Source organism: Tiliqua scincoides, chromosome 14 (assembly GCF_035046505.1).
Source record: "Tiliqua scincoides isolate rTilSci1 chromosome 14, rTilSci1.hap2, whole genome shotgun sequence".
Taxonomy (NCBI): Eukaryota; Metazoa; Chordata; class Lepidosauria; order Squamata; family Scincidae; genus Tiliqua; species Tiliqua scincoides.
Window position 1 is genome coordinate 10,227,564 of NC_089834.1, and position 70,311 is coordinate 10,297,874.

General features: G+C 47.8%; 3 protein-coding genes and 2 pseudogenes across 4 annotated transcripts; 2 read left to right on the plus strand and 3 right to left on the minus strand.

Moving 5' to 3' along the window:
- The first annotated feature begins 4,708 nt into the window (after window positions 1–4,708).
- On the plus strand, window positions 4,709–4,828 carry LOC136634558 (5S ribosomal RNA; annotated as a pseudogene).
- A 3,873-nt stretch (window positions 4,829–8,701) lies between these two features.
- On the minus strand, window positions 8,702–14,157 carry CHCHD10 (coiled-coil-helix-coiled-coil-helix domain containing 10). The gene is made up of 4 exons (XM_066609841.1): window positions 14,007–14,157; window positions 11,952–12,165; window positions 10,895–11,045; window positions 8,702–8,988 (listed from the first exon to the last, which is right to left on the minus strand). The coding sequence occupies exons 1-4, from the start codon at window positions 14,051–14,053 to the stop codon at window positions 8,969–8,971; spliced, it is 432 nt and encodes a 143-aa protein (XP_066465938.1). The 5' UTR covers window positions 14,054–14,157; the 3' UTR covers window positions 8,702–8,968.
- Window positions 14,158–16,170: 2,013 nt separating this feature from the next.
- Window positions 16,171–23,229, minus strand: PEBP1 (phosphatidylethanolamine binding protein 1). The gene is made up of 4 exons (XM_066609729.1): window positions 22,960–23,229; window positions 19,904–20,013; window positions 19,062–19,162; window positions 16,171–17,562 (listed from the first exon to the last, which is right to left on the minus strand). The coding sequence occupies exons 1-4, from the start codon at window positions 23,215–23,217 to the stop codon at window positions 17,345–17,347; spliced, it is 687 nt and encodes a 228-aa protein (XP_066465826.1). The 5' UTR covers window positions 23,218–23,229; the 3' UTR covers window positions 16,171–17,344.
- LOC136634857 (5S ribosomal RNA) lies at window positions 18,598–18,714 on the minus strand (annotated as a pseudogene).
- A 6,365-nt stretch (window positions 23,230–29,594) lies between the features above and the next one.
- VSIG10 (V-set and immunoglobulin domain containing 10) lies at window positions 29,595–53,502 on the plus strand. 2 transcript variants are annotated; one of them, XM_066609728.1, is made up of 9 exons: window positions 29,595–29,738; window positions 36,046–36,333; window positions 38,696–39,001; window positions 41,037–41,312; window positions 43,008–43,301; window positions 47,023–47,133; window positions 48,297–48,309; window positions 49,234–49,367; window positions 49,815–49,894. In XM_066609728.1, the coding sequence occupies exons 1-9, from the start codon at window positions 29,657–29,659 to the stop codon at window positions 49,865–49,867; spliced, it is 1,557 nt and encodes a 518-aa protein (XP_066465825.1). In that variant the 5' UTR covers window positions 29,595–29,656; the 3' UTR covers window positions 49,868–49,894. The 2 variants fall into 2 exon arrangements, with proteins under 2 accessions (XP_066465825.1, XP_066465824.1); XM_066609727.1 differs by lacking the exon at window positions 49,815–49,894 and adding an exon at window positions 50,983–53,502 and having other exon boundaries at window positions 29,596–29,738.
- The last annotated feature ends 16,809 nt before the right edge of the window (window positions 53,503–70,311 follow it).

Here is a 70,311-nt window from a genome sequence, read left to right on the forward strand (position 1 = left end):
AAAGTTTTTGGCAGGAGGGCCACGTCATCTCTCTGACACTGTGTCAGGGGCCGGGGGGGAAAAAAAAGAATTAATTTACATTTAAAATATACATAAGTTTACATCAATAAATATATTAAAGATGAACTTATATGAATGCATGAAGGTCTTGCAATACCTCAAGGCCTATGAAAGGCCTTGCACAAAGCAAGGCTGGCCTTTCCTTTGCTGCCACTACTGCATCACAGACATGAAACAGCAAGCAGTGGAGGGAGCCCTCATCCCATAGCTCACGCAAGAGGTCAAGCAGTCACCCTCACGCTGAAAGCAGTTGCATCGGGCCAGTGCGGGCTCCAGAAAGTCTCTGGAGGGCCAAAGCCTCATTGGAGACTGGGGGCTCCCTGAGGGCTGCATTGGGAGTCCTCAAGGGCCACAAGTGGCCCCAGGGCCGGGGTTTGGACACCCCTGCTCTAGAGGAACAGTGGAGACTATTTCTTCTGCTTGCTTATGTTCCTCTTTCTCTGACTCAGAGAATTTGTGTTTCATTTCCACATCTGAGCATATCATTGTGGAACTGATTATTATACGAGGCAGCACAGAAATAGTCCCCTTCATCATCAGCCTGCAGCCCTATAATGCTGAGTGATGCAGTATTGGCATACGCGTATCCAGTGAAACGTGAAGAAACCCCGGAGGCTCTATCCTGAAACTGGTAGATGAGTAACTGAGGAGTCTTCCCTGCTCTCTGTTGATACCAGGACGGATGGGTGCTGCTGATGCGATCCACACCAGGCAGGGTACAAGATATGGCTACCATCGTCCCTGGGGCCATCACAAGTGGACCTCTGGTCTGAATCAGCTCAGCCTGAGAACTAAAACCTGGAATGAAGAGGAAGGAAAGCAAACAGTCACATCGCTCAATCTGAAGTTTGCCCACTGCAAGACACAACAGAACTCCTGGACCTTTGACTGTGGCATAGAAGAGTGAATTTTAGTAGTGACTTCTCCAGACATGGGATCATACGTAGCTTCCTGAGCTTTAGAGAAGATCCATCTTCCCTGGAGATGTTGAGCTAGAGAGATCCATGGTATCTCACTGATTGAAAGCAAGGTTTCAGGCAGGGATCCTTCCCAGGCTGCCTAGCAATCCCACCAGGGTTTGAACCTGGAATCGCCTGCTCGAAGAGCAGGTGCGCTGTCACTGTGCCCGTCCTCAAGGCAAACATTGCATGGTGGAAAGAGACTATATCCATGCCCACATTGTCTTTCCTAAGTTAAATGTCTGAGCCCCAGGACTCATTCCTCCTGAGATCTAACAGATCCCCTTTCTCCAGAAGACTTCTACAATTGACAAGACTTGCAATCATGAGATGGACATTCAAAATGATTCCATCTCTAGCCATTCCAGCAGGGAACATTTCTGATCCAACTTGTCCTCAGTTCTTACCGGGGCAGTAAGTCAAGAGGACAGCCAGGAGAAGATTCCAGGCCATGGCTGAGAATGTTAAGAGCATCTCCACTGGTCAACCTTCTTCCTCCCATTTATCATCTCTCAGGGCCTGAGAATGGTCCAACCTATGCAAATCTCAATTTCCTCTCTCTGATCTCTTTACAAAGGGGGAGTTTAGGGTTGCCAGCATTGGATCTGTGAGCAGAGACTCTGTTTTTGGGGGGCAGGCAGGAAGCACTGCAGGGAACTGGAGAGTTGTCAGAGATCCCAACTTCCCTTTTCAAGTTTACAAATAACCTGAAAGATAGCACAGCCATTGAGTCCCTGTCCAGTCCTGCTCTGGTTATGCATGCACCACAAAGAGCTGCCTGTTTTCAAACCAGAGAATCCAACTTTGCTCTCAACACATCATGGCGACAACGTTCCATCGGGAACATGTTATGGAGAAGATCAGAGCATAACCTTGGCTCATAACGTTAAACATAACCTTGGTCACAGGGGCTAATTCATTTTGGGGGGAGGGGGAACTTGGGGTCATGTTCCTAGTATGTGTTTATGGTACCTGAAGGAAGGAGGTCAAAGGAGCAAAAGCACATTTTCAAGTGGAAGTAAATGCAAAATGGCTAAGGGAATGGACTTAACAATGATTTGCTTTGTTGACACTGGGGAAAACAAGGCTTCCCCACTACTCTCCTCCACACCCTGCAGTGCACTCTGTCGGTTAGTGATTTATCTTTTCCTGCTTGTCCATAGGAGCATCAAGGCCTGGAAGGGCCACTGATCCAGACAATTGTGCATTGCTAATCTGTAGAAGTCCGACTGTGAGGTATGCATTGGCATAGCCAATGAAAGTGTAGCCCGGTACCGAGTGCACAATGATGCCCCGGAAGTGACATCGCTTCCAAGAGTGACGTCACACTCAGACTCTTTAAAAAGTGAAAAAGGGGCAGTGGCATAGCTAAAGCATCTGCTACCTGGTGGCAAAGAACATTTTCTAGCCCCCTGCCCAACAAAATCAAATTTAATTTATTAATAAATAAATAAAACGTTTTCTGGTTAATTGGCCATAACGTTTGATAGAATACAGATATTCCAGTGTGGTTTGTTTCATTGCATTCAGCATTAATTTACCTTTCCAATGGTATATAACACAGTGGTATTATTCATACATACCAAGGTTTTCACAATTTTGGCCACTAGTGCCAAGCTAAGGTTGTTGCCCTCCCCTAAAGCTTGTTGCCCAGTTAAATTGCTACCCCCTGCACCCCCTTAGCTATGCCACTGGAGATATGTAGGAGTTTTGTCTCTCTCTTTCCCATTTTCCTTCTGGGGTTGTTGTGCCTTCCTCTTTCCAGCCCAGCAAGCTTTTTGCTTCGGTTCCGCATCTGACCAGGCTAGTGTGGAACATGTCATTATGCCACACTGCACAGTAGAATGCTGAGTCGTCCTCCACCTGCACCGCGGCAATAGTGAGCGATGCCGTGTTGCCCTGTGTCTCCCCGGAGAAGCGTTCAGGCACCCCAGAAGGTCTTTCCCTAGACTTGAAGATGAGCAGTTCAGGACGCAGCCCTGCTCTCTGTCGATACCAGGATGGATTAGTAGTGCTAATATATTCCACGCTGTCCAGGGTACAGGATATGACAGCCGCATCTCCCAGGGCCACAGACAGTGTGCCAGGCCTCTGAGTCAGCCCAGCTTCAGAACCAAAGCCTGGAACGTGGGGACAAAGAGTAAACAGTCATATCAATGGCTCACTGGCTGTGGCATGAAAGGGGACCACCTTCCTGTGCAAGGATTTCCAAAGTTCCCTCTTTCTTATCATGCCCTGGCAGGGAGATATGACCCCCCCATTTAAATGCTCTTTTTAAAGTGAATCTCAAGGATCCTGCCCTCCATTGGGTCTAGCATGTCCCTTTCTTTGGGAAACTGAGTCACCCGCCTCAGCAATGGAGAAATGATACACACAGAAGTTCAAGATAAATTAAGTCTTCAAGCCATGAACCAAGGAGGAACCATTCACTCCCTCCAACCCAGCCCCCAATAAAACCATCCCAAATTCTCACTGGTGCAATAAGCTATGAGGATGACGAGGAAAATGGTTGAAGTCATGGCTGAGAATTTAGAGCAACTTCATGGGGCAACTGCTTCTCTTCCTTTTAACCATCCAAAGACCTGGCAGACCTATGCAAATCTGCCCTTCCTCTTTTCTCTTCCTCCAACCACTGCAGAGAATGTCTCATATTTCAGTTTGCTAGCCTGGCATTGATGGACAAAAGCCCTGGGCCTTCCACAGGGGAGGGCACCAGGATGCAGGTCTCTTGTTGTCTTGTGTGCTCCCTGAGGCATTTGGTGGGCCACTGTGAGATACAGGAAGCTGGACTAGATGGGCCCTTGGCCTGATCCAGCGGGGCTCTTCTTATGTTTTTATGTTCACAGCTGCATCACGAGCAGGAATTGATGGAGCAGATGTGTCCAACTTCTGCAAAGGGAATAGCTTCAGGGTTGGATCGCTGGCCATTATTGAGAGCCCCCGAGGATCTGCTCACCGAATGCGACTCTTCTGATTTTGCACTTGGGAGGCCTTTACAATGAAGTCTGTCCCACGTTCTCACTTTTGCAGGAAGTCAGGAGGAGCAGGAGAAAGTTCCAGGTCAGGGTTCAAGTTTTAGACCAGTTTCAGCTGACCATAAATATTCCCATTCATCTCATTTATAGTCTCCTAAGACTATAAATAAGGTCTAATTTATGCAGTATGACCTTGTGAGCATGCTGTCCTTTCTCTCTTGCTATCATTTACATTTACAACTGCCTCCCAGAATACTTGCAAGATGCTTATTCTTTCCCTTCCTTCAAATCCCTTCTCCCACATTTTCTGTTAAACCACTAGCACAGTGATTTTCAGCCTTTTTCATCTCAGAGCACACTGAGAAGGCACTAAAATGGTCAAGGCACACCACCAGGTTTTTGACAATGGACAAGGCACACCAAGCTGCCAGTGGGGACTCACATCTCCCATTGGCCATATTAATAAATGACCTTCCCCCAAATTCCTGTGGCACACCTGTGGACCACTCGTGGCACACCAGTGTGCCACGGCACAGTGGTTAAAAATGGCTGCTCTAGCACAACACCTTGGTCTCCTCCTCTTTCTGTAACTGTGCTGAACCCATTTCTGCCCAGCCCACAGGTGTGCACTTTTGATCCCTGTTGCATATATACAACATTGGGCAGAAATGGCTTGAGCAGAAGTAACTGATTTCCCCTCCCATTTCCCCTATCCTCTGCAGCAACTGTTACCCTGCACATGCCTAATCTTGTCTGATCTTGGAAGCTAAGCAGGGTCAGGCCTGGTTAGTACTTGGATGGGAGACCACCTGGGAATACCTGGTGCTGTAGGCTTATACCATAGTCTTTCGAGACTGAAGGTTGCCAACCATTCTTCTTCCTCTATCCTCCATCTCCCTTCTGCCATCTGTAGTCTCCCTTGAGTCAATGTCTAAATTGTAACCCCCTTGAGGCAGGGAGCTGTCCTTTCACTCAATTGAAAGATCCATGTGCTTAGATGGCATGATAAAAAAATTCTCCCACATCAACACCTCTGCAGAGAGGGAGAATGTTTTGGTTGTCTGTGCCTTTCATGGCTGCGTTCCAGGTAGGAAACGAGAGATGAGACTTCACCCAGAAAAGAACTCAGGGCTGGATTTCTGCTTATTCCTTAGAAGTGCTGATTGCAGGCGGACAATCATAATTTTCAACCCCTTCCCTCTTCCACTCCCCCTTTCAATCTCCAAACTTTCCTGCTTTCCTCCCCCTTAAAGTTGTTTCCATGCAGTTGGCAAAGGGGGGAGGGGAGAAACAAGCACACACTTTACTTGGCCAGGAGCAGAAAAAGGGTACTGTTTTTAAAGTGATTTATTAATCTTGTTGTTTGACTGAAGAGCAGAGGCTGTATTTTTAAAATGATGAATCTTGCTATTTGAAGGGAGTACTTATCAGCCATTGATGAAATGATTACCAGCCCAATCCTATCAACACTTTCCTGGGAGTAAGCCCCATTGACTCTAATGGGACTTACTTCCTAGTAGACATGCATAGGCTTGAGCTGTGCATCTCCTAGTATAGGAGACAAATCAGCTTCCTAACCAAATCCTTATCAGCTCTGATATATTTTCATGGTCTATTTTTGTTTTCTCCACCAGCTGATGGAAAAATTTAATTTAATTAAATTAATAAAGCGTTCAATCCCATCCAAGGAGAATGGGAGAAATGACTAGTTGAACTGGGGTCCACAGGGGTGTGTGTGTGTGTGCGTAATGTTGGTCAGACTGGTTGTTCACAAAGTTCATTTGATAAAACAATTCTATTGGTATGCTTACAAAGTTAAAAAAATGAGTCTTCCTGGACCAGACAAAATCTACCTACTCCAGCATCCTGTCTCCAACAGTGATCAGCAGCTGATCATTTATAAAGCATGCATATTGCTGTGTATTAATAATATATTTTTAAGATCTGCATTTAATCAATGATATGATTAATATAGTTAATATAGTTTATATTTCTGGCCACTTCCTGTATAATGATGTCACTTCCAGCCCTCAGGAACATGATGGGGAGTCAAGGCCAACAGACACGTGTGTCAAGGGAACCACTGGCTGGAAAAGTTTGAGTACCACTGGGTTATAGGTTCTGTCTGTGAAGCCAAAGGGGGAAATGTGAGTAGACAACAGCGACACCTAGTGGCCATATGTAGCACATCACACATTTCTCTGTTGGCTATGTTAAGCATACCTTCTTCCTCCTCCTTTCAGTCATATAAACAGGGCCAGTTCCATACCTCTCAGCCCTGGGGCTGATATGCTAAATGGTGCCTCCTCTTATTAAGTGATGTGCCAGCCTGTACTCCTCTGTGGATTGGAAAAGAGGTGGTTGGAGGAGAAGAGGAAGTGTACGGCAAAAGTGGTAGGCTAGACTACAGCGTCTCCTCCATACTTCAGCTTCATCCTCCTCTTCCTTTTCCAAACCAGGGAACGGGAAGAGGAAGAGAAACAAACAGAAATGGGAAGTCCCATACCAACCTACTGCCTGAGGCTGCCACCTCAATAGGCCTCCTGAATGGGCCAACCCCGCACATAAGTGAGGGGCAGTAAAGGAAAAGGGGAAAAAAATCATGTGATTAATGGACAGTGGGGTAAAGAGCATGTGGGTCTATAGCTTTGTAGTTCTGCATGCAGAAAATTCTTGGTTAAATTCCTGGCATCTTTAGGGAGGGATAAGGAAAGAGCCCTCCCTGAAATCCAGGAGAGTCACAACCAGGCAGTGTTGATGAGAGGGGGGGCTGCCAGATCCCCTCTGCAAGGTTGGGGTCACCTGGGAATAAAGACTCAAGGAAGGACTGAATCCTAAGACAGGAGCAAGCCTAGAATATCTCCATCTTGAAGTGAGAGGTAGGGATGGTCTCTTTAGAACACTGTTGATCGGGGTGAGCATTTTTAAGCTTGAATGACTTCAGTGTCCTTTCAGACCAACACAGTTTCCCTCTTGGGAAATCATCACACAAAAAGGATGTGTCTAATCGCTATTGAAGCAACAGAAATAACTGGTCTTGATTTCCTGGTATCTGGCCAAGCATAATGCTTCGTAACAAAGACAAGGCATCATGAGATATGAGATCCTATACGGTAAACATGATATCCAGTGCTGAAGTCCACCACTCTCCATAGCTTTTCTTCTTCTTCTCTCTTTGTTTTCAAGCTCCACTCTCCATAGCTTCTTTTCTGCTCCATCTCGCTCTTTGTTTTCAAGCTCCAGGGAGGAGGAAGAATGATGGAAGTGGGCAAGCAGGCATTCCCAGCTGTCAGCCCAATCCTAAGGCTGTCTACTCAGAAGTAAGTCCCATTAGAGTCAATGGGGCTTACTCCTAGGTACGTAGGGATAGGATTGGGCTGTGAGATAAGTAGTCCAGATGGGCCGGCCCTGGCATTTGCATCAGCGCACAACACCCTTGATTGTTAACAACCGATTAGCCGCATCCACCTTTAGCACTCCAGCTCCTAATTTAATCATCAGACGCTACATGAAACCCTGTGAACTCAACTCAATGCCAATGACCTTCAGCATGTTACATAACCGGCTAAGATCTAAAATAAGACCGGCAGGCCACCTGAGTCACAGTTTCGCCGATTGCATTTCTGGCTTCTGTCTCACTGTCTCCTTCCGCATCTGACTAGGAACTTGAAATATTTACCAGCGAGCCTTATTACACAACCATGTGCTCTTTTCAGTCCTGCCAACATTGACCACCACGGTAGGAAAGCTCTATAGATGTGTCCAAGGAGAGAAATCAGACCTGACCTTGCTTACTTGGGTTTTGTTTTACAGAGCCATGCAGGCAAGAACTGCTGCATTCAGAGGCGTAGAGGCATGGCTGAGCCAAGACCTCCTGGCACCTCAGGCAGCATGCCAATGCTGCCCTCTCTTCCCCAAGAATGTGCCAGCCTCCATTTCTCTCCATCCAGTGGCGTCACTAAGCGGCGTGGGCTGCACAGCGTGACATGCACGGGGGGTGTGCGTGACACCGCTACTCACCCAAACTTTTCAATCTTGGTATTTTTCAATAATACCATCATGTTATATAGCAATCAATGTGTAATTTCATGCAGAATGCAATGAAACGAACCACACTGAAGCATCTCTATTCTATCAAAAGCTATAAGCAAAAATCAAGCAGGGGTGGGGCAATGGTGCATCACCACACCCACTGCCCTTCGGAGTTGCCCTGCCCACTGCATGGGAAGAGGTCCATCATAGGGTTGATGCACTAGCCTCCTGTACCAGGTGACACAAACCCTAGCAACACCACTGTCGCCATCTCTAATGTCCTGGCTCGTCATTCCCGGAGTGGAAGGAGAAAGAGGAGCAGTGAAGGCAAGTAGGTAGGCAGAGACGGGGCACCGCCAACCAATCTGCTGTCTGAAGCAACAGCTTCAGTTGGCCTCATGGATGGGCCAGCCCTAAGTGAAGGCATAGTCAAGCTTGAGTGGGGAATCTTGCCAGAAACACATTTGCGGGTGGGGGGGAGGGGGAGTTGGCCTGCCGCCTCTCAACATCTCTTGCTGCAAGTAGCCTGCTGCAAAACCAGCAAGTGACCAGATCCCTTTCTTACATCATGTGTATGTAAGTATGTATGTATGATGTAAGAAAGGGAAAGATCATCCCGTTCTTACATCATACGCAAAAAAAGAGCACACGAGTGATTCACAGCGTACACACAAGTACGAATGTTAAAATAAACCATCTCCTTTTATTTCACAGTTTTCTATAACAAGCCCAGACCCAAAAAGCTCCAGTGTAAGAATATCAAACAGAGTTCTCCTTGCTTGCTAATCTACAATGCATAAGAGCGCTAAAGAGGTTTACTGATCTGGCTAGATCCTTGGCTCATCTCGTCCACTGGTCGCTCACTAGGCCTTCCAGCCCTCTCTGATCCATAGTTCCATTTCACCCTCTTCTAAGTTGGTGGCATTTCATGCTCAAAAGTCTTCACACAAGGGAGGCGATGCCTGAAACATAAAGGATCCGTTTCAGCACCCAGAAGATAATCAATGCAGGACAATCACCACTAGCTGATGCCCCACAAACCAACCATCTTCTGCCATGTGGGCCTGCAAGTACCCCAAGCTCATATGCAGAAATCCCAGCCCCACCAGTCCCCGGAGTAGGGACTGGAATCATTACACATTTGGAGTCAGTTCTGGTTTGGGTTCATCAGTACAGGTTGAGTATCCCTTACCCAGAATGCTTGGGACCAAAAATGTTCTGGATTTTTCTGAATTTGGGATATTTGCATAAACACAATGAGATATCATGGGGATGAGATCCAAATCTAAACACAAAATTCATTTATGTTTCATATACACCTTATACACATAGCCTGAATGTAATTTTATACATTTGTGCATGAAACACAGTCTGTGTACATTGAACCGTGTCTTGTTCTGTTACACACCCGAGGTTGTGTCGGCTCTCAAAAAAATTCTGGATTTCAGAGCATTCTGGTTTTCGGAATTCCAGATAAGGGGCTAATCATCTTGCATTAACTCTCTGGTTCAGGTATTTACTTAGGGGCCAATCCTATCCAACTTTCCAGCACTAGTACAGCAGCAATACAGCCCCTAGATGAAAGAACAAATGTTCCTTTACCTTGTGGAGGCCTCCATAACAACAACCCCCCACCATAGGATTCAGTGCACACCCCATTGGCATAGCTACACCAGGGCTTGAAAGTTGGGTAGGACTGGCCCCTTACACAGCATAATCTCAAACTCTTCTATTGGCAATGTCTCTCTAGGAAATGAGGCTACAACACTATACCCTCCCATTCTCCTCTGCGCAAGGAAGTGCACTATTTATGATGTGCCACACAAGGGAGGAGGGCCACGTTTCACGTGCTGCCTTGGGGGCTAGATAGTCTGGGCCAACTCTGTCCCGTTCAGAAGTTTGTGGCCAATTTAATCTTGGCTATGTGGTCTGCAGATCTTCAACCACACAACCCCTTCCTGGAAGGCACCAGAGCACCAGATGGGATTCAGGGCAGGAGTGGCACGAGATATTACTGGAGAATTTGCCCAAGGTGCTTTCAAAGAGATGATTACATAACATAAGAACAGCCCCGCTGGATCAGGCCATAGGCCTATCTAGTCCAGCTTCCTGTATCTCACAGCGGCCCACCAAATGCCCCAGGGAGCACAACAGATAGCAAGAGACCTGCAAGGCATTCTGGGAATTGTAGTTAAGAACATAAGAACAGCCCCACTGGATCAGGCCATAGGCCCACCTAGTCCCTGTATCTTACAGCGGCCCACCAAACGCCCCAGGGAGCACACCAGATAACAAGAAGACCTGCAAGGCATTCTGGGAATTGTAGTTAAGAACATAAGAACAGCCCCACTGGATCAGGCCATAGGCCCATCTAGTCCAGCTTCCTGTATCTCACAGCGGCCCACCAAATGCCCCAGGGAGCACACCAGATAACAAGAGACCTGCAAGGCATTCTGGGAATTGTAGTTAAGAACATAAGAACAGCCCCACTGGATCAGGCCATAGGCCCATCTAGTCCAGCTTCCTGTATCTCACAGCGGCCCACCAAATGCCCCAGGGAGCACACCAGATAACAAGAAGACCTGCAAGGCCTCCTGGGAATTGTAGTTTAAGAACATAAGAACAGCCCCACTGGATCAGGCCATAGGCCCATCTAGTCCAGCTTCCTGTATCTCACAGCAGCCCACCAAATGCCCACATGATTGTGGATGTGTTCTTGGCATAGCTCCTGTCAATTTCAATGGGGCTTGCCCAGAATGTGTCCCCAGAGAACTGGGTGCAAGGTGTCCCTTGCAAACCTTTTCTGAGTGCCGAAATGCACAGCCACCACAACCCAGGAGGGAGTTCCTGCCCTGCTGGAAGACTCACCATTGTTGTACTTGCATTGCTTCAGGGCCTCGTTGAAGCCCTCACACAAAGTCAGGTCACTCTGGTTGGTGGCGCAGTCAAGGAACTGCTTCATCTCGTAGTGGCAGGGTCCATACTGGGGCTGCTGGTAGGACGGCTGCTGCCTGGGCTCCTGCAGACACACGAGAGGAGAGGATGGCATCTCAGGACCGAATAACACATCAAATGTCTTACAGTCTAGGGCAGTGATTTTCAACCAGTGTACTGTGGCACATATGGCTGGTTGGCAACCTTCAGTCTCGAAAGACAATGGTAGAAGCCGACAGCACCCGGTATTCCCAGGCGGTCTCCCATCCAAGTACTAACCAGGCCTGACCCTGCTTAGCTTCAGAGATCAGACATGTGCAGGGTAACAGTTGCCGTGAATGGTTCACAGGTGTGCTGTGGGAATTTGGGGGAGGGTCATTTATTAGGGACATGTGAAACCCCACCACCACCTGCAGCATGGTGTGCCTTGTCAATTGTCCAAAAACCCATGGTGCGCCTTGACAATTTTAGCACCTTGTCAATGTGCTGTGAGATGGAAAAAGGTTGAAAAATCAGTGTTCTAGGATCTATTGCATGTCACATACCCACCAGGGACACACCTCAGCAAACACACTCCTCAGGGCCTGCTCAGTCCCATTTCTATACAGCTTTAATCCCCTGCTTTAAACACACATGTTGACCTCTTTCTCCTCTGCACTGTTTTCTTAAAAAACATGGGGGGGGGGGGGAGTTGCCTGTGAAACAGAGCAAAAACACAGTAGGAGGGCGAGGCTTTAAGGCTTTCTCCTTGCTGCTATTTCACCAACCCCCATACATTAAAAAAGAGAAAGTTGAAAGCACAAGTTGTTGCTAGAATACAAATGTGTCTTGTATGTACATGCGTGTGTGTTGCTTTGACCTCCACATGCAGGAAGGGGAGGTGGATATAAAATAACTCTCCCCAGTAAAAACCGGCATCACATACACTCTCAAGGCTAGTGGTTGTCCCACCACCCCACATACATCCTGCTTGGCCATGATATAGACCCACCTGGATGGCTGGTTTTGCAGGCTCGGAGCTGCCACCTCCGCTAAATGCCCCGGTGAGAGCCCCGCCAACCACATGGCCCACGGCTGAGCCAACAGCCACCCCTGCTGCAGTGGTAGCCATCTGGGCCATCAGGCCTGGCTGCTGGGGCTGAGCTGGAGACGCCACCGCTGACGGAGGCGGGTGGGCTGGAGGGTGGGCATGGGATGGTGCTGGACTGCAGAGAGAGAAAGAGAGGACAAATAGGATCAGGATCTAAAAACCAGAGTGGAACTCTTTCACTTGCTTTAAAGTTCTGCATCGTGAGGTTGCTAAACCAGTTTTAAAAGAAGGTGCCAGTTTCCTCCTCTTAGGAGGTTAAGAGGCTCCCATCAGGCTGCTTCATTATCTGTGTTGGCATCCTTCAGTCTTGGAAGACTATGGTGTCACGCTCTGAATGGCAGTTCTGGAACAGAGTGTTCTCTCCAGTGCGCAAAGCCTGGGTAAAGTAGGTATGGAGGATAGGCTGCTACCCATGCAGCAAATCCCCCCTCTCCACGTCGCTGAAATGGTCCAATGGAAAGGCAGAGGCCAATACGGTTGGTTCCAGCGTCGTCGCAGGAATTGCCAGAACGTGACTGTGTTCAGCCATGAACTGCCTCAGGGACTCCGGCTCCGGATTTTGCCTCGAGGATGACTCCTGAAGCCTTTTCCATAGCTGGATGTAGCCACAAGGCAGTGGAGGTTTGGGATCAGAGTTTTCCTTCTCTCAGATGAGCTGCCTTCCCAGGCTAACGAATCCCATCTACCCGGTGGCTGTTTAGTCGCCTCTTACGACAAGTACAGCCAAACTGAGGGCCTATTCTTATCCCCAGCCCCCAGTCTGCTTCATTAGAGACCCTGGATTTCCACTCTACTTTGCAGAATTCCCAGGAGTCACTCAACTCCATTGTAATTCCACTCAGAGCTAACAGAGGGCAGATTTCCAGTTTCAAAAACCGGAAACTCTCAATTTTGAAGCATGCTCTGACCTCACTTTTTTTTTTTTTTTTTAAGAGCACGCTAATGTCTGTCTTCATTTTCCTGAAAACACAGTCATGCCAGCTTCCCATCCTAGCAGTTCTAGATTGACAGCAAACCCCAGAAGGCGATGCCACAGACTCTCAGGAACACAAAGGCAGGGTGACCAGATGTCATCATAACCACAAAAGAGGACCAGACACCCCAAAACGTAGGACATCCAAAAAAAATGTAGGACATGACAAAATAAAAGCTAAAAACACTTGTATACTGCTTTCATATGGTTAATTTAAACACTATATTGTTCATTATAAAATTTTAAACTATATTTCTTATAATTTATTACATATAATTTATTAATTACAAGAAGGCTCTGTGCTGCCTGCAGGGGTCTGCTCACAGGGAAAAGGAGGGCATTTAAGTTCTTTTCCAGGACAAGAGGCTAAAAAAAAGAGGATGCCTGGTCACCCTGGGGGGGTACATTTTATCAGGGGGTAAACAAAGGGGATAAACAAAGGAGGTAAAGGGAGTTAACATTTTATCAGAGGGTACGAAGTTTTTTGGGGGGCCCTCCCCTTCTCCCTTCAAATGTGAATTTGGCTCCCAGTCCCCCCTTTTTGGCTCCTGGACCCCCTTGATGTTCCTGGGTCCCAGGTATGATGTATCCCCTGCGCATTCCTTCTCCAAGGCCCTGGCAGAGGGTCTCCAACTGCCCTCATACCCAGAAGTAGCCTTTAAGCTACTTCCTCCTTCCATCCACACCAGCGCACTCCCCAAGGCAGGGCAGAGGATTTAACCTTGAGTCTAGAGCCAGCCACCCAGGATGAGCCACCTTAGTGTCAGAACTCTGTCCTTTTTGGACATGCTGTCGTACTAAAGGTGACAGTGCTCCTGAGCGCATATAGAGTTGTTGTTTTTTTTTAATCCCTCCACATCAGAGATGTGGGGGCTTCCAAGGGCAAAGTGGGGGTGGGGGTAGAAGAACATTTATATCTTTGCAAATGGAAGAGCACTTGACTTTCCAGGTGCAAGCTTGCCAGCCCCTCTGCTCTGCCCTACCTGGCTGCAGTGGACCTGGATCCCACGCTCCTACTGCCCCTGGGCATCCTGGTGCTGGATCTCCTGCTCTGCTCCCTGCCTCCTGCCTGCTTTGCAAGCCTGTCCGACTCTCCTTGAACTCCAAGCCTGGCGCAGCAGCTGCTGTCAGGAATGGAACCCACGTGGTCACAAAGGCTGAGCCCAGGACTCAGAACAGATGGAACGTTGGGGGTGCGCAGGCGCAGTCGGAGCCTCTGAAGCCTTTTGCCCTCTTCTGGGGAGTCAGGGCAGGCTGGGCTTCCTTCGCTCTGCGCACGCGCAACCCCCTTCATGCCTTTGGTCCCTGCCCTGGCAAGTTTGCAAGCTCAGGGTGCCCTAAGAGGAGCAGTCCTTTTGCATGCACACAGGATTTCCTGGATATTTTTCGAGCCTTCTGCTTAAGAGTGGAAACAGTGGAAAAAACCCAGGAAACTGATTTTTTTTAGCTATGGACTTGTTGCATTTATTTACCAGGGGAGAAATCCTGCAATTTAGTTGCAGTTATAAGCACATGGAGTCCAATCCTATGCATGTCTACTCAGAAGTAAGTCCCCTTACAGTCAATGGGGCTTACTCCCAGGTGTGCATAGGATTTTCAGCCTTAGAGCCAAATGCTATGCATGTCTACTCAGAAGTTCCCTTATAGTCAATGGGGCTTACTCCCAGGTAAATGTGGATAGGATTTCAAGCCTAAGAGCCAAATCCTATGCATGTCTACTCAGAAGTAAGTTTCCTTATAGTCAATGGGGCTTACTCCCAGGTGTGCATAGGATTTTCAGCCTTAAAGCAAAATCCTATGCATGTCTATTCAGAAGTAAGTCCCATTAGTCAATGGGCCTTATTCCCAATTAAGTGTGGATAGTATTTTCAGCCTTAGAACAAAATCCTATGCATATCTACTCAGAGGTAAGTCCCATTATAATCAATGGGCCTTACTCCCAGTTAAGTGTGGATAGAATTTTCAGCTTTAGGGCCCAAACCCATGCATGTCTACTTAGAAGGAAGTTCCACTATACTCAATGGGGCTTACCTTCCAGGTAAGTGTAGATAGGATTGCAGCCTTAATCCACTGAGCCCAATCCCATAGTTGCCTTTGTACTCAGAAGGTCCATAGAGTTCAATGAGACTTCCCAGGTAAGCAAGTACTGTATAGGTATACAGCCTATCTCAGCCACCGCACCTGTCACAGGTGAGGCTGAGAAACAGCAGTCTTAACTGACATCCGAACAAAGTAGTCCAAAATACTCCCTGACACAGCCTTCTTGACCCAAGTTGGGACTGTCAGAATTTAATTTTAACCAAGAATTAGCTTGAGTTCTTTTGGGCAGGCAAGGAAATACACTTGGCATTAAAACCAATCAGAAACACACACAGAAATATTTGCAGAATATTTGCTAAGAGAATATCCTGCATTCTATGCATACATGTTCTACTGGACCAGGCCAAAGGCCCATCTTGTCCAACTTCCTGTATCTCAGTGGCCCACCTGATGCATCAGGGAGCAGACACCTGTATCCTCTTGCCACTCCCTTGCAGTCATTTAATTTGAAAACCTGAGGCACAAACCTGGAGCCCTACTTCTAAAACCAGGAGGTTGTAGATAGCTTGTAATCTGTGGGCTTTTCCTCCACTAATCTGTCTAATCCCCTCTGAAAGGCATCAAGGCCATCTGCCATCACCACATCTTGTGGCAAGAAGTTTCACAGAGTAATTACATGCTGGGTCAAGAAAGATTGTCTTTTGTCTGTTCTAACTCTCCCAACGCTCAATTTTTGGTGGATCTGCCCTGATTCTGCTGTTGTGAGAGGGAAAAGAACACCCCCCTACCCACTTTATCCATCCCCTGCATAATTTGGTATGACTCTGATCATGTCTCCCCCCAGGTGCCTTTCTTTTAGACTGAAGAGCCCCAAACATTGTAGTCTTTCCTAATAAGAGAGGTGACCCAGCCCAGTAATAACTTAGGTTGCTCTTTTACACCTTTTCCAGTTCCACTATACCTTTTGAGATGTAGTAACCAGAACCCCAGAGCAAAATTCCAGATTCAGAAAAAATGAACACCCTGTAGCCCCAGTTGCTGCATGTTATTCATCAGCTTTCATTCTTACCGAGAAAGGAGGAACAGCCATTAAAACAAAAAGCCAACTTGTTTTTAAACTTTTAATTGCAATACCAAACAGAACAAAATCATACACTGCACCCCCCGGTCTTGGAAAGGGCTACAATCTGCAACTGGTGTACTCCAGTATGAAAATTCATGAGCAACATGAAAAAGCTTATTGTGACTTGTTTTAAGTGCAATATTTAAAGGAAAGGAAAGAACGGTTCCCGTGTATTGTTAACTTTGGCAAAAGAGAAGTAAAACACACACAAGCCATCCCTCTAAGAGCAATGGGCTTTCAAGGGGATCTCTCCCAAATCAGGAGGGCTTTGAAATTTTGTTGAGTTACCTAGAGAAGATCACTGCAAGCTAAACCAAAGACTAAAGGTTAGGAATTTGTGTTGTCCAGTGGTACCCCATTCCTGTGCAGTACGATGTCCTCCTGAAGGCAGTGTCTGGAGGTGACTCAGGGATAGCTTAAGGGATCCGACCCACCTTGTTTTCTAGTGGAAGTCTCAAACCAACAAGGGGAGACACAAAGAACTGAGGGAGAAGCAGATGTGGGAGACCCAAACTTCTGCAGTCACCCACACTGATTGACAGCTGATTTCATGGGCTGTATTTTGAGGGCAAACAGCTGCCATCAAACCACATCCTTGTGGCTGGCTCCCACTCTGCATGGCTAATATAAAGCTATGCAGGGTCACCAGCAGCACTGACGCACTGAGGACACTCACAGCATCCATGCACAGGAGCCAACCACAGAGGAAAGCAGCTGAGACAGGCCAAGAAGAAGCAATCTACAAAACCAGCTTGAAATCTCATCTCCAAATAAGTCCTACAAGTCCTGGTTTAGTGAAGCGTTAAGAGGGAAAAGCAAGGGGTTCTTTTTTTGTTGGAAGCAAATGGGGCACTCGCCAATTGTTTTAATTAAATGTCACCCCCTTCAACGAGCCCTTTCAATGACTGAGATAATCAGGGCAACAAGGAGCTGGAAAGTCTCAAGTACATCCCCTACTTAAGCCCAACTGGCATCAGCGGCTCTGCTGTCACCCATTCCCACCTAGCTAGTACCATCAAACACACTGTCAACAGGATCTGTGTGCATGAGAGTATCAAGAGTGACCCAGAGCCTCCACTAGCGTCTGTGCAACTCACTTAAACACTACAGGGAAAGGGGGAGGGAGAGAGAACCCACAGCTAGGGTCCTGTACTAACTCTATTTCCCAGACAACTGCTCGTAGAGCTTGGGCACATAGTCATCCCACTCCGCCTGGTAGCACGTGCCCGCCACGGGGGCCGCCAGCTTGTACTTCCTGCGGAACGCGGCCACGTGGAAATTGCCACGTTTGTCCCCGGAGCGATTGCTGAGGACGGGCTCGTCGCAGTTCAGCTGTTGGGGCTGCTCGTAGACCAGCCACACGTAGCGATGGAGCCCTGGAGCAGAAAAAGAGACAGAGATGAGTGTTGAAATGCAAGGAAATGAGACACAGCCCCAGTGTGGGAAAATTAAAGGGCCAAACTGCAGAATCGGCTCATCCATAAGGTCAGCTGAGAAAGTTGCCTCAGGCAAGAAGATCTGGGGGGGGGGAGGCGTCTATGCAGCTGCTTCACCTCAGCTTTGAAAAGAGGGGAAGAGAATGAAAGAAGTCTGGAGGAGGAGAGTAGTGGGCTAGAGGGCTTTTCAACTTTATTTTTTTTGTACATAAGTACCACTGCTGCCACCAGAGATAGCAGTTATGCACCGATGAAGGCAGGTTGCCCCACAGTTGGGGCATAACTTTGCACCCCACTGGTTGAAAAGCACTGGGCTCTAACCTTGCTCCACCACACTTCCTTTTAAGGTACCAACAATCAAGGAAATGCAAAACAGAGCCACTCCAACCATCCTTTGGTTTCACTGAAAGCCTTACCTCATGGCATCCCATTAACAAACCACTGCTAGGACTTGTAAAATAAGTCACTGACCTCTCTTGCAATTTCACATCAGAGCACAGAGTGAAGGTGTCCATTAAGCTCCAGAGCACCCTAACTGTGGCTCACAGGCCCCAAGTAGCCCAGCAACACATTCCTGACCAGCCTACTGAGTCCATTATAACTGCATGCATGCTGCACTCCATTCTCCCTTCATGGTTGGCAACCTTCAGTCTAGAAAGACTATGGTAGAAGCCTACAGCACCCGGTATTCCCAGGCGGTCTCCCATCCAAGTACTAACCAGGCCTGAGCCTGCTTAGCTTCCGAGATCAGACAAGATCGGGAGATAGTATTCAGTTATAGGGAGATGGTTGGCAACCTTCAGTCTGGAAAGACTATGGTAGAAGCCTACAGCACCTGGTATTCCCAGGCGGTCTCTCATCCAAGTACTAACCAGGCCTGACCCTGCTTAGCTTCCGAGATCAGACAAGATCGGGAGATAGTGTTCAGTATAGGGAGATGGTTGGCAACCTTCAGTCTGGAAAGACTATGGTAGAAGCCTACAGCACCCAGTATTCCCAGGCGGTCTCCCATCCAAGTACTAACCAGGCCTGACCCTGCTTAGCTTCCAAGATCAGACAAGATTGGGCATGTGCAGGGTAACAGTTGCTGTCACTTCTTCTGCCCTCAATAGCACACCTTCTTCCTGCAGCCGGGCTGCTCCAATTGCCGCTGAACTTATGAAAAGTTCTTTCAGGTTACGTACAAAATGAATATAATTTTCTAGCTGGGACCTGCTCCAGTCCACCAAAAGACTGGAGCAGAGCAGTCCTGGCATGTGTAATGGCTCCAACTTGCAGCTTCTCTTGGTCCACCAGGCAGGGGGATTACCCTGATTGACAGGTTTGGTTTTGGCCTGGGAGGGGCTGCTCAAATGAGTCAGAAAGTCAAACACCCACACCCTGCAGTGTGTGCCAGTACAAACACACACAATGGGGAAAAGCAACTGTTTGTAACCTACCTGTTCCTTTGGGCGGCCCAGATCCCACGTAGTCCGAGAGGACGGACCCACTGTCGACATCGTTGCCCTTCATGTTGGTGACCAGGAAGTGGTGCCACTCTCTAGAGAAGGGGAAGAAGAGATGCTTGAGCATTCCCTGGTTAAATCTCACCATAATCCTAAGAACTAGAGAGGTGTCACCTCATGATAAGCCAAGCCAGGCTCAACCCTGACAGGCAATGACTCTCAAACTCGGCTCTACAGAATCTCCAGCAAAGGTCTCAGAGCACTGCAGAACCATTTTAGAAATGGGCTATGTCAGAATGCCGGATGCAAGGGAGGGCACCAGGATGAGGTCTCCTGTTATCTGGTGTGCTCCCTGGGGCATTTGGTGGGCCGCTGTGAGATACAGGAAACTGGACTAGATGGGCCTATGGCCTGATCCAGTGGGGCTGTTCTTATGTCCTTAAACTACAATTCCCAGGAGGCCTTGCAGGTCTCTTGTTATCTGGTGTGCTCCCTGGGGCATTTGGTGGGCCGCTGTGAGATACAGGAAGCTGGACCAGATGGGCCTATGGCCTGATCCAGTGGGGCTGTGCTTATGTTCATTAACTGAAGATGCTAGAACCTGAAAATGCATTCAGACATGCCCGCAAGTGGGAGCAAATATAGGGATTTCCTACTGTGGGCGGGGAGCTCTGCCTACCTCCCACCTTAACTTCTCAAACACCATCTGTCAACTCTCCAGACTAAAGGGTGCCCCCCCCCCCACTTTTCAGCATCAACACATAGCTTGACTCCAGGTTCAAATACAGGATAAAAATCCTGAATTGCACCCAAACAGCTCAGCCTGCCCCTCTTACCTGAACTTTGGATTTTTCCTGCTAGGTGCATCAGGGTCAGTAAGAACCAAGGTGTAGAGCTTATCCGGGTTACAGCCTTCCCACTCAATGGCTGTGGGGCGATTCTTCACCTGCCGTGACAAGATCACAAGAAATTCAGGATCCATGAAAAAGAAAGAGCACCTTAAACTACCAACTTTTTCTCTGGCATGATTTTTTTGAAATTATAAAAGTTGGTAACCCTACTGATGGTCAACAAAGCTTAGATTAGAATGATGTAGGGCCAGCAAGGGGACCTGGCCACAGGCTTTGTCAAAAACCTATTCAGCTGCCAGAGAAGAGGCGAGGAAGTGGAAAGGCCTTTCTGCAAGCTACAAGGGCAGCTTCACCCCCATGAAGTGATGCAAGGTCCAAGGCTAGAAAAATATTGACAATCCCATCGATCAAAAGATCAAGAACCTGCCCACATATTAGCTGGGGCATCTCTAACCTTGGCAATGTCTTTTCATCCCCCCCTCCCGCCACGCCACCCTGGCACAGACTTTTGCAACCCTGGCACAGACTTTTGCAACCCCACACCAACTAGAAGGCAAGACTGGAGACCTTGGCACTTGGCAGAGATCATGTTGGCCTTTGTAGCTATCATAGATTAGAAGTAAGGAATGCCAAGTGGCCAATGAGTTTGTCAAGCTACCAATTCAGGAGGTTAGTTAATGGTTCTCCTAAATCATCCAGGAGTAGAGGTATTTGTTTCCGTGAGTACAATAAGTTTACACCCAAAGTCTTATGGAACACAACGGGCTTACTTCTGAGTAAGATAAATAACACCATTTTCAAACACCTCTAAATAGTCTCCTGTACTCAGGCTACAATCCTATCTACACTTTCCTGTGAGTAAGCCCCACTGACTATAATCGGACTTACTTCTGAGTAGACTTGGATATTGGGCTCTTATTTCTTGCTTGCTGGACCATCAGCCTTGAGACAACTGCTCAAATGCACATCTGTCTAAACAAAGTGAACTTTTGCACAGGGACCATAAGCCTCAAGCAGTCTCTTTCAAAGGGAATCCGAACCCTGCATGCACTCAGAACTTCTCAGAAGCATTTGCACAGCTCTTGCTGTGCATGTCCTTGCACAGAAGGACATGGCACCTTGTGGGGTGATGCATGCAAATGGAGACAGGTCTTTGCCCCAAGGAGATTACAATCTAAACCAGGGGTGTCCAAAGTTTTTGGCTGCAGGGCCACATCATCTCTCTGACACTGTGTCAGGGGCCGGGGGGGGGGGGGGAAGAATTAATTTACATTTAAAATTTGAATAGATTTGCATAAGTTTACATAAATTAATATATTAAAGATGAACTTATATGAATGAATGAAGGTCTTGCAATAGCTCAAGGCCTATAAAAGGTCTTGCACAAAGCAAGGCTGGCCTTTCCTTTGCTGCCTCTGCTGCATCACAGACATGAAACAGCAAGCAGTGGAGGGGGCCCTCATCCCACAGCTCACGCAAGAGGTCAAGCAGTCGCCCTCATGCTGAGAGCAGTTGCGTTGGGCCAGTGTGGGCTCCAACAAATCTCCAGAGGGCCAGAGGCTCATTGGAAACTGGGGGCTCCCTGTGGGCCGCATTGAGAAGCCTTGAGGGCCACATGTGGCCCCAGGGCCGGGGTCTGGGCACCCCTGATCTAGACAATAAGAAGGGGGGGAGACACACTCCTGCATGAATTTGGCTCAAGCTGTGTCAATATCACACACACAGGATGAATTCTGAACCCCTCCTCCTGTCTATATAGGGGCACATCCACCTTCACAGCAATGTGGCCTTGCTTGCTGGCCCCCATCTCTCCCCTGTTAGCCCACTGCAAGCTGCCAGGACCTTTGGGGATTGCACAGGAGCAAAGTTCGGGTGGTAATGTTGGCAGCAACCAACTGGCTCTGCACCACCCACCCCCCATTTGCCCAGGCCAGGTGCCGGGCACACTCTCCCAGGACCAGAGCACAAGACTGGCATGCAAGGAGGAGGAGCTACCTGCAGCCTGTGCAGACCTTTGCACGTCCACCCAGGCCTCTCTTTGCTCCAGATGCCATCTTTGCAACAAGGCTTCTCAATTGCATGCCCTTCCTCCCCTGGGCCTAAGCCTGGGGCACCTCATGGGCAATGCATACATGCTTGCAGGGCCTTGCAAAGGAAGCACCAGCACCACCTCCTTCCTCTCCCACCCCACAGCACTGGAAAGAAGGGGGAATGCAGGAATGATTTATTTCCATTGCATTGAGTTCAGGACAGAGGACTTTTCCCCATTGCATCACAGAAAAAGGGGCTTACAGGCAGGATTGCAAAGTACTGCCCCAAACCATTAAGGAAGCCTGGGGCGGCCCATGGGCTTTGCATGCATGCAGGGCCTCCTCTCCGGTTGCAATGGGGTCCCCAGCACTGCCCTCCTCCTCTCCCACCCCATAGCACTGGAAAGGGAAAGGGAATGCAGGAATGATTTATGTCCATTGCATTAAATTCAGGACAGAGGAATTTTTTCCCCATTGCATAACAAAAAGGGACTTGCAGGCAGGACTGCAAAGCACTGAGGAAGCCTGGTGCACTCCAAGGCTTTGCAGGCATGCAGGGCCTTGCAAAGGGAAAGCCAGCACCGCCTTCCTTTTCTCTCACCCCACAGCACTGGAAAAGGGGGGATTGCAGGAATTATATATTACCATTGCATTGAATGCAGGACAGAGGACTTTTTCTCTATTGCATCGCAGGAAAAGCGCCTTGCAGGCAGGACTGCAAAGCACAAAGGAAGCCTGGGGTGCCTGGTGGGCCTTACATGCATGCAAGGCCTCCTCTCTGGTTGCAAAGGGGACCCCAGCACTGCCTTCCTCCAATCCCACCCCACAGCACTGGGAAGAGAGGGGGAATGCAGGAATGATTTGTGTCTATTGCACTGAATGCAGGATAAAGGGCTTCTCCCCATTGCATCACACAAAAGGGGGCTTGCAGACAGCACTGCAAAGCACTGCCCCCAATGCACAAAGAGGAGGGTGCATGCAAGCTTGAGAAGAAGGGGCTGCATTCCTTACCTGGGTGGGTGTCAGCACCTTGCCCAGCTCGTCGATCTCCAGGGACCCATAGCGGACCTTCAGAGGCTGAGCCGGCTTCTCCTCCACCTCGGGGAGGCTCAGGGGGCCACCCCACTCGCTCAGATCCACCGGCATCTGGGCCCAAACTCTGCAAGGCTCTGGCACGCGGCCGGCCAGCAAACGACTCAAGCGCGCAGCTAGAAAAGCCCCGTCCCTTCCAAGCAGGGCACCCCGCAAGAGGTTGAGTGACAGCAGCATTCAGACCCTCTCTCCGTTGCCATTGGCTTTGGGGGGAGGATGGCCTTGTTGAAGGGGCGGGACGAGGGTTGATGGGAGGGAGGGATGGTTCTCTGCAGATGCAAGGCTTCCTGGGAATTGTAGTTTAAGAACATAAGAACAGCCCCACTGGATCAGGCCATAGGCCCATCTAGTCCAGCTTCCTGTATCTCACAGCGGCCCACCAAATGCCCCAGGGAACACACCAGATAACAAGAGACCTCATCCTGGTGCCCTCCCTTGCATCTGGCCTTCTGACATAGCCCATTTCTAAAATCAGGAGGTTGCACATACACATCATGGCTTGTACCCCGTAACAGCTTTTTCCTCCAGAAATTTGTCCAATTCCCCTTTTAAAGGCGTCCAGGCCAGATGCCATCACCACATCCTGTGGCAAGGAGTTCCACAGACTGACCACACACTGAGTAAGAAATATTTTCTTTTGTCTGCTCTAACTCTCCCAACACTCAATTTTAGTGGATGACCCCTGGTTCTGGTGTTATGTGAGAGTGTAAAGAGCATCTCTCTATCAAGATTTGCCCGGTATTCTTCCCCCGACATGCATGTCGAAACGGATCGCAGCATGATCACTGCTCCCCAACGGCTCCATAACATTGATGTCTCTAACCAGGTCCTGAGTACCGCACAATATTAAATCCAGAGTCACCTGTCCTCAGGTGGGCTCCATGACTAGCTGCTGTAAGGCACAGTCATTTAGCATGTCAAGGAATTTGTGACCAGAACACAAATTGACCCTGTCAATATGAGGATAATTGAAGTCCCCCATGATTACAACCCTGTCCCTCCTTGTCACCTCCCTGATCTGCTTCCTCATTTTAAGGTCCCCTTCCGATTTCTGCTCTGAAGGATGATAGTACACCCCCAGTATTACATCGGTCCTCAGGCCTGGTAATTTAACCCACAGAGATTCTACAGTGGAGTCGAACCCACCTTAATCTCTACTTTGCTGGATTCTATCCCTTCCTTAACATAAATGGCCACCCCACCTCCAACACGCCCCTCCCTGTCCCTCCTGTAGAGTTTATAGCCCAGGATTGCAGTATCCCACTGATTCTCTGCATTCCACCATGTTTCCGTTATGACCACTATGTCAATGTTGGCGTGCCTCTGAACATGTGCAGAGTTTTTCTGCGCCTGCACCAACCCACAACCAAATCTTGCAGCAGCACACCTTGGGATGCAGTAGGATAAGGCTGTAGAGGCTCAGGCTGCATTCCTATCCACATTTACTTGGGAGTATACCCCATTGACCAGAATGGGACTTACTTCTGAGTTGCATAGGCTTGGGCTCTTATTTCCCCAGTCCCAGTTCCTTTGCGGCACTTCTCAGGCTGCACAACCTATGGGGAAGAATGCCTCACGTAAGACGGCAGTGCTTACTTCTGAGTAAAGATGCACACAAAATGCACTGTTTTGCCCAGGCTGGAGCTTTCCCACAGAATTAACTGGGGGCCCGATCCTGTCCAAACTTCCAGCAAATGTTTTGGGATTCCCAGATGCAGTGTACACCCCATTGGCATGGTTGTACTGGCACTAGAAAATTGGATAGGATTGGGCCTTGGGGCATGTAGAATCAACAGCAGGATTCCCCCGCTTCTGTTTTCTCCTAAGAGGGGTCTTTGCTTTCATCAGGCACAAATCCAACAGGTGCAGCTTTTTCTAATATGGAGATGCCGCAATGGGGAGAAATGTCCCCTGCATTTCCTGGCAGCAAGCCCCTTCCCACCCAATGTCTGCACCATTATTATTATTATTATCTTCAGCAGTTGCTTTGGGAAGGTGGCAGGAGCCCAGGCATGTGGCTTGCTTACCTGGTACTCTCTGGCTCTCAGCCCGCAAAGGTTATCATCTTGCCGGCGTTCTGGGGAACCATGTGACCAGTCCACTCACACGAGGGCTGATTTCTGCAAGGAGAGTTATGGGTTTCACACAGTCAGGCTGGGATTATGATTCAGTCATATCTGAGGCACTAGATAAGTGTTAGAGATTATAACCCACGTTGCACTTATTTTATGTTGCCATCAGGGCCAAAATGATCCCAGAAAATGTTCAATCCCTGTCTTAGAGTCATCCAAGCTAGTAACCATCACCACATCTTGTGGCAATGAATTTCACCGACTAACTGCATTGTGTGGAAACCTATTTCCCTTCATCCATCTCCCATCTATCAATTTCATGGGATGACCCCGGGCCTAGTGCTGTTCGAGAGGAAGGAATATTATTTCCCCCCCCCCAAGCATGCATAATTTTATAAGCCCTGATCATGGTATTCCCCCATAGTTGTCTTTCCCCCCCCCCAAACTAAAAAATATTTATTTTTCATATTTCTATACTGGTAGTGTACATAACTCCTTCCTTCCTTTTCTCCTCACAACAACCCTGTAAGGCAGAGAGATATTGACTGTCCCAAGGTCACCCAGGAAGCTTCATGGCTGAGCGGGGATTTGAATCTGGATCTTCCAAGCCTACGTCCAATTCCAGAACCACTCTCAGGGCCAGCTTTAATCCAGTTGATCCAGTTTCTCCAAGGGGCCCCCACACTAGGGTAATCTAGTCTTGTATGCAATTTTGTATTAAAATATGCTTAGATCCATGTGGTCCATTAACTCACATGCACTTTTAAGTGCTCATTTTGATGGCTGACCATTCTGCCATAGAGACATAAAGTATATAATAAATTGTGTTTATAGCTTGAAGATTCTACAGCCCTTGACTGTAATCCTAGGACCCCTCGAAAATGTTTCCAATTGGGCCCCACAACTCTTAAAATCAGCCTTGCTGGCTCTGGCTAGAAGTCCCAAGAACTGAAGTCCAGGGCTGGCCCATCCATATAATAATAATAATAATAATAATAATAATAATAATAATAATAATAATAATAATAATAATAATAATAATAATAAAGGTATTTCTATACCGCCTTTCTTGGTCCTCAGATTTCTCCTCGGACTTTATTCAAGGTGGTTTACATAGGCAGGCAAATTTGCACATTCTGGCCTCCATCCTCCCACGCTCACAGCAGATGGAATAACTGCTTGTCAGCTGCTTCAAGGTCGCATGATGCCGGTAGCCTCGAACTGGCGACCTTCGGATGTTATCTTCAGGCAAATGGAGGCTCAACCCTCTAGACCAGACCTCCTGCCCAACTTAAGCCAACTTAAATTGTCACCACAGGGCCCAATCCTATCCAATTTTCCAGTGTTGGTGTAGTTGTGCCAGTGGGGTGTGCACTGTATCCTGTGGTGGAGGGGCAGTCACTGGGACCTTCTCAAGGTATGGGAACATGTGTTCCCTTACAATGAGGTTGCATTGTGGCTACACCGGAGTTGAAAAGTTGGATAGGATTTGGGCCCTCAGGCAGCAGTTTGGTGGGAAGCTCCCATCTCTGTCCACCTTCTTGCCTCCTCTGCTCCTTCCTAAGGAAGGTGCTCCAGCCCCACTCCTGATAACTTCAGTTGCCCTTTATAGTGTATAAAGCAGGGAGGGCAATCAAAAGATATATAAAGGTGAAAGGTGTTGAACCCTTCCCCACCTTACGTCCCTATGGTTCACTCATAGAAGCACTTCTCTCCCAGTCTTGTCCAATGCAGGAAAAATGGAGTTGGGGAAACCATTTGTCAGGAGGTAAGATGGGGAAGGATTTAACTGCCTTCACCCCATGCCCCGTGGCTAACACCCAGCCTGTAAACCTCGGCACACCACCTTGTGATCCAGACTGAAAGAAAAGTGCGGATTCGGTGCAGCAAAATAATAAGCTAGGATGGAGTTGTGGTTCAGGAGTTGAACTCACAGCCCAATCCTAGCCACACGTTCCTGGGAGTAAGCCCCCTGGACTCCAATGGGACTTACCTGAGTAAACCTGCATAGGATTGGGCTGTTAGTCCTGGAAAATACCGGTTCAAATTCCCACTCAGCCAGGACACTTCTTGGGTGACCTTGGGCCAGTCACTGTATCTCAGCCGCACCTACCTCACAGGGTTGTTGTGGGGACAAAAGGAGGGGAGGAATTATGTGCACCCTACCCGGCTCCTTGGAGGAAAGGTGGTGTAGAAATGTAAAAAAAAAATAATAAACTGAAAAGGTCCCATGAAAATTAAGAAAGACCTCTTGTGGTGGAGTGTCTCCTGGATTTATTTTCCTCGGCTGGTGGTCTTCCATTTTTCATGCTTCGGTTTTCTGCCCCCTTCTGTGTCTTCTTTGTGGCTCTGATTACCATCCTCCTCCTCGCCTTCTGGATGCTGCCGCTCCATCCAAAGCTGAGTTTGCTTTCTCATCCCTTTCTTGGGCCTCCTCTGTGTTCCCACTTCAAATTTCACATTTTTCCACTCCAAATTTGCTGTTTGTTCTCCCCCCCCCTCCCCAGCTGTTGGAGGGGAGGACTCTGCTCTTTTGGCTGGTTGTCCTGCAAGAGGATAGTGCTAGGTTTTGCAAGAAATCTAAAAAGGCTGACCCTGTGCAATTGAGCTGGAATAATTCCAGCTCTCCTTGGCTGCCAATAACCTCTTTGTTATTTTTTCCTGCTTGGTGGGTCCATTTCCTGCTGGTCATCTTCCATCTTGAGCACATCTCCATGCCTCTGTGTGTGTGTGTGTGTGTGTGTGTGTGTGTGTGTGTTGCTGATCCTGTATATTTGTTTTGTATACATTCTGCTTTGGGTTCCTGGGGAATTTTATCCTTCTCCTGGGACGGGGAGGGGACTGTTGCTAGGAGGCCTTTCCAACTGTGCATCTGTAGAAAGGAATAAGCACACAAATGACTCAGTAAATAAGAAGCAGCAGGAGCAAAAACCCAGTAACTGGCTCCATGACACACGGGGTGCCAAGCCATGCTGCCAGGGGACAGGTGTGGAGAGAAGCCGATGGGGACCTCCCAGTTCAAACAGCAATTTGTATAATGATTCATCAAAGCAGGGCCGGCCCATATATGAGGCCAACTGAAGCCGTCGCCTCAGGCAGAAGATAGCTACATGGCACCCAAGGAGTAATGTACAAAGAGGGTGACTGGGGTGGCCCAGCTACCAGGCTGCAGGAGGTGACTGAGAGGCTTCCCCAAGATGGCAGCTAGGGTGATCCTGGCTGCAGCCATGATTTGGCTAGCACTGGCTGCAGCCCACAAAAAAGCATGTTTATTGGTATGGTTTTATATATGAATTTACACAGTTAAATATAAATATACAAACTTACAAAGTCAGTATATACAGGTTGGGCCTGTATTCATTCCTGGACCCTCCGTGGATACCAAAAACAGTGGATAAGGAAATCCACAATTTTTGGCCCCTTGAGCCCCCCAAAGGGGACCAGAGGTTTCCCAACCAGAAAACCAGAAGTAGTGTTTTTTGCTGTATGGGGCCATTCTGAAGCCCACAGTGGCTGCAGACAGATGGGCATGACCACTGCCAGCTTCAGAAAGCCCTCCAGAAGGGACCGCAGCACAACTCCAGACCCCTTCAGAGGTTCAGGTAGAGCCCAGTCTGGCTCAATACAGTCCATGAGACCCATGGACCCACATTAAGCCAGAGCAGTGGATCCAAAATCTGCAGATAAACAGGTTCCACCTGGGTGTGTACACACATGCACACAGCGTATATACAGTGCATACAACGTTCAGTATATACCAGTGGTTCTCACACATTTAGCACTGGGACCCACTTTTTAGAATGAGAATCTGTCAGGACCAACTGGAAGTGATGTCATCATGACTGGAAGTGACATCAGCATGCAGGAAAAATTTTTTAGCAACCCTAGGCTGCAATCCTACCCACACTTACCCAGGAGTAAGTCCCATTTACTATCATTGTTAAAAGAATATACATAGTAGCTGGTTAAAAGCAGAGGTCTGCTTTCCCCAAATGCCGTCACATCTCGTGATAGCGTCGAGTCTAATGTATCAAAAATAAAATATTGAAACGAATGGGGATCCAACTGAAACGGGATCGCAACCCACTAGTGGGTCCCGACCCACAGTTTGGGAAACAATGGTATATACATTATAGTATACTTATTGTATATACTGACTTATGGCAGGAAGAACAGTAATCTGAGCATGTGAAGAGTGCTTTCCATCAAGCAGCTTCAAGCAGCAGTTGGGGGGAAGCTGCTTGTCTTGGGGGGAGCCCCTTGTCCCATCCAGCCCCCTTCACTTCTGTGGTGTGTCCCCCCTGTGTTCCTCACTTCCAGATGCACCCAATTCCTTGCCCCTGCACCCAGCTCCTGGGCTGGTGCCCTTTCCCCTGGCTGGCACCCACCCCAGGAGGAGGGAGGCGGGCTGGACGCCAGCACCCAAGCGCCCCCAGCCAGGCAGATCCGCCTCCGATGGGGCGGAGAGCAGCCTCTGAAGCTACGCCCTCCCTTCCTCCCCGTCCCTGCCCGCGGGGGCAGCGGTTGCTCCGTCCCAGGCTGCCATGGCCAGCACATCGCCCTCCGCAGGACCCTTCCTCCTCCTCCTCCTCCTCCTCCTTGGCTGTGGCCAGCGCGCCGCTGCAGGTAAGGGGCGGGCTGGGTGCACTGGGAAAGGGAAGATCCGTGTCCACCCTTGCGTGCAACAGCAGCCCATTCCTGGAAAGAACAGACTGAGAAGTTACCCAGGCTGCAGTCCTAGCCATACTTTCCTGGGAGTAAGCCCCATTGAGTAGAATGGGAGTGACTTCTGAGTAGACATGCCTAGGATTGGGCTGTCATGCTGCAATCCTAGGCACACTGACCTGGGAGTAAGCCCCATTGAATAGAATGGGAGTGACTTCTGAGTAGACATGCTTAGGATTGGGCTCCGAGGCGGCAAAACCCTGGGAATCAGGGAGTAAGCCCCATTGAGTAAGATGGGGGTTACTTCCGAGTAGACGTGCGTGGAATGGAGCTGTCAGACTGCACAGGGAACAGAAGTTCAAGATAGTTAGGGCTACAGTCCTACACACTTACCTGGGAGTAAGCCCCATTGGGTAGAATGTGAGTTACTTCTGAGTAGACATGCATGGGATGGGGCTGTCAGGGCGTGCAAGGAAAGCTAGTTTCTGTTCCTCTCCCTTCCCCGACAGCTGCGTTGGCAAGCAGACCCCTCCTCTGTCAGCTGATCTGCAATGGTTGGGGGGGTGGGCCGATGGGCACCAGGACCAGACTTTGCAGAAACTTTTGTCCCTGCTCTTCTGCCTCCCCCACCTAGCCAGACCTTGTTATTTGACCACAGATCCACCCCCTCCTCTTCCACCCCCGCACAAGCACTGCACACGGGCACACGCCCAGCATTTGGGGTGTTTTTTAAAACTTATAGGGCAGAGCCGAGCAGTGGCGTAGCTAGAGGGGGTGCAAAGCACTAAGTTTTGCAGGGAGCCTCACTGTGGCAGGCTCCCTGCTAAGTGCTTTGCACCCCCTCTAGCTATGCCACTGGAGCCAAGTACTGTATTGTCTCCTGTTCTGGGTCAAATGAGAGGACTAGACAGCTGGAACATCTCCTTGGGGTCATCCCTGTGTTGTGGATGTATGGACACGCCTGTTCTCCTGAGCTTTCCACTAACCAGTGCTTCCCAAACTTTTTAGCAGGGACCCACTTTTTAAAATGACACTCGATCGAAGTGGTTCTCAAACTTTTTTTTAGCCCAGGACCCACTTTTTAGAATGACAATCTGTTGGGACCCACCAGAAGTGGTGTCATTAACCTGGAAGTGATGTTATGGTCAGAAGTGACATCATCAAGCAGCAAAATTTTTTAACAATCCTAGGCTGCAATCCTATCCACACCCAGGAGTAAGAGCTCCATTGACTATCATTGTTAAAAGTATATATACATTGTAGCCTGTTAAAAGTACAGATCTGCCCAAATGCAGTGACATACTATGTTGGCATCAAGTCTAATATACTAAAATATTGAAATGAATGGGGACCCACCTGAAATTGGCTCGTGACTCACCTAGTGGGTCCCAATCCACAATTTGAGAAACAGTGCTCTATTGGGATCCACTTAGGTTTACCTGACTTTTAAAAAAGGAGATCTAGAAAGAAATATTTATTTATAAGGAATAATAACCAGAAGGGGTAATTCCCCTGGGGGCTGGGGATAAGAATAGGCCCTCAGTTTGGCTGTACTTGTTGTAAGAGGCGACTAAACAGCCACCGGGTAGATGGGACTCGTCAGCCTGGGAAGGCAGCTCATCTGAGAGAAGGAAAACTCTGATCCCAAACCTCCACTGCCTGGTGGCTGCATCCAGTTATGCAAAAGGCTTCAGGAGTCAACCTCGAGGCAAAATCCGGAGCCGGAGTCCCTGAGGCAGTTCATGGCTGAACACAGTCATGTTCTGGCAACTCCTGCGACGCCGCTGGAACCAACCGTATTGGCCTCTGCCTTTCCATTGGACCATTTCAGCGACGTGGAGAGGGGGGATTTGCTGCACGGGTAACAGCCTATCCTCCATACCTACTTTACCCAGGCTTTACGCACTGGAGAGGACACTCTATTCCAGAACCACCATTCAGAGCGTGACACCATAGAGACTGAAGGATGCCAACAATAACCAGAAAAAATACCCTCAGACATTTACCTCCCTATGTTTACACATGCTTGCAAACTGCAGGAGCTTGGCTTCTTGCAGGGCACTTAGCAGCTACCCTGCAAACTGCAGGAGCTGAGCTCCTTGCAAGGTAATGAGCCAGCTACAGTATCTAATTTTTTAATAGTCTCAGGGCTTGAGACAATCAGTTGTCTGATCTTTCCATCACCTTTCAGCAACCCACCAAAAATCAGATCACAACCACCAGTGGGTGCCAACCCACAGTTTGGGAACCACTGCACTATAACCAAGCCTTACAGCCTAAACATGTCTACTCAGAAGTAAGTCCCACAGAATTAAATGGAATTTACTCTCAGCCCCTTTGGAAGGCAAAGGCATGGCATAAATCACTGGATGAAATTTTAACAAATATATATGAGAAAGAAAGAGCAAATTAAGGTTGCAACCTTAGACACACTCAGTAGGAAGCAAGACCCGCTGAGTTTCATGAAACTTACTTCTGAGTAAACCTGTTCAGGATTGTGTGGTTCTATTCTCCCCTTCTTCAAGAAATTCCAGGCAGCATGCATGGTTCCCCATCTTCCCCTGTCCTGCTCTGTCTGGGTATCCCCACATCAACCCTGTGAGGTAGATTATGCTGGGGGATGTGTGTGTGACTGACTCAAGATCATCCAGTAAGCTTTGTGCTTGTTCTAAACTTTCAAAAAGTAGATGTTGACTGCAGCACTTACCTGGGTGTAATCCCCATTGACTATAATGGGGCTTACTTCTGAGTAGATATGCCTAGGCTTGGGCTCTTAGAATGTGTGTATTTTAAAAAGATTGGCAGTGGTTACATTGAGATATGACTCCCTTTTATTTATCTCCCTGCCCTCTGCAAGACCTCATGCTGAATGCGTACGCCCTTGCTGTCTGGTAAATAGTGCTATCAAGATGTTGCTTCTCTGAAAACGAAACAAAAGTGGTTTGCTGGGATGCAAGCCAATAATTTGTGCTGTTATGGTTCAGTAAGTCATGAGTGGAACTGAATGGTCAGGCATGCAAATTCGAAGCCAGGCCTCCCCATTCAAAGCCCAAGGTGCTAGTCCCTAGCATTGGCTGTCAGTAATCCTCACTAGGTCGTATTTTGCCTTAGAAAGAGTCACTTCCGGAAAATGCATGCAGAGTTAATGTGCTGAGTCTGACCACTGAATGGCCCAACCCTGCATTGTTGGTTCTCACTGGGCAGTGACCCAAAGCCTCAAAAGGCCTTTCCTATCACCTGATCTGTTAAACTGGCAAGGAATCAACCTGGTATGTGCAAAACATGCACTCTTGCCATTAAGCCCTTTCTGCTGTAAGAAATAGCAGCAGCACCTGTCAAGTTTCTAGTCAGCAGTGAGTCTTGAATGAGGGTTGTGTTGGGCAGGAATTCAGGAATTGTGTTGGGTGGAGAGAAGAACAGAAGAAACTGTATCTTAATAGATAAGCCAGTGATTTTCAACCTTTTTCATCTTGCGGCACAATGGCAAGGCACTAAAACGGTCAAGGCACACCATCAGCTTTTTGACAATTGACAAGGCAAACTGTGTTGTCAATGGGGGCTCACATCCCCCAATGGTCCTATTGATAAAAGACCCTCTCCCAAATTCCCGTGACACACCTGGGGACCATTTGCGGCACACCAGTGTGCCATGGCACAGTGGTTGAAAATGGCTGAGATAAGCTATAGGTCTAATTGTGTGTAAATCAACCTGTGGGAAGATGGTATGTGCACCAGAGAAGGAAATCTTCTTGATATTTTAAAAAAATCAAGAAATAATAATTAAAAAAAAGACTTTGCAAGAATCATACCAAAGCTAATATTTTCAAATTCTATTGATTGCATGGCAGAGACGTTAATTTATTCTAATAATATTATTACTAAGAACATTTCTGTTCTGCTTTTAAACAAAACGTAATTTAGGTAGCAAAACTCTGAATACAATATAAATAAATGTAAAATAAAGTCATGCTTAATATTGTAAGTCTGTTCATGTTTATTCAAAAGGCAGTGCCACTATGCTAAATGGGGCTTACTTCAGATACCAATGAAGCTGCAGCAGAATGAGGGCCCAATCCTATCCAACTTTCCAGGGCCGGTGCAGTGGTGCCGATGGGGTGTGTGTTACGTCCTTTGGTGGGGAGGCAGTCACTGAGGCCTCCTCAAGTTAAGGGAACAACTGATCCCTTACCTGGAGGCTACATTGTGGCTACACTGGTGCTGGAAATTTGGCTAGGATTTTGACTGCAATCCTATCCACACCCACCAAGAAGTAAGCCCGAATGACTATAATGGGCTAGTAGATATACCTAGGATTGGGTTCTGAGTCAAGCCATTGGCCTATCTTGATTAAAACCCATTTCTGCCCAGCCCACATTTGTGTACACTTTAGATCCCAGTTTGAAGAGACACTTGGCCAACAGTCTGAGGCTAAGAGGCTAAGAAGGACGGCCCATAGCCAGGGAGACAGACCAGGGACAGACTGCACTTGCTCCCGGTGTGGAAGGGATTGTCACTCCCAAATCGGCCTTTTCAGCCACACTAGAGGCTGTTCCAGAACCACCTTTCAGAGCGCGATACCAGAGTCTTTCGAGACTGAAGGTTGCCAACTCAAAAAGATCCCTATTGTGTATATATGCAACATTGGGCAGAAATGTTAATACTGCCTACACTGTTTAAGGATTCAGGGGCTGTTTCTTAACAGCTGTTCCTTAAGCAGCTTTTCCTTAAGCAGCTGAATGTTTAAGGATTCAGGGGAGACTTTGCCAGCCCCAACTCCCCAAGGAGTACACCTGAATAATATTGCAGCTTCAGTTGGTGCACTGTCAGTGAGGTTCAATCAGTTAAATGCACTGTTACTTGTACCACTGTGATCAATCAATCAGTTGTGGAATAAATTGTGAATAAAAATTAATAAAATAATTTTTTATAAAATATTGTGAATATATATATTGTGAATATAAAAATTGTGACTAGAAGTCATCAGGAAACCGTCAAAATGTACTGTGGTCTAGTAACTGCCATACCGACATCTGTACTAGGGCCAGGCTGTCAGCTGTAGTGAGGTGAAAGATGGAAGTGCTGGAGGGAGCCCTAAATACTTGAAAGCCTAGGGACCCAGCCATGGGTTAATATGACCCTGAACCTGCCCCACCACCTCTTGTATCATAGATGTTTTATAAACATGAAACCATGATGCAGCCATCCGAGGAATACCTATAAGCCCATTATGAGAAAGGCAGGCTAGCTGTTGAGTAAATAACTAAACAGATGAACCGAAGTGATTGTGCTGGAGAAGGTCATGCATGAGATCACATTTGGAATCAAGGCCCCTCTAGTCCAGCTTACTGTTTCCAACCATGAGTAGCAAGGTCGGTCCCCGGTTGTGGGCTCCCAGCAGCTGAAATTTAGAAGTAAAATTACCTCCAAATCTAAAGTTTCTATTAAACTCAGGGTAAGAAGAGCTCTGTGAAATCAGTCCCCCTTTCCCAGCATCCTGCTTCCAACAGTGCACAGATGGATGGCTCCTAGATGCCCACAAGCAGGGCATGAAGCCATCGGGTGGCACTATAAATTCCTTTATTCCCTGCTTGAAGGCTCCAAAAACTGACCTAAGAGAACTCCTTGTGAACCTGCAATTGACCTGCGTGCATCCACTTTTGTTGCATTCTGGAGTCAGTTTCTGTCCAGGAAGTTTCACTCCTTGATGTTGAGCAGGGGTGCCCAAATTCCGGCCCTGGAGCCACTTGCAGCCCTCGAGGCCTCTCAATGCGGCCCTCAGGGACACCCCAGTCTCCAATGAGCCTCTGGCCCTCCAGAGATTTGTTGGAGCCCGCACTGGCCCGATGCATCTGCTGTCAGCGTGAGGGCGACTGTTTGACCTCTCGCGTGAGCTGTGGGATGAGGGCTCCCTCCACTGCTTGCTGTTTCACGTCTGTGATGCAGTAGCGGCAGCAAAGGAAAGGCCAGTCTTGCTTTGTGCAAGGCCTTTTACAGGCCTTGAGCTATTTCAAGAACTTCAATCATTCATATAAGTGCATCTTTAATATAGTCATTCATGTAAACTTATGTAAATTTATTCAAATTTTAAATGTAAATTAATTATTTTTTCCCCGGCCCCCAACACAGTGTCAGAGAGATGATGTGGCCTTCCTGCCAAAAACGTTGGACACCCCTGATGTTGAGATACCCTCCACTCCAGAAAAGAAAACAGGCCATGATGGCAGACGATGGTTTGTGTGGACGCTAATTTTCCTCTTTCCTTTCTCAGGAACTGAGGAATTGGTGTTTGCGGAAGCCAAAGGGGAAGTGACCCTGACATGCTGGAACGTATCTGCACAAGCAGTCTTAGTGGAATGGTTTCATGGGGAGCCAGAAGCCATCCCCATCCTCTTCTCCTCAGATGACAGACTCCCTTCCGACGCACGCCTGTCTCTGGTGGAGAACAGCGCCTTGCACATCTCAGGGCTGCGCCTTCAGGACGAGGGCAACTACACCTGCAAAGAAATGCTGCTAAATGAGACCGTCCACCGACACAGGATCCAGTTGCTGGTAACCAGTAAGTTACTGTCTCCTCCAGCCTGTTCTGCAGCCAAATGATGCATACGGGAGGGTTGGTTGTCAGTATACATGCAAGGGAGCTTTGAGTTAGTTAGGCAGTTGCACCCACAGCTGCAAGATCAAGTTATGCCTTTGATAAGAAAAGCCCTCCTGGAGCAGACCTGAGATCCAACATCTAACCCAGCATCACAGTAGCTTGTCAGCTGGCTCCAAGAAGTCTACATGCAGACAAAAGCTTTCCCTGACCTTAAAACCCCATGTCTTTAGAGGTTGACTGCCCCTGAACATGGAGGCTCTGGCTATCATGGCTAGAAGCCAATGATAGAAGCACTCCATGGAATTCCTGAATCCCCTTTTCAAGTCAACTAAGAGCACAATCCTATATATAGTTAGAAGTAAGTTCAACTGGGTCCAATAATGCTTACTCTCACCTATCTAAGATTACTGCCTAAGGGCCCGATCCTATCCAGTTTTCCAGTCAGCTGTGTCAATGGGGCATGCACTGCATCCTGTGGTGGGGAGGCAGTCACAGAGGCCTCCTTAAGGTATGGGAACATTTGTTGCCTTCCCTTGGAGCTGTATTTTAGCTGCACTGGTGCTGGAAAATTGGATAGGATTGTCCTAAGTCCATGGCCATAACTGCCCATGACATGAAGCCCATCTGTAATAGACAGGCTTATCTATAAAATGGACAGGAAGCAGCCCTTTTGTATTAAGTATTAATATTAATACTTGTATTAAGTATTAAGTATTAAGGGGGCTGCTATCAGGCTGGACAGGAGGGGTTCAAAACTTCCCTTCCTTTTTTATATTAAAAAAACTCACACACACACCCCATCCCTCTTGTGGTTTTTTGCAGCAAATAGCCATTCAGGGCAAAGAGCCACTTCAAATAGCATGATTTTTGACCCAAGAACAACAGAGAAGAAAAGTATTAACCCCCATCATTATGCACTGTGCTCCCCTAGCTGGATTGGGGCCAGATCTAGTGTAAGAGGGTCTCTTTCAGTCCACTTCTTGGACCAAAAAGGCAGATTGTGTTAATAAGGATGGATTAAATATTGAGAAGTGCTTTAATAACAAACAAACAGAAGATGGAATTAAGGTCTCATGCAGCTTGGCCATAAAGAATCCCTGGGGGAGAAATATTAGTGGAATTAGGTAAGGTGAGGGGAATGTGTGTGGAAGGGTTGGACACTCTGAGAGATAAACATGGCTATCCTCCCTTCAGCCAGACTCTCCCCGTCCCCTTATAAAAATTGTTGTCTATTCTGATTTTTCCAAACCCTCAGCAAATGTAGGGATTGAACACGGGGCCTTCTGCATACAAACCTGTGCTCTCCCCTTAAGTTGGCCTCTCCTAATCACTCTCTTCCCCCCCCCCCAGATCTGTAACTACCATTCCCCTCTGTGAGAGCCCTGATGTTATCTCAGTGACCAAACAGCCTCCCTTGTCCACATCACTGGCTTGTACACTTCAGTTCAGCACAGTTCCTTATTTGCTTTCGAGGTGTGGTAATAATCTGTCAGTGGAGCAGGGTGTGTATGTGTGTCTGTCTGTCTGTCTGTCCTGCACTCACATTGTCCAAGGTTGCAACAGCTCTGATGGGCTGCTCAGACAGGGTGTGATCTTTGGGCAGGGGGGTGGGAATTTCTGCTGGAGTCCAGGGATGGAGCATGACAATGACCTGACACAACAGGTCTGACACACTCAGGCTGGCCCATCCATGAGGCCAACTGAGGCAATTGCCTCAGATAACAAATTGATGGGACACCCCCCTCTATCCATTCACTCATCTGACTCCACTGTTTCTATTCCTCCTACTCCCTGGATCCGAACATAAGAACAGCCCCACTGGATCAGGCTATAGGCCCATCTAGTCCAGCTTCCTGTATCTCACAGCGGCCCACCAAATGCCCCAGGGAGCACACCAGATAACAAGAAACCTCATCCTGGTGCCCTCCCTTGCATCTGGCATTCTGACAAAACCCATTTCTAAAATCAGGAGGTTGCACATACACATCATGGCTTGTACCCCATAATGGATTTTTCCTCCAGAAATTTGTCCAATCCCCTTTTAAAGGCGTCTAGGCTTTAAACTCTCAGGACGAGAGAATCTTTGACACTCTAGCCAAGCACTCTCCTCTCCTCCACCTCTTCCACTCTGTTTCTCTCTTCCTCTTCCAGTCTTGAGAATGGGAGCAGGAAAGATTGGCACATCATTAGTTTTTATTGGGGGGGGGGAACATTTGGTATATTGCCTCCAGCACTGGGAGGTCTTAGGCTGGTTTTGGGGGGGGACAAGCCTTTTGGGTGTCCTGGCTGTTATGGAAGAAAGTCTCTTTTATCTGCCTTCCAGGTGGCCCAGAAAAGGTGGACGTCAACATCTACCCCACCACACCATTGCCCAATGGCACGCTGTATGCCAAGAAACACGATGCCATCAACTTCACCTGTACCAGCGACTCCCGGCCGGTACCCAAGATTGAATGGGTTTTCTCTCCATCTAGTTCTGGCCCAGAGGTCTTCACAGAAGTGAACAGCTCCTTAACCTACTTCGTCCTGTCGCCCATGATGCCAAGCTACCAGGGGAACTACACGTGTTCTGCAACCAACCCACGCACTGGCCACCATAAGGCTGTAACTCAAGAGCTCCTGATCTACTGTACGTATATTCTGGCATGTTTACAGAGGGCAGTCACACACACGCTCTGGGAAATGTTGCACTGAAAGGCTAGGATCCTAAATAATTTGTTCTGCATGACCGAGGGTCCTTTGGATTCCTGACTCTTGCACAGCAGCATCTTGTACCCGAATGGGCACACACACGATTCTTTGGATTTTGGAGAGGCAATCAAACAGGCGACAGGAGAATTCAAAGGACTTCTTACGTTTACTCTCGTTTGCAAACGGGACCCTCCACAAACACACACACACACACACACACACACACACACGTGGAGAGACCCCGGAGGATTACAATGATCCAGGTTTTATAGGGTAGTCTAGGTAGGGGAGGGGGGACAAAAGCACACAAAGAGAGCAAAACACATCACAGACATTTGGCATTGTTATCAGATCAACATCTTGATCCTCAGGATGTTCAGGAGGGCAATTCGATACGCATCGGGCAATTTGTTCACAGAGATATCCATTACAAAGGATCTGGTACTCTATGCATCCCTTTTATTTGTTTATGGCTCTTATTTATGACTTTCTGCTTACCCTTGTGAACTGTATACCACAGTGTGAACCTTGTGAACTGTGAACCTTGTGTGAACCTCACTGTGTGAATCTCACTGTGAACCTTGTGAACTGTATACCACAGTTAGCCTGTTCTCTAAGAGGGATTTCAGATGCTGGCTTTTGGTCAGAGAAGAGCCTTATGGGTGAACTGGGCATCTTGGGATATTTCCATATTGTGAGCTGGGCATATTGGTATCAATCTGAACACTCTACCCCACCACACCCCCTTCCTCTCCTACGCACTTCCTCTTCCACGCCTCTCCACATTCAGGGGAGAGGAAAGCTGCCATTCAGCTGGATAAAGGGGAATGATTTTTGCCTCACTGCCTTAGCCATTGGGAGCTCTTGGGCTCTGTGAGATACCCAGATCTTAGATCCTCCAGGTCTTTATATATATTTTCATAAGGGTAATCCCTCGCTCTTAAAATCAGGCTTTCATAAGGGGGGGGGCTGGGAGTTCATGTAAGCAGAAAACAGACGTTTTGGCACAGGCTCTGGAGAAATAGGAAATCTTTTCCTGGTTCTTTTGGAGTAGTCAGAATGCATGTTGACTGTTCCCATAACACAGCCCCATCGTGGCCAAGAGCCTATCCTGCTTCTTAAATGACTGCTGAAAGTCATTTGGTTCCCTCCTTTGCCCAGGTGGGTGGTGGCTCAGATTACACCCTGGCTTTCTGTGTAGTTGTTTATTTGCATCATTGATAAGAAGCTGCTTTCCCCAATCACTTATCCAAAGCAGTGTGTGCAGTTAAGGTTTTCAATTATTTTTTAAAATGAACACAAAGAATGGCATGCCTCACAAATCAATATCAACACGCACATAGAAAGATTCAAATTCTTGCCTAGCTGTAAAATTCAGAGCATGGGCCTGAGTTTTATGTGGTATAGTGGCTAGCTTGCCAAAGGGCCCAATGCTACCCAATTTTCCAGGGCCTGTGCAGTGATATCAATGTGGTGTGCGCTGCATCCTGCAGTGGGGGGACAGTCACATAGGCCCCCTCAAGATATGGGAACATTTGTCCCTTACCTTGGGGCTGCATTGCGGCTGCACCGGAGCTGGAAAGTTGGATAGGATTGGGCCCTAAGGCTGCAATCCTATCCACACTTTCCTGGTAGTAAACTCCATTGACTATAATGGGACTTACTTCTAAGTGGACAGGCATAGTATTGGGCTCTAAGCTGTCCCCATTTGAATCATGCCTCTGCCACTTATGCCTTAAGTGGCCTCTTGGCCTCAGTCTTCTCCATCTGCAGTATGTGCTAATATATTGAAGCACTGCTGGCTGAAGTAACCACTGCACTGAGCTTACCAGTGGGTCAGCCCTAGAAGTCCCAAATGGGGGCACAATCACCAAGCAGGCCCTTTTCCTGGTTGACCTACAATTATGTGATTGCACAAGATTCTGTAAGTGTCAGGCCATCTCCTTTTCTTTCTTGTGATCTTCAACCCGCAGATCCACCACCCTCGTCACCCCGCTGTTGGGCTCAGACCTCCACGGAAAACTCCAAGCAGGTGCAGCTGTTGTGCAGCTGGCCCAAAGGTTACCCACATCCCACGCTCCAGTGGACAAACAAGGAGAGCCTGAACTGGGTCATCAATGCCACAGGCCCTGCGGACACCAGCATGGCAACACTGGATGGCTCACAGCGGCTTCACGGGAAGGAGTTTGTGTGTCGTGGAAGTCACATCGTAATGGAGAAGGCGAACCAAGCCTGCACTGTGCAGTTGGGTGAGTCACAAAAAGATTAAGTGGGCAGGGATGATCCAGTCCAACCTAGTGCCCCAAGAAGGGCTGTTGGCCCATCACCAACTCAGTGAAGTCCAGTTCTCAGGCTTCCTCTGTCAAGAGAGCAAAGGGGATCTGCGACTCAGAAGCTCTTGCTAGGAAGCCATGTTGGGTTTGCTTACTAGTGGCAAACGAGGTCAGGCTTTGTCAGCAAGAGGAAGAGCCTATTTTGGTCTCATTAGCCTCGCCCTGCTGCAACCTGCATCCACCAATCACTGCCAGAGAATTAAAAGGAAGTGAAAAATTGAGAAGTTACACAGCTGTGAGCCAAGGTCCTGCATGCACTGGAAGGGGGGACAGGGTGCTGGGGGGAAGCAGCGCAAGAAGAGAACACACATGTGTAATGAAGCCCAACAATAGAAACTGTTACTAAGGGTTAGAGAGTGTTGCACTTGATCAAGGAAGTTCTGGGTTCAAATCCAGGACTCAGCCAGGGAGTTCACAGAGTCACCTTGGGCTGGTCATTCTCTCTCCCTGCTCAGCCAGGGAGTTCACTGGGTGACCTTTGTCTGGTCATCCTCTATCCCTGCTCAGCCAGGGAGCTCACTGGGTGACACTGGTCATTCTCTCTCTCTCAGCCTAGCCTACTTCACAGGGTTGTTGTGAGAAAAGTATACGCTGCCCTGAGCTCCGTGGAGGAAGGACAGTACATAAAATTTGCAAATAGTAAATGAAATGCAGAACTTCCAGAGTCTGAAAACAGGTCACCTAATAGGGTCAGCATTTTTAATTGTATTAAATATATGAATACAATTTAATTTACAATTTTTTTGAATTTGAATTCAAATTTTTGCAAAGCAACTACCTAGTTGTTACATCTAGCCCATGCCTTAGCACTCCTTGGTCAGGACATTGAAAAAGCGGGGTTAGGTTTCATTTGTAGTGAGTAATGGGGAAGGATCCTGCTGGATAGGCCCATCTGAGTCCAGTGTATTGTTTCACACCGTGGCCCCCAAGTAGGAAAGAAAGTCTTCTGCCATTGCTCCTCTGCTCCTGGTACTCAGAGGTAGGCTCCCATTGACTCTGGAGACAGCGCATAGCCATTGGGACTGGTAGCCACTGATAGATTAGTCCTCTATGGATTTGTCCAGTCCCCTTTTGTAGCCAACTTGGCCCTCGCAACACCTTGTGGCAGTGAATTCCACAGACACTGTGTGAAGAAGTATCTGCTTTTTCCCATCTTAAATCTCCCATCAGTCAGTTATAGTGTTTCGCTGTAATATCTCTGCAAAGAAGAGTCAGGAATATTCCAGAGGAGGCCCCAAGCGCATTCCCCTCTGTGGCTATGGCCCCAATTTATGTCTCGCCTCTATTTGAATAAGATGTTGTGGCCACTGAACCTGGCCACCCCAAACTGCTTAAGGGCACAATCCTAACCCCTTATGTCAGTGCTTTCCAGCACTGGCATAGCTGTGCCAATGGGACGTGTGCTGCATCCTGCAGTTGGGTGTCACTCATGGAGGCCTCCTCAAAGTAAGGGAATGTTTGCTCCCTTACCTCAGAGCTGCATTGCTCTTATGTCAGTGCTGGAAAACACACACATAAGGTGTTAGGATTGCGCCCTAAGTGGGATATGTGAGACAAGGGATTATCTTGCATATACCTTTCATGTTTGTCTTTGTTTTCCTCCTGGTGCAGAGGGGCCCTCGATTTTATCTGATGGCTTGAGAAGCTGCTTCATAGGAGAGGCTGTGACAATGACCTGTGAGCTGACAGCCGGCAACCCGCTTGCCAAAATCACCTGGCTGCGCAACCTCTCTCAACCAGAGACTGAAATCCGCTCAGGTGGGAGGTTTCTCATCAGCCAAAAGGGCAACGTCTCCACCCTTCTCATCCAGAACTGCTCCAGCAACAGTGACAGTGGCTACTACGTTTGCAAGGCTGAGAATCCCCTGGGGCTGAGGGAGGTGTACATTTATCTAACAGTGAATGGTAAGTTGTATGCCTTAAACCGTGGCCCGTGAAAGAATGAGGCTGAACTTGGGGGCTTATGAAAATGTTTGGCTGCAAACCAGCCTCTGAAGAGGCCTGAAACAGCCTTTTTTCATGTGGGACCAAACCAAGAGCTCCCCTTACCTGATATCGCATGCCAAATGCACACTCCCTCCTTATCCCTACTTGCTGTTCCTTGTCCTTCTTCCAGAATACAAAGAGGAGAAAATGTGCAGGAGAGGAGAGTGATGGAGAGAGTGTCACCCCCTACTTCCTCCTCCCCTCTTATAGGAACATGGGGAGCAGGCTTCTAATGAGCCAGACCATCAGTCCATCTAGTTCAGTGTTTCTTAGCAAAATCTGCTAGTGGCTCTCTAAGGTTTCAGACAGGATTTTTTTTTTTCCTACCTGCCAATGCTAAGGATTGAACTCACTGCAAACTCTCCACCACTGAGCTATGGGCCATTCCTTTTCAGATGCCAGGAGTGGGAGGAGGACAAGACGTAGAGGCAATGGGCAGGAGTGGGGTGCCCCTGCATACCTGCTGCCTGACGAAACAGCTTCATGAATGGCTAGCCCTGTTTTGATAGACCTTTTGACCCCCTCTTCTGGTGCCACCCATATCCCCCTGGAAAGAGGTACCAGCACACGTGACGGCATCCAGACTGTCATCTCCCACCACTTAATAGATCAGATCAGATACTTTATTAACGGTCATCTGACCAGCTAGTCACAAATCAACACAACAAAATACACAAAATTAAAACCAACATCCCTTTACACATATATAAAATCATAAAATCATCAGTTTATGCTCTCGATTTTCTTTCTTATCAACTGTGCAGCATGGCAGAAACGGGCCACCCTGAGCGATATATCAGGATTAACATCGGATAGCAGAAAAGCAAGCTGCTCCTCCACCTGCATCCCCATTACAGCGCCAAAAATCGGGGAAATAGATTTAGATCGCAAATCATCATAGTTTGGACATTGCAGAATAATGGTGGCAGTTGTCTCCACCACATTATTATGGCAGGGGCACAGTCTCTCTGAATAAGGACGCCTTGCATAACGTCCCAAAAGAACTGCTGATAGAAGTGCATTGCACCTGGCTTTAGTAAAAGCAATCCTGAATTTTGGAACAAGGATGTTATAAAAATATCTGGCAGGAGAAAGCATAAGAGCTTAATCCCCAAGAAAAACATATGTAGAAAGTCTGGCTCTCGCAGATCTCAATTCAAGATCCACCAACCTCTGACGCAAAATTTCTTTTGCGTCTCCCGGGCTCATCATCGTTAAAGACTCAGGGGAAAGACTCAGCATTAATGCCAGATGCAGGGGAGGGCACCAGGATGAGGTCTCTTGTTATCTGGTGTGCTCCCTGGGGCATTTGGTGGGCCGCTGTGAGATACAGGAAGCTGGACTAGATGGGCCTGTGGCCTGATCCAGTGGGGCTGTTCTTATGTTCTTAACTACAATTCCCAGGAAGCCTTGCAGGTCTCTTGTTGTCTGGTGTGCTCCCTGGGGCATTTGGTGGGCCGCTGTGAGATACAGGAAGCTGGACTAGATGGGCCTATGGCCTGATCCAGTGGGGCTGTTCTTATGTTCTTATGAAAGATTGCAAAAATTAAAGTAGTCCAGGCACCTCTTTTCCCAGGAGCCTATAAAGGGATCCAAAAAGATCAAATGAGTAAAATTACCCTGTCTCGAGAGAATCTTCAAGAAATAATGCAAGGCATTTAGCCACATCGACATCTCTATACTTGGGATGCCGGATTCCAGCCTAACCACAGTATTCGGCACACATCGGGGGACATACATCAGTTGACGCAAAAATTTGGTCTGGATCACCTCTAAAGACCTGGTGTTTAAATATGGGGCGATCTCAGAACCATAAAGCAACTGAGCCCTAGTTTTAGCATTATGCAGCCTTAGAGCTTCAGGGAGAAATTTGACGCCTTTGGATGAATAAAAACGATAAATGGCACCAGATGTTTTCTGTGCTGATTGACCGACATAGTTTTCATGGGCCAAACGGCCACCTTGATAGTGAAAAATCACCCCCAGGTATTTTATTAATTTAACCTGCTCGATGGATTTCCCATTTAGGAGCCATTGATGGGCCTTATAGCATCTGGCAAAAACCAACACCTTTGTTTTATCAGAATTAATGATCAATTTCTCCTGTGAGTTAACCAGGGCTAAATGGCGAAGGGCCCTCCTCATGCCGACCTGTGTTCTTGATAATATAAGTACATCGTCAGCATATGCCAGAACAGGGACGTAACGATCAGCAAGCTTTGGAGGATGTAAGGCAGGAGTGGGGTGCCCCTGCATACCTGCTGCCTGACGCAACAGCTTCATGAATGGCTAGCCCTGTTTTGATAGACCTTTTGACCCCCTCTTCTGGTGCCACCCATATCCCCCTAGAAAGAGGTACCAGCACACGTGACGGCATCTAGACTGTCATCTCCCACCACTTAATAAGAGATTACCCACTAATGGCCCACAGGTTGATTTACACACAATTAGACCTCCGCTATAGCTTATCTATTAAGATACAGTTTCCTCTGTAATTCTCTCCACCCTAAAGCTGAATTCCTGACCAACGCAACCCTCCTACAAGACTCACTGCAGACTAGAAACTTGACAGGTGCTGCTGCTACTTCTTTTACAGCAGAAAGGGCTTAATTGCAAGAGTGCATGTTTTGCACACAGAGGGTGCCAGGTTGATCCCCTGCCACTTTAACGGAGCAGGTGGTAGGAAAGGCCTTTTGAGGCCTTGGGAAGCCTCTACCCAGTCAGAACCGACAATGCAGGGTTGGGCCGTTCAGTGGTCAGACTCAGCTCACTAAGGGCCCAATCCTATCCAACTTTCCAGCACCGGTGCACCTGCAGTGCAGTCCTGAGATAAGGGAACAAATGTTCCCATACCTTGAGGAGGCCTCTGTGACTGCCTCCCCACCACAGAATGCAGCGCATGCCCCATTGGCACAGCTGCACCAACACTGAAAAATTGGCTAGACTTGGACCCTAATGGTGTTGTGTATCCATGGCCTTGTCCAGCTTCCGTTTCCGGGATTAAGGAGCTGGAACTCATTGCCAGGATTCACCCTGCATGTAGCGAGTCATAATAAAATGTCCCTCTTGCTGACAGCCATGGGGTTGCAAGGGATGGGGTAGTCACTCAGTGACAGAGCCATTGCTTTTTATGCAGATGGTGCCCTGTTCAGTCCTTGGTAGCATCTCTTGATATGCCTGGGAAAGACCCCTGCCTCAAACCCAGGAGAGCCAAAGCAGGTCAGCGATGGACCAAGCAGAACACAGTTCTCCCTGTTCAGCCAGCCAACCATGTTCATGTTCAACACATCAGGGTTTTCAGGGCAAGCAGCATACACTGATGCAGCAATTTTCAACCTTTTTCATCTCATGGCACACTGATTGGCACTAAAACGGTCAAGGAACACCATCAGTTTTTTGACAATTGACAAGGCACACCACACTGCCCAGGAAGGGCAGCTCACATCCCCCAATGGCCTTACTAATGCATGACCCTTGCCCAAACTCTCACAGCACATCTGAGGACCATTCACGGATCAACCAATGTGGTTGAAAATAACTGAGCTGATGCCTCATTCCCTCTCATCTGAGCAGTTAAACCACCCACACATCCTCTGAACAACCATAGTCAGGGAGTTGGTGTCTCATTACTCTCTTCCAGACCCTGTGAACATCGCCGGCATTGTGGGAGGGATTGTCGTCTTCTTGCTTCTGGTGATTCTCACCTTCTCAGGATTCCTCTTATATTTTGGTCCCCATTTGTGCCTGAAAGGTAAGAGCAGCTTCCTGCAGATTTAAAAATGATAGATAGCTTTGGCAGAGGATGGAACTGCCAGGAGCCCAGTCCCCTTGCTGTACAAAGTCTGCTAGTCCATTGCTCCCTCCTTGCCCCACTAACTGCCTATTGGGAAAAATTCCTGGCCAAAGTATATGTTACATCAACCAAGGTCAACTTCAACCTTGTTATATAGCAGCCCTGCAGGGTGAAGGACGATGGGGCAGGAGGTTCTATGAAGCACCCAATTCCTCCTCCTCCTCTTCTCCAGCCTCCTTGGTTTGCTCTCTCCCATAGATGTTGGGAGGTTTGTCTCCTTCTTGGCAAGAATATTGATCTAGATCAGGAGTGGGCAAACATTTTGGCAGGAGGACCACATCATCTCTCTGACACTGTGTCAGGGGCCAGGAAAAAAGTAATTTACATTTCAAATTTGAATAAACTTACATACATAAATGAATACATTAGAGACAGAGCTTATATAAATGAAGGAATTCTACTGAGCTTTTTATAATACACGTAAGAACTATAATACAGGCATGTAGAACCACATGAGAACTATGACCTGTTTGCCACACACCTCTTGCACAGTGAAAACATATAAACCAAGCCAGAAACACACGGAGATGTAAGTTGTTCAGAGGCAATTGGGAGGAGGGTTAAAATAATTCCCAGGGAAAAGAAGGAGACTATAAAAGGCCTTGCTCTAACTTGGTTCGCAGCTTGTGACCAGCTTGCGGTCAGCATAGACTCCATCAGTCTCCAGCGGGCCAAAAGCTCATTGGAAATTGGGGGCTCCTTGCGGGCCAGATTGAGGGTTGCCGAGGGCCACAAATGACCCGCAGGCCGGGGTTTGCCCACCCCTGAGCTAGATGGGCGAATGAACAAGGAGAAGGCATTTTCCTACGTTCCTGTGACTGACCTTTGCAGAGCTACTTAGGTTAATAGAATTGCATTCATTCCAGTATCAGTATCTAAATTTTTTCAGGTCAGCCCTGATGAGGCTTCAGGAATTCTGGAGCAGAATCTGAGTAGCCACCAAGAAAAGTCTATTGAATTCAGTGGAATGTGGGCAAAGGGCAGGTTCCCACTGACATCTCCTCTAAGGAAATATGCAATTGGGTGCTGATTAAAACTGTTTTCTTCTCTCTTCCTTTCAGCCAATATACTCAGGTAAGCATCTTCCGTTTTTTGTTTTTTTTTTCTTCAATGTGAAAGAACTAGGCTCAGCAAGGAATCTGTTCTGAGGTTGAGCAGTGTGACAGCTAGGAAGCACTGATAGTCTTTCTAGGTGAGAGGAAGCCAATGGCCAAGCTGAGTGTGTGGAGTGATCTGAGAAACAGGAACCCTTTGTTGCCCAAGGGAGCCTGCTGATTTGTACCCCTAGTGTGTTGGCATCCTTCAGTCTCGGAAGACTATGGTGTCACGCTCTGAATGGTGGTTCTGGAACACAGTGTCCTCTCCAGTGCGCGAAGCCTGGGTAAAGTAGGTATGGAGGATAGGCTGTTACCCATGCAGCAAATCCCCCCTCTCCACGTCGCTGAAATGGTCCAATGGAAAGGCAGAGGCCAATACGGTTGGTTCCAGCAGCGTCGCAGGAGTTGCCAGAACGTGACTGTCTTCAGCCATGAACTGCCTCAGGGACTCCGGCTCCGGATTTTGCCTCGAGGTTGACTCCTGAAGCCTTTTCCGTAACTGGATGTAGCCACAAGGCAGTGGAGGTTTGGGATCAGAGTTTTCCTTCTCTCAGATGAGCTGCCTTCCCAGGCTGACGAGTCCCATCTACCCGGTGGCTGTTTAGTCACCTCTTACGACAAGTACAGCCAAACTAGCCCTAGTGGTCACTGCATAAAGCCACACTGCAATAAGTAGAGCCGCAGGATCTTGCTGGGATATAATGATACATAGTTTGACTTTTGCTCAGTTGTAAGCTTCCCCCTGGAAGTTGCCTAGGGGACATACTTCCTGTGTGTTCTGGTTCTTCCACAAGTGGAAATACTGTCAACCACTCTGGGTACTAAGGGCCAGGTGGGAAAGACCTATAAGTGGCAAAGGAGGGAGTTAGGAAAAGTCAATTGGACATCTTCCCAACTGCAGGAATCAAGATGCAGGTGACATCCTTGTGCTGGTGGATTCGGAGGAAGGGGAGGTGCTGATGGAAACAACTGAGGACTGTGCTTTGCAACAAGGGATAGCACTGGCCAATGGACATTCTACCTGGAGTGCGAAAGGTAAACCATGTAATTTTTAGAGGCCAAGTAATGCATTTGGTAGGCTTAGTGTACCTGGCAGGATGGTTTTACCAAATAAGAACATAAGAAGAGCCCAACTGGATCAGGCCAAAGGCCCATCTAGTCCAACTTCCTGGATCTCACAGTAGCCAACCAGATGCCTCAGGGAGCACACAAGATGACAAGATACCTGCATCCTGTTGCCACTCCATGCATCTGGCATTCTGAGGTGGCCTACTTCTAAAATCAGGAGTTTGTACATACCCATTAAAGACTGTAACCTGTGATGGACATTTCCTCCAGAGATTTGTCCAATCCCCTTTTAAAGGCATCCAGGCCAGATGCCATCATCACATCCTGTGGCAAGAAGGTCCACAGACTAATTACATGCTGGGTAAAGAAATATTTTCTTTTGTCGGTCCTAACTCTCCCAACACTCAATTTTAGAAGATGTCCCCTGGTTCTGGTGTTGTGTGAGACGGAAAAGGACATCCCTCTAAATATATGTAAAAGGCTCATGTAAAAGGTAGGCTGGCAGTGTCTGTGAGTATATCCTTCTATAGACAAGGAGGTCAAACTGAAAAGCCAAGCCCAAGGCAGCTCTTATACAGGGTCTGCAAGGATCTTTTTGGCTCTGCAGGTCTCATGATTCTTCCTGGACTAGTTGGCTGTAGAAAATGGGGGAGGGGAAAATACCTTGCCATGTTCCAAATGGTATTTGGTCATGGGAAAGTGTGATTGTCAGTCGGTGCTAAAGAACCTGAAAGCAGGGCTGGCCAATCTCTGAGGCTGGCTGAGGCTGTTGCCTGAGGTGATGGACCTGCAAAGAGTCTCCTCTGTCCCCCTGCACCTCTTCACCACTCAGTCCCTGGATTTGAAAAGGGAGAGGACAGCAGAAGAGGAAATGTGGGAGAAAGGAGAGTGGTGGGCTAGAGTGCCTTTTTAGAACATTCTAGCCATCTCCTCCTCCACTCTTCCTTTTCCCCTTGCTCTTCTCATCCTTTTCAAACCCAGGTAGCAGGAGGAGAATCGGCAGAGGCTGTAGCTGGTAAAGGGGTACTTTGTACACAGCCTTAGGCACTGGGAGGATCTGGGTTGACTCCGCTTGAAAGATGCACTGTGAAACAGGAGGCAAAGCCGACCAGGTTTACGAAACAGACTTTGGAATACTACCAGTTTAGCAGGTGGGGTAGACACCTCTGATTTAAACACACACAAATGCACACAACAAAGCAGGCATTTTCCCATTCTAAAATAAAGTCCTCATCCCTTCAGTGGAAACTGGACCACAACAGATGTGTCTCATCATTCACCTGGTGTACTTTCTTTATCTTGGGCAGATAGTGCACAGGGGCTGACCACATTAGGGTTGCATTGCGGATAGGACTAAAGCTCCCTCACTCTCTCCCTCACCCTGTGCGCTATTCGTTCAAAAGGAGCAAAGCGAATGACCACTGCTGATGCAACTTGTCATGTAGTGAATTTTTAATAAGTTTTCATTTTTAGAAGCAAACCAACAGACCCCCAATTCATAGGTGGGGTAAACTCTAGGGGCTCTAGGCGAGGTGGTGTCCCTACTGCTCCTACAGTTGTGACCTGTTGTGTTTTCTTTCAGGCCCCCGGGCAGAGATCCCTGATGAAATTGTACTGGAGGAAACCAAAGGAGAGGCAAGACCTTCAACGTAGAAGTTACTCGTCTCTGCCCTTCTACACTAGGAGCGAAAACATCTGAGCTTTGTGTTGGTGCCCACATAGTCGGGGGGGGGGAGCTCTTTCCACAGCCAGGCAATGCTCTTCTAGATTATCTATGGCCCCTATTTCTTGCCTTTTCCACTTGTCCTATTTCTCCCATGTGCTGTTGCTTCCCTCCTTCTTCCTGATCAACTGAGAAATTGAAATTAGAGGTATACAACGCAAGGAACGTGTTCAGGCACAAGGGGGCAGTGCTGCGGTGACCTCTTCTTGGGGGGAAACAATGTTTGGAATGAGCTTCCATGGAAAAGAAACATGCTGTGGGAGAGAAGGACGGTTGTCCGTCCAGAAACTTAATTCCATTTATCCAGCTTGGATCTTCCTTTGTGCTGAAACTGCAGATCAGAAACTGCTGAAACGGAATCTCTGGTGTTCAAGGTTGCTGTTGTGAAAATACAAGGATGCACATGTAGCACCAAAAAGGGGTGAACACTACCCCTTTAGACAAGTAGCTCACACACACACACACACACACACACACACACACACACACACACACACACACACACACACACACACCCGTGTTGCTGGATCCCTGTGATAATTTGAAGGAAAGGCATTTTTCACATGTGTGTATGTTTTATTTATGATCATCGATCATATATATATATATGGCCATTCCCCATGACCTCCTTCCATTTATGTGGTGAATGGGAGCATTAACGTGAAACACCCTATAACTTTTCTCATAAAATTCTATCTAGCACATAGAATCAAGTTTGCCACTACCACCCCACAGGAAATGCACTTTGTCCCTTCAGTTCCCTTGCCAATATATTTTTGTCTGGTGCCATCCTGGCAAGAGTGTGGTTTCTCCCCAACATCAGCGTGTGTGTTTACAGCCAGGAAGCAGCCAGAAGGGTTCTTTGGTAGGAGGAAGTCAAAGCTGTATGAACTCCCCACTCCAAGGGACATAAACACCTGAATATGTCCACATGGTGGTGTATAAGCCATTTTCCTTTGACCTGAACCAAATGGCTTACTTCAAAATCTGCCTTCCTTTTAAGTTCTTCCCCACTGCTTCTAAATCATTATGCATGTCTTTATGTTAAGTTAAAACCTGAGGAGGCCTTGAATATACAGTACCTTATAGATATCTACAACAGAGCTTGGGAACTTCGGCTGCAAGAAAAATTAGGCTTGTCCAATTTATCACTGTGGCTGTGTGAGAAACACTTGTGTGTGGTCTAGTGGTCCCACCGCACTCTTGTAACGTCTGTGTGGAGGAACCACCTGAATGGAGCAAATAACATAGCTTCTTTTCATGCAAAGATGTCATTTCCCCCTTAGTAGCCCTGGAACAATGACCAGAGCCTCCTGTTCTTGGACTCACAACTAAAAGGACCATGCTTAGTTAGGCCACCAGCACTTGGAACTGATGTCTTTAGGGAGTGACAGTTGGTTGAAGGAAGACTCAGAAGTGGGGGATATGCCCCCTGAGATAGAATGGAGGGGCTGGTCATAAAAGAGCTTTTTTGGTTGCAAGCCCACTGTTATATAATTATTTCCATGGCCTCGTTTTCAAATTTTAGACAGGCCTTGAAAACCTTTCTGCCCCCCAAAGGCATTTTATGATTTGTTTTATTCTCAGTGGCTCCTCTTGCAGCAATTAGGGCGGGAATGAGGAGGAGAGAGTGCAAAGGAACAGGTCAGGGACAACTGTCATAGGATGAGCATCTTACCTAGATGTCTTTAAGAGGGGATTGGTCAAACTTCTGGAGGAAAAGTCCATCACGGGTTACAAGTCACGGTAGGTATGTGCAAGCTTCTGGTTTTAGAGGTAGGCTACCTCAGACTGCCAAATGCAGGGGAGGGCAACAGGACACCGGTTGTGTCTTCTTGTGTGCTCCCTGAAGCATTTGGTGGTCCACTGTGAGATACAGGAAGCTGGTCGAGATAGGCCTTTGACCTGATCCAGCGGGGCTCTTCTTATGAGTGGAAGATGGCCAGAAAGGAAACTGCCTGCATCACCCATGCTGAGGACCTGGAGAAGCCAGACTGACCAGGGCAGAAAGAGCAACCCAGTAAAGGAACTGCAATCCTCTAGGAAATTCTCTTCCACAAGACCCATTTTTATGCATGAGAGTCATGCAAGAGCAGAGAACTCTCATTCATTTAAGTGGGGCCCATACAGGAGACCTTGGTGGACTGTGTCCCAAAGCCATCATCCACTCATCCACTCACTTGCATGTGCCTTTATACCCCATGCTGGTTTGTGCCATGGCAAGCTGATCAGCAGGAAAGATGTATTCCTTGCCTTAAGGCAGCAGCTGGCTGTGTGCATGATTCCAAAGAGCTACCAGGAAGCAATTTTTTTCCTTCTGTAAATGTATTTGTGGATGTGATCTTTTGCTTAAGAAATAAAAGTTGTATTTTGGACAAATATTGTTGGGACTGCCATATGAATATGCTTTAACATGTTGATATCTAAGCTAGTGTTTCTGTTTTCCTGAATGGGGAGTGGTCTTCTAACCTACAGCACAAGCCTATGCATGGTTACTCAGAAGTAAGTCTCACTGTAGATTGTACAGTACTGAGAACTTCTTATTGTTGGTTTTTCTTTCTTTCTTTGTTATTAGCTAAATAGGAGTTACAGAAAGAGCATCACTGCCAGGACTAAAGAAACAGCAGAGTATAAGAACTCTCTAATCCAGGGGTGTCAAACATAAGGCAAAGGAGAATTTTAATGACTGATTCAACCAAGTCTGCATGGGAAAACCCAAACTCATCTGGAAAACATAAGGAATCTATTTCAGGTCTTCCCTAAAACATGCAAGTATTCCCTACAGGGTCTGATAAGCTGATGAATGACAAGAGCCAAGGGAGGACCAAATCCCAGAAGACAAAGCCCCCGCCCCCCCAAAAAGAAAATAACATCAGCCACAAAACACTAAAACAAAACACAAATCCAGGGGTGTAAAACTCTTTTCAGTGAGCCAAATAGCATTCATGATGCCCGCTGAGGGCCAGAAGTGATGTCATTAGGTTGGAAGTGATGTCATTAAATGGATCATAACCAGAAATAAACAGTTTTTCCTCACTTAGAAGTTCATTAACTACAAATGACGGAAGAGAACATGTGCAAATCTTGATATATTTCAAGATATAGGAGAGCCCAACTGTCATCGGTTCCACATTGGCTCATTGAGTTCTTTTCTCTTTTCCCTTAAATTTTTTTGCTCTTTGATATTGTTTTTTCACCATACAATGTTAAAATTAATGTTTTCATGCCTTATTTGATGCTTTCTACTTGTTGTGACTTTTTGTACTTGATTATAAAGTTCTGTAAATCCACCTTGGGCATTTACTTCAGCATAGGAAAGGCAGGGCATACATTTTTTAAAATAAAAGTAAGCAAATTTAGGCTGCCCTTTCAGCAGTGACATCTCACCACTGCTCAGCAAGCGAGAGCCCGAGGGCCGGATAAAGAGCTTCCATGCGCCGCATCTGGCCCCTGGGCCTTATGTTTGAAACCCCCTGCACTAATCCATCTAGTAGACACTCATGTCGAGAGCATTCTAAAGGACATGGTACAACCATGGCCACAACTGCTAAGTTCAATAAAAGGTCCAAGTTAGTCAACTTAAGTGAGAAGAAATTCATCCCTGATAGAGGCATCAAGAAAGATTAAACTAAGACCACACTAAGGACAAAACTCTTCAGGAAAAGGCCATTCAGCCACTGCAACACTAGCATTTAGGGCCCAATCCAATTCAACTTTGCAGCACCAATGCAGCCCTGAGGTAAGAGAATACATGTTTCCATACCTTGAGGGGGCCTCAGTGACTGCCCCTCCACCACAGGATGCAGCACATGTCCCATTGGCACACTAGTTCTGGAAAATTGGATAGGATTTGGCCCTTAAACTGCAAAGGGAGCACTGCTAAAACCCAAGACTGAAAATTGTTGTCCCTGAGGAAAGGATCCATAGCACACTTTTCAAAGAAACCCCAAATCCAGCAATTAATTAAAACCCACCTGAAGGAAATAAAGTAAGTATGTAGCAGGTACTATGGAAGTTAAAACTGACAAGGACCTCAAATATTTATGATATGTGTAGAACTTGTGCTCAGACTGAGTTTGTCTGAGGAGGACCAGAGGGAAAACTGCTGCAGGAGAGGAGGCTGCAGTACCAGTAGAGGGAAGGTAGAGACTATAGAAGCCTATAAAAAGGGCTGCACAGGCAAAGGGCTGGAGGACCACCAGGGAAGCTTGGTACATAGAAGGAACTGTAAGGAGCGAGCTGGGAGAGACCAAGCTACAGAAAGGAGCTAAGGGGAGCTACAGGAAGGAGCCCCTGGGAGAGCCTCAGAACCAGGGAGCAGCCATCCAGCCCAGGGGTCGGCAACCCGCGGCTCTAGAGCCGCATGTGGCTCTTTCAGCTGTCTGCTGCGGCTCCTCAGGTGAAAGTGGCAAAGAGGGTGACAAGAGGCACCTGTGTTGGGAGGGCAGGCTGCTTCCCTCCGCCCCGAGCTCACTGCCCTCCCCTCCCTTCACCCCCACCTGCCCCGCGTTGGTTTCCCTTTTCAATTTTGCCCGCTCGGCAGGCTTAAGCTCCCTGCTACATTATAAAAATGGGACCTATAAGAGCATAAAGGTAAAAAAAAACAAAAACTACATATGCAGTGTTATCTTCATTTTAGATGTCAAAATGGTTTTGTGGCTCCTGAGGTTTTTTTCTTCCGGAAAATGGGTCCAAATGGCCCCTTGAGTGTTTGCCGACCCCTGGTCTAGACTCTAGAAGATAGCAGCTTAATACAGAAACCACCTATGACCCTTTTCACTTGGGCCTTGGCTCCTTTCTCCCCTAATGGCATCAATGCGGTGTGTTGACACTGACAGTTTGACTCTGAATGCGGGAGAAGAGGGAAATCACTGCTAGTCCATACCCAATATTGCCTAGCTCTACTCATGGATAGAGGAGTTTTTTGGGTTAGATGAGGGCTTGACCTTTTAACCCAAAAGAAGGACCTTGCACACCTTTTTTCCCTTAAGCTGATGACACTGAGTGCTACAAAATAAAGTGAAGGGAGACCCTGAGGGGAAGGGAATAACTGTGTATGCATATAGTAGATACCCTAATAAAAGTGAGTTTGTTAATGTCTTTTGTGATCTCTTCTGTTGCCTGGTTGGAGGGGGGAAAGTAGGATAAAATACATTAAAATAAAGTGCAAAAAAGACACAGGTCTGATTTGCAGTTACCTCCTTTGGTTACATTAACTTGTAGAGGCACATTCTGGGGAGGCAATGTATGACTGTTGCCCTGGGACTGCAGACCTAGAGGAAAGCACCCTCTGTCCAGAGAACTGCAGGGTTTTCCTGCCAGGCAGCGCAGACTGGAGTGGATGTGAGGGCTGCTGGCATCATGCATTTGTGTGCATTTTTAAAATATTGCAATTAATTGTGAGCAAGCTTACAAGATCTATGGCTCAAAAGAGAGGGTGTAAATAGGAGCGTCCGGAGGACTTCTGAGGGACAGAGAGGCCGTCTGCAGCCTCCCTGATCCCCAGGTGGCCTCTGGAGGGCTAAAAACGTCACCTCCAATTTGTGTCCAGAAACAGGAAGTGACTTTTTAGGCCCTCAGAAGGTCTTCTGGAGACTGTGGCAGCCACAGGTGACCTCCACAGCCCTCAGAAGGCCTTGTAAAGGCCTTTTTAATAATTAAAAAAAAAAAATAGGTAGCAAGGGGAGGAGGTTACAGTGGCACCTCGCAGATGGTGCCCCAGGGCATTGCCCCCCCTCCCAGTTATACCAGTGCCAGAAAGGGCCAACAAGTTTGAAGGAAGTGTCTACCTTTAAGCAAAGGCAGGCATCCTGGAGAGCTCTGTCTTTTTCTCCAGACAGGTTCAGAGCTACATCAGAGGACAGAATGCCTCTTCCTACCTGATCATCTTGTGATCAAAAGCGTATTCTTCCATCACCATGAAAATCAAAGAGCAGGTCTACAATGGAGTCCACTAAAAACGAGCCTTTAATGTATCTTACTCCCACACAATGTAGGCTTGAGATCTGGCCAACAAGTTCCTTAAAAATTTATTATATTTTTCCAAACTTGCCAATATATTCATCTGTGCCCTGATCCAGTGTTAGTCATGTGGGGGAGGCACTTGCTTATCGGGGTCCTCAGTCAGTGACATTCTTGTGAAAGTTTTACCGTCTGCCACGTTCAGGCCCCTTCACACCCCAACTTTTCACCTTCATTGTGCAAGAAGGTACTGTCCACATCCAGCCAGGAGAGGGCAGAAAAGAACCAGGTTCCTTTCTGTACATACATAAAACTGTTTACAATTAACCCCAAGAGAGTCCCAGGATGTTCTACCCTGTTTCATGTGAGAGTCCACACAATTGTGTTTGAAAGCACAAATATATTGGAGGCACTTAAGCTCAATTCCAAAGGTGGCAAGAAACTGGCAGACACTGCCAAGGTGCCTGTTTCTGCCTGGAACCAGGGTGGAAGAGCCTGAATGAGTCTCGTTGGCAACAGTGTTCAGTTGTGGTCGCACACCAAGGCTACTTGCATCTGGGGAGGCAACAGTCCACAGCAGCCCCTCTCCAAAATTTCCATCAACAGCACTTGGGTACTTGCATTGTCCTGGCCATGACTTTCTTTGCTGTTGTTAGTTGAAAATGGCCACCCCCTCCATGTTTTGGTCTCTCTCCTCCAGAAAAACTCTGGTTTGGAGCAGCCACGCTGGCAATCACTGGCTCTACTGGCAATCATTTTATCAGCAAGCAATGCAGCTTCTTTTAAAGTCTGAGGATTCTGGTCCTGTGCAACCACTCCCAGATCTGGACATGCTGATGGAATAAAAGTTCATGTTGCATCAAGTCAGCGTGCTGTTTCCCTGCAGACTCCAACCAAAGACGCCAAACCTTCTGGATTTCTGCTGCAAACGCAACCAAGAATCACCTTTCTTCTTCCACGCCCCTCTTGATTTCTTGTGCAAGACTTCCTCCATCACGTCCTATCTCTAGTACAAATGTATTTTTAACTGGGAGAAGTACACAGTCTTTGTTGCACTTGGCAAGTAACTGGGTTCTGCTGGCTTGACCACATAAATACAGAAGCCATTGTGACTGTGGCAAGCCCAGATCCTTACAACTTTTTTTGGAACCAGCAAAAATAAACAGATCAGAGTTCCTTTCCATTTTGAAAAGGCTTTTCCAGTCCGGCCCACTCCCTCCTGGATGTTGGGGAAGGACTCAAGGCTTCTTTCTTGGCAACACTCTCTCCACTGGGAGCACTGGGTGGTGCTCCAAACTCCTCTCTCCCTCCTTGAGTGCTGGAGTGACCGCTCTGCTCTTTCCTCAGTTTCACCTCCAGTTTCTCACCAGCAGTTTCACCTCTCTTCTTTCTCTCAGTAGCCCTTCAATTTGCTGTTACATCATGTCCACTTCTTGCTGGAGGAAATCTGTGCTCTCTCTGGATCAAAACCTTCTCTCATATCTCAAACACTTGTGCTGGAAAGCCCTTTGCCGCAACCTAACCACTTACCAGGTCCTTGTACTGCCCGTCCCAAAGAAAGTGAAAGAGTGCCCCACCTATAGGACTTCATGATGCCCATGGAGGCAGGAAGCATTTTGCCAGCAGCATGTTGGCTTCCTTTTGGCACTACATGGCAAGATTTCATTCCTGTGGAGATCTTTTTCACATTAGACTCCATTGCCCCGACTATCAGCCAGACATGCTTCGGCAGGGGTCCCACCCATAAAGAGTGTCTCTGGTAAACCCGTGAGTTGCATGGACCCACAGATGGAGCAGCAAGAGAAATGTAAGAGGAAAGAGCTTCCAACTGGACATATTTCTAGGATCTGCCACCATTTTAAGGCTCTTAACGGTTTTTGAAAGGTGACCACTACTTGAATTCAGCTCCTGCACTTTTGATGGCTCTTAGAACATAAAAGAGTTCATCCAGGGTGCACCAGCTTTGGGATTTTGTGGAAACAATCAGAAAATGAAGGAATAAAGGAGAATGAAGGAACAATGAGAAGACCAGTCCATCTGTCCCTGGCAAAGAGTAAGGAACTCCCAAGTATGCACAGATGACTTCTATTTTTGCAGGAGGTGTGGTGAATGAATGCACATGAGGAACCTCCCTTCTGGACCTCGACTCTGAATGAGAGACTTTGGATGGAGATAGGCAGTCTTGTGAAGGCACACTGTGAGAGAGTGTGGAATGTGGAGGAGTCAGATGGTGTTAGATGATGGCTGCTGTGAAAGCTTGGAAAATGCAGAGAACCACAGAACAGCCTCAAACAGTCAGAAAACTTGGACAGAAAACATTTGCTGAAACTGAGAGTTTCTCTCACAGAACAATATTGTAAAAACCCCATTGACAAATGGTGGTTTAGGACTATATTGCCTGGGTCAACCACCTTGAATGCTGCATAAAATCAGAGGATGAAGGTATATAAATGCACAAATAAATAAAATTATTAGGGAAGCTCATAAAGCAGCATTCCCCCTGAACAGCTCCTAGAGGCCATCCAATTCCTGGCAGCTGATTCATCAGAAGCATTTAACAGCCTGGATGCCTCCCATAAAACATAAAAGGTCATAAAACAGTTCCTTTGAAAAACACTGCAGGAAAGGAGCTGTGGAAAAGAATTCTGCAGGTGGGACCGGGGTGGCAACAGGTTCTTGATGGATGTTAATCCATCCCATTCCATTGGCTTCCATAAGACAGACTCTCAACATGCATGGTGGCATTTAGTTAGGTCTCTTATAACAGTCATTCCTACATTAGGTGGTCCTTCTCACATTAGATTCAATTGCCCCGACTATCAGCAAGACATGCTTCTGCAGGGTTCCCACCCATAAGGAGTGTCTCTGGTAAACCTGTGAGTTGCAGGCATCCATTATTGGATGGGGAACATCTCTTAGGCTGAGGGTTCTGCAAGTTCCTCTCACAGTACAATACTGTATAAACCCCTTTGAAAAATGGGGACGGGTTTTAGGGATCATTTTGTCACATGGATAACATCAATTTATGCTTCACAATTTGAGTGTGGTAAATGAAGATTGACAAATACGTCTGAGATTCAAAAGGGAACAAGACAAGGATTACTATTGTTATTCATACTAGAAGTCTTGAACAGGGATATTAGAGCGGGAAAGAATTCAAGGTGAGAAGATCAAGAAGGAGGTTTTTAAGTTAAGAGTATTTGCGAATGATATGGTATTTTTATTTCAGCAAGACTTTGATGCCTGATGGCTGCTTTTAACAATGGTTTTTACTGCTGATCTTATTGCTGCTGGTTGTTTTTTATCTATTTTATAACTTTTAAATGTTGTTAGTCACCTTGGGTGCCCTCTGGGGAGAAAGGATTATAAATCAAATAAATAAATATTAATATCAGAGAAACCCTTAAAGGTTTCAACAACAAACAACAGCAACAAAAATTATATGCATAACCATAGGTAGCCTTTGAATTCCCAAAGGCCGAATGAGATTCGTTCTCGGTTGAGAATGAGATGAGATATTGAAGAAGCAACACCTCCTTCACCTGACCCAGTTCCCTCAATGCCATGAGGATCCTAGGTGCAGCAGTCATGACGGGCAGTGTGGAAGGCCAGAACTGGAAATGAAATGACCAAAAGGTCAGCAGTGAATCAAGAGTCTCCATGTCGGGTGGTGAGCCCAACACGGAGGCTCTGCATTCGGTGGAGCAAAGCTCCACCCGTTCCTCCTTCCTCTTGCCCCACACCCAGTGGTATAGCTAGCGAGGGGCAGGGGCGGTCCGCCTCGGGTACCAGCCTTGGGGGGGGTGACACCACAAATGACATAAACATTGTGAAGGTTAGGAGTAACCCCATCATGCCATGTATCATTGGAGGCGTCATTTCCAGCAGAACATAATTCAAGAAACCAGAGTAAAATATCTCCTTTCCATCAAATGTTATGGCCAAAAACCGGTCCCAGTCTGATGAAAGTGGAGCTCAACCAATGCTCCAGAAGGCAGCACCCCCCTCCCAGGGAATAAAACTGAAGCTTGAGTTGGTAAGGTGGGCACTGAAAATCTCACTGATATTTTTGCAGGGGGGGGAAGGGGGTGTTATTGTAGGCAAGCTACAGAGAAAATTCAGTTGGTGGAACAGGGCTGGCTTCCCCTTTTTTAATTATTTGTTTCTGTAATTTAATGTATTGAGCCCTATGGAAAGTGAAACTAAGCCACATACTCACAAGTAAGCAAACATGCCTTGGTTCCTGGGCAGGTCAGGCAAAGGGAAAGGTGAGGCCACCAGAATGGTCTTGATTTGATGCAACTGGAGTTCAACAAATGCCCCAAAAGGCACCCCCCCCCCAAAAAAAAAAAATGAAACAGGGTAAGAGGAATTTTTTTCTGTTTTAGGCTGTAATCCTATCCACACTTTCTTGGGAGTAAGCCCCACTGACTATAATGGGACTTACTTCTGAGTAGACAGGCATAGGATTGGGCTCTCAGACTTGTAAAGCCAGGTGGGTCCTGATAGTGATATGCTTGAAATATAAGAACTTAAATTGAACTGGGTACTCGGTAGGGGTGAAAATCTTACTGATTCTTTGGGGGGGGGGTGTTCCTGCAGGCAGGCTAGAGAAAATTCACTTGGTGGAACAGAGCTGGCTTTGCCTTATTTAATTATTGGTTTTTCTTTAAACTAATTGTAATTATTTATTTTATTTTGTTTGATGATGTCACTTCCAGCCATGACGTCACTTCTGGTGGGTCCCAGACAGATTGTCATTCTAAACAGTGGGTCCTGGTGCTAAAAGTTTGAGAACCACTGCCTTAACTCAAAATGAACCAATGAGACATCCTTGGGGGAGGGGAGCTGACATCCTAGTGACCAAAGTTGTGGAAATTGTGGCTTTTAGGAATAATACCATCATGTTATATACCATTTGATGCAGAATTTCATCCATTGCTTGTGGGAAGATATTCACTGCATTTATTTTCTGGCCCTTATTATTATTCATTTCATGTCATGACTATTATTATCTCTCCTTCTCACCTACCTCACAGGGTTGTTGGGAAGATATAAGGGGAGGAACATGCACACCACCCTGAGCTCCTTCGAGCAGTGGTTCTCAAACTTTGACGGAGCTTTACTCCCTCAGTAAGTTCTTCCCGGGGAGGGGCTAGGGCAGCGATGCGATCCCCAGGGGGGACGAGGGGCGTGCTTGTGACTTACTTTAAGAAGTCAGGGCTGCAGCAGGCTGTGGGAGGTGCAGGGAGCCCTGTGAAGTCCTCCGCAGCGCTCCCCAAGGCTTGGAACTTGCACTGAAATCGGGCGCCTGCAAAACGGAAGTGCTTTGCGTCCACTCTCGGTGAAAGTCAGCCTCGGGGCGTGATGCGGAAGGCTGTGCAGGGCTCCCTGCACCTCCTGCAGCCTGCTGCAGTCCTGCCTTCATAAAGTAAGTCAGAAGCACCCCCCTTGCCCCTCCATACGGACGCGATCCTGGGGATTGCTTCCCTGCCTCTCCCCTTCCCCCACGCCTTAAAGGGATGGGGGAACCTTTACACGAACTAGTGGGTCACAACCCACCAATTTGAGAACCACCGCCTTAGAGGAAAGTGGTATAAAAATGTGTTTGTTAAATTAATTAATAAATTGTCATATGGGGTGGGCCCCGGGTGTCAAGTGACCTAGCTACGCCACTGCCCACTCCCTCCCCCGGAACACCTCCTCCCAGCCCTCTTCCCCCCCCTGGAATGCTTCCTCCCCACCTCCCCCCATGCCCCCACCTACTTCTCCACTGCTCAGCGGTCAATGCGACCGTTGAATGGCGGAGCTCTGGCAGTTGTAGGCGCTAGCCCAGTCAGTAAGCTGGCGTGCACTGTTCAGGATCCGGCCACGTTGTGCGACTCCCTGGCAGGGAGTTTGTGGTCGGGGTTGTGGTGAGAGCGAAAGAGAGCGAGAGCCGCTCCCCGTCCCCTGCGCATTTGTGCCAGGCTGGTCCGGCGGATGGGGGCGCTGGGAGCTCCAAGGGGGCAAAATAGGAGGGGAGGCCTGCTGCCCTGGGCCTCTGTTCTCTGAAACAGAATCTGAATTCAGGCTACGATCCTCTCCACACCTTCCTGGGAGTAAGCCCCATTGACTCTAATGGGACTTAGTTCTGAGTAGACATGCAGAGGACTGGACTGTCTGGCTGCAATCGCAGCTGCACTTCCCTGGGAGTAAGCCCCATTGACTATAACGGGACTTACTTCTGAGCAGACAAGCATAGGCTTAGGCTCTCAGTCATAAATAAGTCATAAGTTACACCACACGAGATTTTAAAAGAATCCTCCCAGCATCACACATTGGTGAGGTCCCACTGAAACATGATCTCTCAATAATATTTAGGAAGCTACACTGCATCATCTACACTAACGAGATGTGCACAGAGGCAATTGAGCTATTCTGCGTGGTACTCTGAGGGACTAGTGACCCCCAGATTAGATCACACAGCAGGCACACAAAATGCTCCAGGTTGGACACAAGGAAGTACCAGTACCACGTTTTCATACCACCCTCCCTCTAAGCAGCTCAGGATTTAAAATGCATAATAATAATGGCCAGAAAATAAATGCCGTGAATATCTTCCCACAAGCAATGGATGAAATTCTGCATCAAATGGTATAGAACATGATGGAATTATTCCTAAAAGCCACGATTTCCAGAATTTTGGTCGCTAGGGTGTCACCCCCCCCCCCCACCAAGAAGGTCTAATTGACCTGTTTTGAGTTAAAGCAGTAGCGCTCAAACTTTTAACACTGGGACCCACTTTTTAGAATGACAGTCTGTCCAGGACCCACTGGAAGTGATGTCATGGCTGGAAGTGACATCATCAAGCACAATAAAATAAATAATTAATTATAAACAATTAAATTAAGGAAAAACAAATAATTAAATAAGGGGAAGGTGACCCTTTTCCACCAAGTGAATTTTCTTGGTAGCCTGCCTGCAAGAGCACATCCCGCCCCCCCTAAAAAAAAATCAGTGAGATTTTCAGCCCTCCCCAGTGCCCAGTTCGGTGTAAATTCTTATATTTCAAGCACTGCACTATCAGGACCCACCTGGCTTTAAAACAAATAAAACAAAAACAAATAAAATGGACCTTACCAGCTGAAGCCTGTTTTGTTCTTTGGTGGGCGCTGCCTTCTGGAGCATTTGTTGAGTTCCACTTTCATCAGATTGGGACCATGCAGCTAGCCTTGCATTCCTCTTTGCCTGACTTCACCAGCAGTCAAGGCACGCTTGCTTACTCATGAGTAAACACAACCATGTGGTTTACTTTCACTTTCCATAGGGCTCAATATATTCGTCTGCTTGGAGGGAGGGACTTCCTTCTTGGGTGTTTTGGGGGGGGCTGCTTTCATTGGATAGGAAACATCCTGGTGTCATTGGATTCCTCTCAACCTGCCCTTTCTGATGAACTATGGCAAGTTTGCCTACTCGCGAGTAAACGCGCGATATGGCTCGGTTTCATTTTCCATAGGGTTCCATGGATTTTTTGGTTTCTGGTTTTCTGGCCATAACTTTTGATGGAAAGGAGATATTTCACTCTGAGTTTTTGCATTGCAAAAATTCGGATCCTACGGCTTATGGCATGATGGGCTTATTCCGAACCTCCACGATGTTAGTGATGTTGGGGCATTTGTGGTGTCACCCTCCCAAGGGTGGTACCGGGGCAAACCGCCCCCCGCCCCCCGCTAGCTACACCATTGTCTGTAATGCATCTGCAAATTTACTCCCATGGGACATGATGGGGACTGGTGGCTTTAAAATGAGATTTGAACAGTGGTTCCCAAATCTTTTAGCACTGGGACCCACATTCTTCAACAACACTCTATGAGGTCCCACTAGGCTTACCAGACAAAAGGTTGGTGGTAAGGTAAAGGCGCTCGTGTAGGGTGCAGAGCCCTCCACGAGCGCCTTGGATCCTGTGGAGCAGAGCTGCGCGGACCAGCCTCTCTCCTCCCCAGAACACCTCCTCCCCACCCGTCCCCACCCCCACCTACCGTACTGCATCTCAGCGGTTCAGGAGACCGCCAAGTTGCAGAAGCTGGGCAACCGCTCTGTACTAGCCCAGCACCGGCTGGCGCTGGGCTAGCATGCGGGGGGGGGAGCCCGGTGGTGAGGCTAGCAAATGTGCCTTATGGCACGTTTGTGACAGTGCTTGGTGGCACGGAGCCGTGCCGCGGAGCACAGGATTGGGCTCAGAGTAGATCTGTGCTCCCAATGAGCCAATGGCTCAAAGTCCAGGCAGGAGCCCAGGTCTACCAGCTGGGTAGACCTAGGCTCCCACCTGGACTTGGAACCCAGATCTACCTGCTGGTCAGACCTGGGCTCCTGATTTAACTAGCAGCCTTTGTGGCCAAAGTTTGGTGGGTGGGTCGACCTGGGCTCCAGCCTGGACTTGGAGCCCAGATAGGAAGTTTAACTTTTAGGTTTTTCTCATTTTTCTTTTGGTGTTGAAAATGTATTTTTAATAAGTGTAGATTGTGTGAAGCAGAGCCATGTAGAAGTAGGAATACAGATAGAACAGCAGGCCCGGGGTGGAGAAAGGGTGGAAAGAATTAGGGGCAAGACCTACAGGGGCACTGCAAAGGCTAATCCTCCTGGATTGGTGAGGTGTACTGGTATGGTTTCACCCCTCCCTCCTCACACCCATCCCCCAGCCTAGAGGGAAAATAGGCAGTGTGGGACAGGGCTAAGCTTAGCTGGGAGCACTTGGAAAACTCTGTGAGTGTGCTTTCAGCTGAGGCAGATGGCAGAATGGGGGTGCAGGGGGGTAATATGTAAATCACCCCCCTTCCCATCACAGGCAGCATCCCCTCTGATCTTCATCCCCACATTTGGGACCTTACAACAGCTGCACGGAAAGAAAGCCATGCAGGACTCTTGCTTGAGCCAAGTGGGTATGGAAGAAAGGAAATCCTGAAGCTGGTGCACCTTGGAGGCTTTCAGAGCTATCAAAAGAGCAGGAGCTGAATTCAACTTACACCTTTGATGGAGTTCTGGTCACCAAAGACTTGAGCTTAGGATGTGGTGCAGCAGACTTCAAAGTACCCTGTCATGGACTGATGTGGTCAGAGGCTCACTTTGAAGCGCAGTGTTTTTTGCCAGGACCTGGTAAGTGGTGAGGACACAGTGAAGGTGAAGGGCTTTCCAGCACAAGTACTTGCGCCAAGGAGAGATGAGAGTTCATGGGGGGCAGTCCAAAATTGGGTGTGACTGTCTCTTGTCCTGCAGTGAGAGGAAAAGAGGATGCAGAAACTGTTATACACAAAGAATATAGCAGGTGCACTTGTACCATCATCAGCTACAACTATCTACCATGTGTATCCTGCTTTGTGAGCTTGCCACAGGTTTCACATATGTTGCAGTTCTTGCAGTAGGTTGAAAAGATAAGCAGCATTATCCCCATGTTGCAGATGAGGAAAACCGAGGTCATAAGGAAGGGGCTTGCTGAGAGCCACTTCCTGAGATTCAAACCGGGGAAGTTCTGCTTCCCAGTTCAGTTTTAGCCAGTACGCTACTCCAATTATTTATGATTCCCACATTTCAGCCAAGTCTACTTCCCCCAATCAGCTTACGATTAAAATGCAAACTGTAGAATATAGTTGGGGAGTGTTAGGATATCCTGGCTCCTTGTGGCAGGTGGGGCAGTCCACAGTCAGCCATACACACCGAAGAGCTGCAGACATCATATGAGCTGGCCTCTTTCCATCCCTGACCCTCAAAAAGCAGCTCAACTAATGCTGCCTCAAGGCACTGAACACAGAGAGTTGCATCATGCTAGATTTCCTCAGGGAAGACCTTTGGGATCCTAAATTCAGAGACTGGAATGGGGGAGGCAACAGATCTACAGTCTCAGAAAACAGCAATAGGCTTATGGAGAGGTGTGGGAGGAAGCTCCGTCTACTAACTCTCAGAAATTCCATCTGATCCCCACTGCTTGTTTCTGCTAGGGTTTAAGAGCAGTCACCACATTTTTGGATAACCATGAGGACTAGACACTTATTTTGAAATGAGAGCCCAAGAGAGTTGGGGCAGTCCACACTATAGTGCTCACAGCAATTAAGGGTCCAATCTTATCCCAATTTCCAGTGCCAATGCACCCCAAAGTAAGGGCACAATGCCGTTACCTCGAAGAGGCCTCCGTGGCTGCCTCCACACTACAGGATGCAGTGCACAGCCCTGAGGAGGGGAGCTGAGGAGCCAACAGGGGCCTCACTGGCTCTAAATCACATTTGTTCCAGATCCCAGTTCCTCAGAACAAGCAGCTAATACAGACTCCATCATCCTGCTTTGCCTTGCCTCTACAGTATTTGCCCTCTTCAGTACTTGACTTCAGTCCAAACCCGATGAAGCTTTCTGCCCCTGATCATCACCTTTCCAGTTCAGGAATTGACCCTGGACAGCACTGACTCTGTTTCCTGCCTCTGGCTCATTTGACCCTTATTCACATGCTATATGACTGGATCCCACTAACTACAGCCCGGGTTAAAGTCATGCCAAGGCCTGACACCCTTGGCACTTGGTGATGATAGATATCACTGAACACTCTCTAGATGCTGATGGCTGGTGGTTTTTCAGAATTCCAATTTCCACCTAAGTTTGGTCTGTCCAAACAATCTCTGAATTTGATGCAGAGGAGTTTGCTCTTCTTTGCTACAAACAAGAATATCATCACAATACTGGGCTTTACGTGGGTGCAAAACGTGCCCCAACTAACTCCCTGCCTCAGTTGTGGGAAAACGTTGGAACACGATATGTTGGTGCATGAGTCCAAACTCTGAGGTTCCATAACCAACTGCATCCATAAATGAAATCTGAGAACGAAGTAGCTCCAAACTCTGAAATCAGCAGGATGCAAAAACGAGTTTGGAGTCTGTGTGCATGCATCCTGACAAGTTCTCTTGTAGAGAACTTTGAGCCCAAGATCAGTAGGGATATTGGTTACCTAAATCTCCGGAGATAAATTCACGCCCAGATGGTGAACCAGAAGTAATTTTTAGTCACGTTTTTTCACTCTTGCCCAATAGCTCATGAGAGTTGTTGCTCTGATGAAGCGCTGAAACATCTGAACAACTGAGGGAGGCAGGCAGAATGCTGAGAGCTGGCGGGCTGAGCTTTTGCTCTGCTCAGAGACCCCAGGTTCAGAGTTACAAAGACAGAGCAACTTACTGCCCAGTCCTAACCAACTTTCCAGGGCTGATGCAACCACAGTGCAGCCCTAAGGGAACACTCCTTTACCTTGAGGAGGCCTCTGTGCCTGCCCCTCCATCACAGAATGCAGTGCGAGCCCCATTGGCAATGAAAGCAATGAAAGTTGATCAGGACTGGGATCTTAAGGCAACATGTGTGCTGTACCCCTGAAATCACTCCACAGAGTGACTAACGTCCTACCGTTTTTTTACAGAGCGAGTGCCAGGGCTTTGGATGTGGCTATCCCAATCCAATTAAAAGTGTGTATTGCATTCTTTGGCCTGTGAGCAGCACTGTCCCTGCTGCTTAACAATAAGAAAAAACAAGGGCAGAAAGGACAAAAACAAAAACAAAACAAGTCTTACCTTTTCTTGAGGCCAGCATTCCACTAGCTCTTGGTCTGTGCGCTTGCTTGTCTAGGGGGTCTTTCAGAGCCATTTGCAAGAAGGTTGCTGAAGTGCTGAAGGGCCTAGCTTGCTCTTGGTCTGTGCGCTGTAAGGTCTGTGTCAAGAGCTCTACTAACTCTTGGTCTGTGCGCTTGCTCTTGGTCTGTGCGCTGTGCAGTCTGTGCTAAGAGCTCCACTAGCTCTTGGTCTGTGCGCTTGCTCTTGGTCTGTGCGCTGTACGGTCTGTGTCAAAGAGCTCCACTAGCTCTTGGTCTGTGCGCTTGCTCTTGGTCTGTGCACTTGCTCTTGGTCTGTGCACTGTGTAGTCTGTGTCAAGAGCTCTACTAACTCTTGGTCTGTGCGCTTGCTCTTGGTCTGTGCGCTGTGCAGTCTGTGCTAAGAGCTCCACTAGCTCTTGGTCTGTGCACTTGCTCTTGGTCTGTGCGCTGTACGGTCTGTGTCAAAGAGCTCCACTAGCTCTTGGTCTGTGCGCTTGCTCTTGGTCTGTGCGCTGTACGGTCTGTGTCAAAGAGCTCCACTAGCTCTTGGTCTGTGCACTTGCTCTTGGTCTGTGCACTTGCTCTTGGTCTGTGCACTGTGTAGTCTGTGTCAAGAGCTCTACTAACTCTTGGTCTGTGCGCTTGCTCTTGGTCTGTACGCTGTGCAGTCTGTGCTAAGAGCTCCACTAGCTCTTGGTCTGTGCGCTTGCTCTTGGTCTGTGCGCTGTACGGTCTGTGTCAAAGAGCTCCACTAGCTCTTGGTCTGTGCGCTTGCTCTTGGTCTGTGCACTTGCTCTTGGTCTGTGCATTGTGTAGTCTGTGTCAAGAGCTCTACTAACTCTTGGTCTGTGTGCTTGCTCTTGGTCTGTGCGCTGTGCAGTCTGTGCTAAGAGCTCCACTAGCTCTTGGTCTGTGTGCTTGCTCTTGGTCTGTGCGCTTGCTCTTGGTCTGTGCACTGTGTAGTCTGTGTCAAGAGCTCTACTAACTCTTGGTCTGTGTGCTTGCTCTTGGTCTGTGCGCTGTATGGTCTGTGTCAAGAGCTCTACTAGCTCTTGGTATGTGCACTTGCTTGTCTAGGAGGTCGGTCTTTCAGAGCCATTTGCAAGAAGGTTGCTGAAGTGCTGAAGGGCAGTTGAACAGCCTGCATGGTCTGACAAGGCCATCTGGCTCACTAGTTCCTCCAAGTCATTCTGTGTTTGGTACACTCTCTCTTCCCATGGCTTCCAGTCAGACTGAAGGGCCTGCATTTCAGAATGGTTGTGCTTGCATCCCTGAGCAGTCATGTTCTTCACTGCAGGGGCCAGTGTCTGAACTCTGTTTAGGTGGCTCTCACCAGTCTTCCTGGAATCAATTCATTCCTGCCATGAAAAGTCACCATGGTAAGTGGGGAAGGCATGGAGGAGGGGTGGTGGGGGAAGGAGCAGGGGGGGCGGGACTGGTGGAGCTGGATCCTGAGCCCTAAATCCATATGGTCCCACACAGGACTCTCAGATTCAGCGGCAGCTCCAGAGCTGCCATAAAATCCAGTAGCCCCATTGCAGGGCTGCTTCCCTTACCTGGGGGAAGGTTACAAAGGTTCCCTTCCCCGAGGAGGCGGCGGCGGCTGCCCATGGCATGCTGGATGCTGC

Coding starts and splice junctions, on each gene's coding strand:
- CHCHD10 (XM_066609841.1), bottom strand. CDS start 14,053: ATGCCCAGGGGCAGTAGGAGCGTGGGATCCAGGTCCACTGCAGCCAG. Junction 12,166..14,006: donor TCCAGGTCCACTGCAGCCAG/GTAGGGCAGAGC, acceptor CTCTCTCTGCAG/TCCAGCACCATCCCATGCCC. Junction 8,989..10,894: donor GCAATGCAAGTACAACAATG/GTGAGTCTTCCA, acceptor TTTATGTTTCAG/GCATCGCCTCCCTTGTGTGA.
- PEBP1 (XM_066609729.1), bottom strand. CDS start 23,217: ATGCTGCTGTCACTCAACCTCTTGCGGGGTGCCCTGCTTGGAAGGGAC. Junction 20,014..22,959: donor AGGTGCTGACACCCACCCAG/GTAAGGAATGCA, acceptor TTGTCACGGCAG/GTGAAGAATCGCCCCACAGC. Junction 17,563..19,061: donor TGGGCCGCCCAAAGGAACAG/GTAGGTTACAAA, acceptor TTTCTGCTCCAG/GGCTCCATCGCTACGTGTGG.
- VSIG10 (XM_066609727.1), top strand. CDS start 29,657: ATGGCCAGCACATCGCCCTCCGCAGGACCCTTCCTCCTCCTCCTCCTC. Junction 39,002..41,036: donor TCAAGAGCTCCTGATCTACT/GTACGTATATTC, acceptor TTCAACCCGCAG/ATCCACCACCCTCGTCACCC. Junction 41,313..43,007: donor AGCCTGCACTGTGCAGTTGG/GTGAGTCACAAA, acceptor CTCCTGGTGCAG/AGGGGCCCTCGATTTTATCT.